The 60,948-nt window shown below is 37.8% G+C and overlaps 2 protein-coding genes across 2 annotated transcripts; one reads left to right on the forward strand and one right to left on the reverse strand.

Moving 5' to 3' along the window:
* Positions 1–14,439: 14,439 nt before the first annotated feature.
* Positions 14,440–31,053, reverse strand: utp6 (UTP6 small subunit processome component). Its single transcript, XM_036571413.1, has 19 exons — positions 30,546–31,053; positions 29,540–29,624; positions 28,707–28,748; positions 28,017–28,109; positions 27,836–27,883; positions 27,541–27,604; positions 26,719–26,837; positions 25,618–25,695; positions 24,873–24,954; positions 24,683–24,764; positions 23,747–23,922; positions 22,564–22,643; positions 20,909–20,986; positions 19,781–19,960; positions 17,609–17,689; positions 17,067–17,176; positions 16,684–16,750; positions 16,491–16,563; positions 14,440–15,428 (listed from the first exon to the last, which is right to left on the reverse strand). Exons 1-19 carry the CDS (start codon positions 30,635–30,637, stop codon positions 15,274–15,276), a joined length of 1,785 nt encoding a protein of 594 aa, XP_036427306.1. The 5' UTR covers positions 30,638–31,053; the 3' UTR covers positions 14,440–15,273.
* Positions 31,054–31,227: 174 nt separating this feature from the next.
* On the forward strand, positions 31,228–60,530 carry suz12b (SUZ12 polycomb repressive complex 2 subunit b). The gene is made up of 16 exons (XM_036571412.1): positions 31,228–31,902; positions 42,115–42,161; positions 42,318–42,382; positions 43,993–44,061; positions 45,705–45,754; positions 45,952–46,037; positions 46,495–46,726; positions 48,626–48,734; positions 49,014–49,119; positions 50,517–50,691; positions 52,149–52,255; positions 52,809–52,952; positions 53,369–53,526; positions 55,803–56,001; positions 56,177–56,256; positions 57,581–60,530. The coding sequence occupies exons 1-16, from the start codon at positions 31,713–31,715 to the stop codon at positions 57,879–57,881; spliced, it is 2,118 nt and encodes a 705-aa protein (XP_036427305.1). The 5' UTR covers positions 31,228–31,712; the 3' UTR covers positions 57,882–60,530.
* Positions 60,531–60,948: the final 418 nt, after the last annotated feature.

Consider the following 60,948-nt stretch of genomic DNA (forward strand, 5'->3'; position numbering starts at 1 on the left):
TATAGCACAGAATCAGATGAGAAAATGTTGAATATATATATATATATATATATATATATATATATATATATATATATTCAAAATATTGTTCAGTTCTGGTTTTACCTATTTTGCAAAGTAAAATATATTAAAATATTTTAGCTGCTATAAATGCTTCTTATTACTGATTATACAACAGTAAATAATAATTATATATAATAAAAAAGCATCTGAAATTAAAGTTATATATATGCCATTCATTCATACCTGTTATGTTTTTATTTGAGGCACAGAACTGTTACATTTTAAAATAGTTTATTTTGGTAATTGTATAAATATCAGGACTTAACGCGCTAGTTAGGTTATATAGAGTTAGTGACAGTATCGGTACTCGATATCGGCTGATACTTAAGTATCAGGTATGGTATCAGACGGGAAAAAGTGGTATCAGTGCATCCCTAATGTTCCCATATCTCCCTATCCTGTGGCACACTCAGCGGGAAGTTTTCTCATGCCCAGACTACCATCAGCATGTCTGAGGAGAAGCTTGGAAGAGCCCGTTTAATCCAGAGTGTGATTAGTGTGAGAAGTTTGTGGAGCTGATTGTTATCTGAAAGCTCTGGAATGGCCTGTTCTGGGTGGAAGCCTTCGTGAGTGACGAGCGAGCGCTGCTGGGCCAAAACAGCGGACAATTCCTCGGAGGGGCGTTTGGCAGGCGCGCGGCCGGGGCGACTGTTTCACATCAAGCAGTCGCACGTATCCCACAATCCCCCACGTCCACAAACCACGCCGTGACTGCGTCTACCGCTGCAGCTCTCACAGCACTCCTACTGCAGCTGCACTCCAAACACTCACTCTGACTACTGAACACAGCAAAACAATAGGTTCTGATCTGAGAGGGAGAGAAAACTTTGTCTTATAATCTGTCAGTAAAACTTTTGGTTGGCGGTAAACCTGAAATTGACACATCTGTAAACTGTTTTTAAAAGTAATCAGATTATTTAACTGATTATTTTAAACTGTTAATGTTTTGTTTAGGGATGCACTGATATGAGAGTTGTGGGCTGATGGTGATATGCATTTTTTTAATGTACATATCTGCCAATACTGATGCCAATATGTAAATATTTATAATATGTATAACCTCAGACGCAATCTACCAGCATTATCATTAACAGAGAAATATTTACAATTATTTCTTTATTATTTATGAGGTTACAAATGCAGCAAAATGAATAAATGCATATGTTTTAGTGCAGTAACTTAGCATCACCTAAAGATTCTGCTTTTCTGGAGTTCAATAAATACATCATCATATATTAGTTTGAAATATTGGTCAAATCTAAAATCTGTCTGATCCCAAGCAAATATCTGCTGATGCCGATTAGATTCCGATATCATTGAGAACAAAATTTTGTTTTACAACTTACAAAAAAAAATTAAAAAGCAATGCTTATTAGACCTCGTACATGTTTGTATATCATTTATGTTGAAATATGTTGAAAATTGACTAGTGATGCATCATTATTGATGTATTCTCATTGTTTATGTACATAAAGTAATAGAATTATACTTTTTATGATTTCTGGTGTTTTTCACACACAAATATTCCTTATGTGGCAAAAGTTTGAAAGTCACGTGATGTTTTATGGATTTTCTGAGTGAAAATAAGTTAATATACATAAATATGATATTTTTCTGCACATTTTAGTGCACAATTTCTATTTATTTGCTCTATATAGTTTAATATAGTTCTATATAATACATTGGAAAAAATAAACAGAAATTGAAAAATGTGCTGTAACTTTTGCACAGATCACATTTATTTTCTTACCCTAATATGTAAATATAAATGGTGTAATTAAACAGTAATTGTGCATCAAAATGTACAGATGTGTGTCTCTGTAGAGGAACTTATATTCACTTAGAAAATTTTTTACAACATGAAATTTGACCAGGTGCACGCAAACTTTTGCATACGACTCTATGTATAGTGGGGATCAAAAGTCTGAGAGCACTCATGAAAATGGCTCTATTTGCATTCTTTTCTAATTTATTACAAAGTTTTTCGTATCAAATGATCTCATCAGCATAACGGTTTGAGCCTAAAGCAGAATCTTTGAAATTATAACCTGAATTTCAGAATTTCAGTATCTAGTATTTGGTGGTGTGTCCAGCTTTTGCTTTAATGACATGCCCTCGAGCCAGACATTATAAGTTTGTGCAAAAGTCTCTGATCAGCACATCAAATCCACCTGAGAGTCGTCTAAACACGAGATTCACTGGAAGAGATAAAACTCAACATAAAACAACATAATCTGGCCTTTTTATCCTAAGGTCTCGACACGGTCACGAACATCTGACCCAGAAACAGCGCAGAGCCGTCAGTGTTTCCTCTACATCTCACTTCTCATAACTTCTCTTTGCTTTCATTTTTCAAAAAATGTAAAACTTTCTATTTCCAGGGACCCTCATACAGGAGCAACTTCCCTCAAACCTCAAACTGCCTAATTAAATCACTCAGTGTAACATTTTCTCTCATTTTTGAGCTTCTAAATTAATGTGACAAACAAATCTACGCTGTGCTATTCTGATCTGAGAGTCAGTGCTGACTGCTTTAAACTACAACTCTACCATTCTATGTTCTAGATAACAGTTCAGAGAACCAGGAAATCACTTCAGTAGTTGAAGTAGGTGAATAGGTGAAGTACAATGAGCATTACTAGGCGTTACTATCATTTCACTGAGGTTATGACTGTTACAAATTAAGAAAGAAACAAAGGAATACAGCTGCATGCAAAAGTTTTGGCACTCCTAGTCAAATGAGTTTTTTTTTCACATAAAAACAGCACATACAAAAGTAAATATAAAATGTGGCCTGTGCAAAAGTTATGGCACATTTTATGTATTGTATTATATATATATATATATATATATATATATATATATATATATGCAGAATGAATCCTCTCTTGCTATTCTCTTAAATTAGAAATTATTAAATATAAACTCAGGGGGTCAAATAGAAAAAGTTCTACAACCTGGGACTCCATGTTATCCTGCTGTGAAAAGCTGCAGTCTCTCGCTTTAGACTGAGCGAGACAAAATATTATCAGTATTTCAGAAGATTGTTAGGAGAAACCATCATGTGACTAATATTATATTGTTACACACTGACTAAACTCTCTATGTGAATGTCCACTGTGCTTCCTTTTCACCTCCTTTTAAATTTTCTTTTGATTATTTTTATCATAATCAATGTATGTTCTGGTGAATATAAAGTTTTGGAAAGAGTTGTTGGTGGGTGAGTGGGTAAATTTGGTTGGGGTACAAAAGGGCAGCAATTTTTGTGCTTACATGTCTGTAAATTACCTGTCCATTTCACCACATCTGTGTATATATATATATCGCTGTTGTCAGAAGACAACCTTGTATCTCCAAAACGGTAACTTTACAGGAGATGGAAAAAAACTACTTTACTTTTAATGTAAGTCAATGGAACCAGATTTTTTCCAAGTCTTTTTGGGTTGTTTCTTTTAGTCCATTCATCATGAAATTTACATACAATGTAAAGGGCAAAAGGTATTTTCAAATTATGTCAAAAACTGAAAAATGACAAAAATGGAGATACGAGGTTTTCTTCCGACAGCAGCGATATATATATACTGTAAAAAATGGCTTGTCAGATAAACTGTTAATACATCATGTGGTAACAAGTAAATTATCTAATTTTATTCAACTTAAATAAATACTTTAAATGAACGAGATTCTTTCAAACATATGTGTGTGTGTGTGTGTGTGTGTGTGTGTGTGTGTGTGTGTGTGTGTGTGTGCGTTTTTGTAAGTAGAAAGACCGAATCCTTTTGCATGCTTGGTTTAAGAGCCTAAGTTTTAAGTACGTATTTGCTGTCAGCTGAATTACACTGCGGTAGAAAAGCTGACTGAAACCACACAATAAGTCTACAGCTATGCTAAAAGTCTTTTTTAAAGATTTTGGTCTTTTATGGCAACTTACAGGGGTCGATAAAGGAAGATTTCAATCTAATATATTATCTATTTATTATGAGTAGACGCACAGAAAAGTCTGCAATGTTAAAATAGTGTCACTTTCTTAAACATTTTTCAGTTTTTTAAAGACTTTTAAGTGATTTTGTTCTCTCTGCCTTAAAGGAAACTTTCATTCCAACATATCTATTTATCACAAAGCAAACCACAAAAAAACTATAAAATCACTGGTTTTAAAAGTGAAGCCTTTTCAGGATGAAGGTCAAAGTCCTAAGAATAAAGCAGAGCCTCACTGACGGAGAGAGAGGTAGAGAAGAGTCACATGGGCCTGAAACTGGGACTTTGTAGGCCAGTTGATGGCAGGGAGGAACTCACCTTGCCCGCAAAGACCCAGCCTCAGACACACACACAGCTTCAGCCTCCAACCCAGGGCACAGAGGAAGTGGATCATCTGCACTTGTTCATCTCATTTCATTTCATTTAACCATTCTTTGTCCAGGAAGAACCTCAGTGAGGTCAGAAATCTCCTTCACAGGAGTGTCCTGGCCAAGCCAGACAGCAGGACACATGACCAGGAGACTCCACGCAGTAGAAATAGCAGCAGACAGGCTTAACAAGACGCAGCAGCGCCGTGGAGGACGAACACTGACCTGCAGCCAGAAGCTGAAGCGGATCCGAGCACTTTTCCGTACCTGGAACCTCGTGGAAGTCCAGAAATGTGGCTGTGGAGTGCGAAGTTGCAGCTGAACTCCATCCATCCCTCCATCCATCTCTCCAACCGTCCATCCAGCCCTTATCTGAATGAAGAAACTGCCTCCACAGGGACCCCCGCTTGCAACATCGCCCCTTTTTGCCCTCCGCCCCCAAAAGAGCAGCAGGACCGGAGCGGACTGTGAGTGTCATCCAGCCGGACGGAGCGACAAGAAGCAAAAAAATCCAGATTCCTCCGCGCTCTGACTGCGCAAAGCCTCTGCGCTCAGAGATCACACACTGCGAACACAGCGCCCCCGCTCGGGCGCCGCTGCGCACAGCAACATGTGGCCGCTGGGACGCGTTGCACTGCAGCGACGCCTGTCGGTGGAACAGCGCAGCTCTCTGTCTCAGTGCTGTGTAGAATAATAAAGAATATTGGGTATTTGTTCTGTCTACACTCTTATAAAAGATGGTCTTCAAAGGGGTTCTTCAAAGGTTCTTTAGTAAAGACAGTGGTCCTATATAGAACCATGAACAGTCAAAGAACCATGCTTAAATAGTTCTTTGGATGGTAAATAGTTCTTAACATTGAAGTTTTGAAAATAGTTCCATACAGCACTAAAAAGGTTCTTCTATTATGACAATGTCAAGTTTGTATCAATGGAACCCTTTTAATGCTATTTTTTGGTTCTTCAAGAGTTCTTTATTAAAGAAAATGGTTCTGTATAGAACCATGAACATTCAAAGAACCCTTTCCATGATTAAAGGGCTCTTTACATGGTGAAATGGTACTTCAGATGGATGGAGAACGTGCTGCAGATGGTTCTATATAGAACTTTTTAAAACAAGGGTTCTGTATAGCACCAAAAGGGTGCTTATATCGTTACTATGTCAGTTTCATCAATAGAAGGATTTTTAGTCCTTAAAGGGTTCTTTGCATGGTGCAATTGTTTTTCAGATTGATGGAGAATGTGCTGTAGATGGTTCTATGTAAAACCTATTTAAAAATGGTTCTATGTAGCACTAAAAAAGGGTTCCTCTATTGATACAAACTTGACACCTTCACAACAGAAGAACAATTTGTGGTGCTACATGGAACTATTTTCAAAAAAGCTCTATATAGAACCATCTTCAGCACATTTTCCATCAATCTGAAGAACCATTTCACCATGCAAAGAACCCTTTAATCATGGAAAGGGTTCTTTGAATGTTCATCGTTCTATATAGAACCATTTTCTTTAATAAACCCTTTTACCAAGCAAAGAACCCTTTCAGCATTCAGATGCTTCTTTGGGTGTTCATGGTTCTATACAGAACCGTTGTCTTTACTAAAAGAACCATCTTTTACAAGACTGTACCTCAAACTTCTATCTTCTACTTTAAATGTAATAAAAACATTTTTCTCTTTTATAAAGGATTTTGAAAAGACTTTCAATAATAATAATAATAAAATAATAATAGTAATACGTACATACATACATACATACATACATACATACATATGTACATAAATACAACTAGATACCAACAAGTGCAGTAAAAGAAGAAACTATGAGTATTCAATTAAAATCATGCAATATTTTACCTTTTAATACGATTTAAGTGAGATTTTCTATCACAATGTGATTCTATTTTAATAAATATGTACGTAAGAGGAAAATCACACTGAAAGTCTATTTCTCTTTTCATTTATCTCATGTTAACATTAGTGTTTTGTACTTTGAGTTCAGTTGTGTGTGAAATGATAATAACTGCATGCATTGTGTAAGCGCAGGCCTGTAAATCTGAACCTCCTCCTCATACGAGTGACCACTCATGTGACATTGGTGATGTGCTCCTCTGGCTGAGAGTAAGTGGATGAGGGCGTGTTGTGTGTGAGGGAGCTGGTGTGTAAATGTAAGCTGGAGTCTCCCTCTGATGGAAGTTCAGTCACAGCCTGGCTGAAGGGTTTGGTTCAGTTAGAGATTCACTCACCTGAGCTGGAAGATCCCGCATCAGCATATACAGTCGTATGCTGATGCGGGTAAGTTTGAACACCCCGGGCCAAATTACATGGTTCGTTGATTTTTTAAAAGTGAAAATAAGTTCACATCCTCGACAGAAAGCATATTTTGATATGACATTTTCTGCAAATTTTAGTCCATAGTTTCTATTTATCTGCTGAGTTTAACACAAAAAGCTTAAAATATAAAATGTGCCATAACTTTTGCACAGGCCACTTTTGATGTTTATATATATATATATATATATATATATATATATATATATATATATATATATATATATATATATCGCTGTTGTCGGTAGAAAAATGACATATGATATTCAGAGATACATAACATGCTTTTTAAATAACGTTTTAAAATAACGTTTTAGTTTTCTGCCTCGAGATGTGATTGTCACACTTTTGAAATATGATGTATTTTGGAAAGTCATTTTATTTACAGGCTTAATATTTCTTTCAATAATTAAAACTGATGTTTTAAAAGAGAAAAAAATAATGTAATATCTTTTTTGGTTCGATCTGTCCTGATTTATCCTCTGTTTGCTGTGTTTATTATTTTCTGCCATGTGACTGTACGGAGACCTGCCCTCAGTGTGACTGCGCATGCGCGCTGAACGTCTCGTCGGCGGAGAGAAGCGGCTGAGATTTTGTTTAACATACGGAGAATCTGTGGAGGCAGAGTTTCATCCTGTACGGCCCGGATAAACCTCCAAAACCTCAGGGGTCCGGATGGTTATCTCCGCAGCAGGGTGCTTGTCTCCTCTGAGGATCCGGTGAGCGCGTTTGCAGCTTTAAAAAGTGGGCCGGTTAGCTTCTTATTGGAATTCTCTGGTCCACCTTAAACGCTGCATCAGCTACAGTCTACGCCTACAGGCGCCAGAGTGGAAGTGCCGCGCCATTTAAGGTGGAACTGGATATTCGAATGAAAAGCTGGCGAATATGAAGCCTAGTAATACAGATATGGAGCCGGACAGATCCATCATTGCCAACAGCATTTAGTCTCTAGCTTTAGCTCTCTGTAGCTGTAAATAGCTGACAGGCATTATTACTAACATTTAACTTACTACTATCAGAATTAAATATCTACTATTAGCCTGAGGCCTAGTGCAGCTACTGGACACCAACACAGTCAGAAGTTTTACATATACATCTTGCACGTGACTATTTCTTTAATATCCACAGTAACTGCAGTGTAAACAGAACGACATCCTGCCTTTTGTGGAAGTTATTAAAGAGACACAATACTAACAGAGCTTTAAAGTCCATCAAAATGGAAGAAGTGGACGTGTGTGGGGGTGTGTATGTATGATGTCATTGGGTCAGGTGGGCAGCTTGACCTCAGCTAAGCTCTGATATAATGGCCAACTATTGTAGCTCATGGGGCCGATTGTTTTCATGTAACTTTTAGATGTTTTAGTCAATATTTCAAGTATTTCAGCAGCAAAAATAACATATAAATAACAGTTATTTTAATTACTTTTTTGTTATCTGCCTTGAGATGTGATTATCACACTGTTAAAATGACTGTTTGTTTTATTTACACATTATAAACTTTTCTCAACCCTTAAAAAGTCCCACAGGATTTCTGATGAAAATGTGATGGTCAGACCTGCAGGAACAGTGTGAAGGATATTTCCTTTGGGATTCCTGAAGAGTATTAATTTCAAATCACATAAGAAAATGACACAGATCAGATTAAAAAGACAGAGTTTTAATGAAGCACTGAGTTACAGAGATTTATTTTTAGATGTTTATTAAAAGTGAGCTCTGAGCTTCACTGTCTAATAAAAGGTGAACGGAGCTCCACAGTTTAGAAGCAGAATAACAGAAAGAGTCTCTCCACATTTTCTGTAATTTTATAAATATCAGCCAGATCACATCAACATCTGTCTGATGCTGATAACTGTTTTTTATGAGCAATTATCTACCAGTCTGTAATATGACCACTTGTTCCACTTTTGTGAAACCTCTCTCTCCTTTTTCTTCCTTTTCCTCAGGGAGGAGTGCGCGTGCAAGGGCTGTGGTCATTCCCCCACCGGTTGGGGTGGCTGCTGCCTGGATGGTGTCCCCCAGTATGAAGGCTCTGGTGGACGCTGTTTGGGCCATATGGAGTATCGTAGTGTACATCTATGACTACATACACACCAGCGCCATGGAGGAGCGCATACACACTCTGGAGAACGTCATCACCGTCCACCAGTGTGTTATCGGCTTGCTGACCGCCGGGCTGGTGGCTCTGTTCACCTACATCCTACTGAGGAAGCACTGACGGACGAGGAGGAGGAGGAAGGTGGCCATTAGACAGGGCGGATATCACCGTTACCTGTTCAGGTGACGTCCAGCTATGTTGAGTTCACATGCTAAAGGGAGTTAAACATATCCGCCCAATCAGCGCATTACAATTAACATTTTTTGCATTGCATAATTAAACCTATAACTCACAGTCCTGAATGTGAACTCTAAAAACATGCAAAATTGAACACCAGAGCGTTGATTTCGAACATGACATTTAAACAGACTACCCAAACGAATGCTAAGCAAAGCTAACTAGCAGCGTAACAGTCCAGATTAGCAATTTGCGAGAGAATTTTCTCTCTATTTTGACTGCATTGAAAAGTCTAGAGCTTTTTGACCAATTTTACAGGTTTTCCATCATTTACCTCCTTTTTTCTCATATGGTTAGGTGTATAAAGCCAGTAAAGCCCTTCTAAAGATGAGCTTGGAGCTTAGAGGCTCTTCTTTGGTTTGGCTCTTTAGGATATAATTCAATGCAGGCTCAAATTTAATCACAATTCATTTACTTTATATGTACATTTAAAAAAAAATCCACTGAACACAACATGACTGAAGGAGCTTTTTACACACTATTGGAACATAGACGATAAAAACAATATAAGATTTTAAATTTTTGGATTTGACATTTTATTTTGACCAAAACAGTGAGAACATTCCAGTGCATTTTGATCTCCACCTTCAGCTCGATTTATTTTTACATGTTCTGACGTACAAGCTGCAGTTTGTTCCTCAGAATATGGATTTTTTAGGATTTTGTAGGTATTATCCCTCAAATACATAGTGGCTGTGGATATTACTTTTCATAGTGTAATCTATAGACAAGGGCAAGACGGGGACCATATGGACAGTGAAGGACATTGCCGAGGGGTTATGTGAGCTGTTGGAGTTTGGATGATGGTTCTGATATTTATTTATAAATCAACTGAAGCCTGAATACAAAGCTAATCTGGATCAGTGAGATCAGCAGGCTGTCCAAGCTTTCATTAACTGACTCTCGTTTTAAAATGTGTTGTAATATTAATGTGTTGTTGGATCATTTCATTAGGCAGCATTAGGAATTAATACAGTATTAAGCCAGATGAGTGCATTATAAAGTGTCCTTAGTCTATTTAGACGTCTAAACACGTTTACTGGATTACTGTATAACGGCATTCTGTAGCGTCTGATTGTGCTTCTCTAACTTATTCTTTTCAACAATCTCTAATGTAATCTTAAAATATTATTTATTAACATTGTTGATAATGTTTCCCCCAGCTTACCTAGCTCATTAGCAATGGACTAAAGTTAAAGGGGAATATTTGTACAGTCTGATGTCACTGACACCGAAGCAGTGGAGTTATTGACTACTGTTATTCGTGCCACTAGGGATGTACCGATATGGGAGTTGTGGGCCGATGTCGATATGCAATATTTTCACATACATATCTGCCCATGCTGATATACGGCTGTTTATAAAGTGTAGAAATTGGGACTGTGTCTACCTGAAGTAGCAATCATGAAGAAATACAACGTTTATTTCAGTAAATGCAGTAAAATGTATAAAAAATGCAGATTATTTTAGTGCATTAACCCAGCCTCACACAAACATTCTGATTTTACAGAGTTCAATGTCATCAATTTTTAGTTTGAAATATTTGTCAAATCTAAACATCTGTCCAATGCTAATATTTTTCTTAAGCAAATATCGGCCAGTACTGATATGTTTCCAGTATCATTGTGCATTCCTTTCTGACACTTATTCCATTAATAGTATATTTTTAATACTGTATAAAGTCTGAGTACACTGAGAAGGACCAAGAAACCATTTTTTTGTTGTAAATTCTGTTATACCAGTGTTATTACCGGGATTTTGCTCAAAGCCAGTGTCAGACAGTGAGTGTGTTTACATGCACTTAATACTCTGATAACTGCAGAAAATCAGATTTTGTCAGTAATCCTATCAATGCATTTATATGCACTTGGGTAATCGGATAATGTGAAACTCCAGGTCTACATGAGTCAGACAGTAATCAGGTTTTTGCTTTGCAACCAGCCAATAAACTCACAGAGGAAGACGTGATGTAAACGTAATGTAAAACTCAAACTTCATGCCGCGGCTTTTTTTTTTTTAAACATCGAGCCACTTTACCTGAAAACGTGAACCTACATCATCTAGAAGGTTTAAAGCCTTCTTTTCGTCTAGCACTTCGTGCTGTGTCTCGTCGCAACACTGCTTGTTTATTTCCGGTACCAAAGTCTGTTTTCGCTCACGCACAGACTTTGAAACTGAAAGAAATCAGAGTAAGAGTTTACATGCACTGAGAAATCTGATTACTGAGCTAAAATCCAGCTCTCTTTATCAGATTTCTTAATCAGATCTAAGAAATCAGAAATCAGAATGCTTTCTGAAATCAGTTTGCTGTTTACATGACCATTTGAATAATCAGATAGTTGCAGAAATCCAGACTGGCAGACTGGACAGGTTCATATTGTTGTAAAGGTCTTGGGGGGGTCTGACTATAAGGGGACCAATAACATTTGGCATAAATGTAGTACTTCTTATACAATACAGAAAAACGGGAGTGAATTCCCTTCTTGTTCTTTGATTTGCAGGCCTTAAACTAGATTGTATGTTTACGTTACACATTCAGGCTGTGTGTGGTTACAGTTTATCCAGAAGAGGAGGAGTCTGATGTTGTGCACGATGGAAAAAGAGGAGCCACCTCCTGTGAGGGCATTCATTTTTGTCAGACAGATCTAATTTTATTCGAGAAAATAACACCCCCCAAAAAGAAAAAGCTGTAATGAAAGGGGACTTCAGCTTCTGTGGTTGACTTCATTGCTGTAATCTGCAGGTTGAAATGTCTATTACTTACACTGGAGGACCTTCTCTTACATTGTTAGTGTTTTTATTTATTATTTTCTTTTAATTATTTATCCAATTGATTTTGTTTCAACATCTGTTTTGCTGTGAATTTAACACTCCTGTTATGTTGACAGTCAAATTGACACATGCATATTTACATTACACACACAATGTCCTCTATAGTCCTACAGTCATACCACACATACAGCATTATGCATCTGTGCTCTCAGAGGCTGAAAAGATGAGCAATATGAGCAGAAAAATGACAGACAGCTCAGGAGGCTCTGGAACACATCCTCGATCAGGATAATAATAATAATAATAATAATAATCTTTATTTATATACCACTTTTCATGCTGGTGGCAGCTCAGGGTGCTTTACAGACAGGAGATAAAGCTTAACAGTAATACAAGAAATTATAAGTATTGATTTAGAATAATATAAGAAAATGACACAGACCAAATTAAAATATAAATACCACAAGATGTAGAGTTTTAATTAAGCGCTCACTTAAAGAGCTGCGTTTTTAGATGTTTATTAAAAGTGAGCTCTGAGCTTGACTGTCTCATAAAAGGTGAACTGAGCTCCACAGTCTAGAAGCAGAATCACTGAAAGAGTCTCTCCTTGTTTTTTTTTTCGTATTTTATGGAAGGTGTTTGCAGAAGGTCAGTATCTGCAGGTCTAAGATCACATGCTGGAACATAAATAGACAGTCACTCTGTGATGTAAGTGGTGCTTTAAGGTCATTTAGAGTCTTTTAGAACTTTAAATCTATCCTGAACGATACAGGTAGCCGGTGCAGTTCTTTTAAAACGGGAGTGATGTGATCTCTCTGTTTTGTTCTTAGGATGCTGATCCATTTTGTACGAGTTATAAAGGATGTCTTGTTTGCTTAGAAGACTTAGGAGTCCAGTAAGAAGATCATTACAGTGATCAACTCTGCTTGTAACAAATTCATGAACAAGTTTCTCTGCGTCACTCCAAGATAGAAAAGGCCGAACTTCAGTGATATTTCTCAAACGATAAAAAGCTACTTTAGTGACTGCATTGCCATGCAGGATAAAAAGAGCTCAGAGTCTAAGATCCCACCCAGGTTTCCTACTGCAGGTTTGGTATATGAAGCTAAAGAACCACGTTTCTTATAAAACAGCTTTCTCGGTCACTTCTGATCAGGATGTCAGATGATGAGGGGATTCTCCCACATCCATCAGCTCCAAGACATTCATATCAAAAAGTGGCATCATAACATGCATCGGGTTAATTTAACTCAGGAACATTACTGCTTCTCCTTACTGTTGAACATAACAGGAGGGTTAATGTAGCAAAGTCTGCAGAAGGCTCCATCCCACTCAGACTCACTGGAAGTCTAGACATTCGCCCTTGCAGACATGAGGGCAAAATGGCAGAATTTGCGAGTCTGCAAGTCTGTAGATTCCGCTTTGGCTCTAGTCTGGTGCTTCTCGTGCTGGGGCTGAATCTCAAATGGCTCCCTGCATAGTGCACTACATAGGAATTTAAATACTGGGTCCTGCACCACACTGGTGAAAAATATGGCTAAGAAACAGCCATCTGGGACTCAGGCACATCCACACTCAATAAATGATGCACTATTTGGCTGTAGAGGCTAGAATTTCTAAACCTTCTTAGCTAGCACCACATTTAGGGAGTATGGAGCCGTTTGGGACTTAGCCTGGGTTTGACGCTAACTTGCTTCTGACGGAAACATAAAGCAGTCTCAGTGTATTCGGGCCTTTAAACGTGTAAAACATTGAGAGAGTGGATAATAATAGGCAGTGCTTTTAGTAAGAATTATAATATCAGTAAAAACAAAAGTGATATCTACCTGAGATACTGAGTGTTTACACGTGCTCAATAATCCGATCATAATCAGATTTCTGCAGTTATCCGATTATTCCAATGGTCATTCAAACAGCACAGATCAGAGTAAGGTCTAGAAATATGATTGCAAAGCTGAAACCAAATACATGCTTAATAAAATGAAGGATTTAAATATTCTTCATCTTCTTGACGATGTATGTTCATATTTTCATGTAAAGTGAATCAATGTTTAAAAAAAAAATGTGGCATGAAGTTTTAGTTTTACATTATGTTTATGTCAAGTAGTATTCTGTGTGTTTATTGACTGGTTGCGAAGCAGAAATCTGATTACTGCCCGACTCATGTAGACCTGGATTCCCATCATCTGATTACTCAAGAGCATGTAAACGGGTTAATCGGATTACTGACAAAATCTGATTTTCTGCAGTTATCAGATTATTAAGTGCATGTAAACACACTCACTGTAAACTGGGCCACATTCATTTTGTCAGGACACTATAAAAGCGTATGAAACTTGTCTCCATTCAAATGATTCATAATTTCATCTCATAACTGAATGTGGCCTTGATGTGAACCACATCGTGCTCTGTGTGACGAATACAGTGTCGGCTATGAAAGCACATGAATGTAACTGTACTGTGTCACTAAATCAAGAACTTACCTCAAATCTTACTAAAGACACTGTTCACTTTTGTTTTGATCAACAACAATGTTTACTGGTGTTGTTCGAGATGCTGAGGGCTAATGCAGAATACAAAACGAATGAGCCCCACCTGATTCTCTTAATAATGAACTCAACAATAAAATGTTTATTTCTGAACTGAAGTGAGTCGGAACATTTTGTGAGAGATGCAACTAAAATTCAAATACAACACTCCCAAACAAAAAAAACTGCAGCCAGAACTCTTCCAAGGGGTTTTTGTGCAGTAAACATAAGCTCAGTCCAGGACACAAAGCTCAGATTTGGGTGATTTTCTATGGAAAATTCTCCATTAAAGGGCCCATATTGTACTTTTTCTTGCATTTTGAAGTTTATTTTGTCATGAAATGATGCAGTTTATGCTTTTAGTACTAAAAACAGCCACAATTTATTTTAAACATGACTGTTTTCTAAACTCTCTTTATAAGGCTGTTTTTATTACTATGCCTTTAAGACTAATTTATGTAAATAAACTCTGTTATGATTGGCTGCCTCACTCAAAAAGCAGCCCAGGTTGAAACACTCCTATGTTATAACCCCTTATAACATAAATGGACCCAAAGAAATTCAACGTGTCAACTGAGGTACATAGAGGGACATATATGTAAACGTGTTGGATTTTGTGACATCACAAAAACAATCCAATTCAGCATGGGCTGTTTTTGCAGTTTAGCTTCCATATATGAAGTGAAGAGTACATTATTGAAACATTAACAATTTTATTTAAAAATAGTTTTCCATGATATGGGCCCTTTAACTGTGTGGCTACTTTGAACACTGGATATAAACACAGAACACAGAGCACATAGAAAACTGTCCCCCAGAGTTTAACGTGGCTTGTGAAGACGCTGAACAGTATTAGAACAGCATGTTCAGGTTGATGCTTGGATGCTAGTTTCTCCAGACTGGCTCTATATGTGTCCTGTCTGCATGAGCGTGTACTGCGTCGTGAAACGCTCCACACTCTCTCCAACCAGGCTCTTCATGGCCCTCCAGTGAAGCTTCCCACAGTTCTCTGGACTTCCGTGCGCGCCCAGCTCCTCTCGGATGTAACCCATCCACAGATCTACAAAATCAATCACTCTGATTACATATTGCATCCCCATGTAAAATACAGTTGTAGGAAATTCCACCAACTTTTCTACTTTTCTAAATAATTAAGTGTTTAAGATGTAATCAAAGTCATTCAGAGTGGTTTGGTGTGAAAAGCTCTGTCCTAGAAAAAATTAGAATTGTTCACAGTGGTGGTGATAGAAACCAGACGTCCACCTCTAAAAGCTCCCTCACAGAAAGTCATTACAAGACATGGCTACACTGTTTTATGACAATTTAGAAAGTTGGGGGTAAAGCATATTTTAAAATCCATTCATGGTGGAGGGATACATGAAGGGCATTGTGAGGCAAAACAGTCCCCCCAAAATGACTGGATTTTAAAATCTCAAAACTCATAAAACAATGTCTCGGTCATCAGGCAGTGTATTCATAACCGTTTCATCTATTGACTTTCTGTGAGGGAGCTTTTAGAGGTGGACGTCTGGTTCCTATCACCACCACTGTAAACAATTCTGACTCGGTTAGTTTCTCTAGAACGGAGCGTTTCACAGCAAACCACTCTGAATGACTCTGTTTACATCTTAACCACTTAATTATGCAGAATTTTTGACAAATCAAACACTATAAAAGCGTATGAAACTTGTCTCCATTCAAATGATTCATAATTTCATCTCATAACTGAATGTGGCCTTGATGTGAACCACATCGTGCTCTGTGTGACGAATACAGTGTCGGCTATGAAAGCACATGAATGTAACTGTACTGTGTCACTAAATCAAGAACTTACCTCAAATCTTACTAAAGACTCTGTTCACTTTTGTTTTGATCAACAACAATGTTTACTGGTGTAAACATTGTTGTTGATCAAAATTATAAGATTATAAGAAGTCCCTTTTAATCACAATGCTTACATGCTAATGAGTTTAGTTTAAAGTGATGGTTCACTCAAAAAAAAAAAGTCAGATATACCCATTTCCTGCCAAAACATGTCTAGAGCTGTACTATTACTTTAATCACAATGATGGAAAGTGCATGTTCGTAGCTCTTCTACTCATTCTGCTTGGTTCAAACTCACCATCGTCAGAGGAGCCAAACTCGCGCAGCGCTCGTTCATAGTAGTCTCTCAGATTACTCATATTTGGCTTCTCCTGAAAGAAGAACAGAGATAATTGTTAGTAAATTTAACTGTGAATATTAATTTTACTGACCAAAGCTATTCAGTTATTATGCAATGCACTGACTGGACATGATACTGTTTTAAAACTTACTTGTTCTTTCTCAATCTGAATCATCTTGGTGAAGAAGGCCTTGGTGAAAGGTCTGTGCTCATGCAGGCTGGAAGAAGAATGTTATAAAAATGTCATAACTGGACTTTTATACACAGTTGTATGCAAAATTGTCAAATTTCATGTGTTGATTTTCTAAGTGTAAATAAGTTGCACATTATTTGCAGGATCTCACTAATGTCACAATCTTCATGTATATAAAATAAAAGGCCTGTAACAATCAAAGTAAATGCTAAAAATGGAGATTGGGAATTGTTTTATAATTAGATCTTGATAATCAGAATTGAATCCTGATATATCTAGAGATTCTCGTCACCAAGGCTGAAGACTGAAGCATGATGGCTGTTTTGTAGTAGCTTGTTTACCTTTTGAATATTTTCCTGGCTTTTTTGTAGCCGCCGCCTTTGTAGGCCCACTCCAGATAGGTCTCCTTCAGTGCTGCTGAAATGTCCGGAACTGGCGATGAAAGCGCTTTCTGGAGCAAAGAGAAGATCATCTTAGCAGAGTCAGAAACCTCATCAACGTGCCATATATATACACTCACTGACCACTTTATTAGAAACATCTACGCTATAGCTTCACTGTGTAGGTTTAGAGTTACAGACTGCAGCCCATCTGCACAGTTTATCAGCCTCCTCTACCTCATTTATCACTGGTCAGTTTCCGACCACAGGACCACTGTTGTCCAGATTTTATTTGGGTGGTGGTCCATTCTCAGTACAGCACTGATTATCATACAGTACAACTATACAGCCTAGAATAAAGAATTCCTAGAAAGAGATGTTGCCGAGTGTTCTTAAACACTGCATCACCTGCAGGGCCGCTGTTCATCTCCACCTAATGCCAGCTGTATCTACAACACTGATCAGCTGTGAAACTAAACACCAAGATTAGCTGCAGCTCTCACCTGAAACAGAGCATCTGTCTCCTCTGGAGTCTGGGACGCCATGCTCCACTCAGCCTGAAGCTGCCACAGAGGCAGACTGTCCTGCAGAAGACACGGAGAGACGTCAACAAAGGCATCATTTAGCTAAACCGGAAAAAAAGGAGCTGCCCAGCCATTCAATTTTTCATTACTTTCACATAACTAACTTAAACAGTATGTTAAAAATTTAAAACGTTTCATTCACTCACCAGACCATACAGTCCACTTATGGAAACTAAGATGCAAAAACAGCCCGTTTTGACTTCATTGTTTTTGTGATGTTATGCAAAGCATCATATTTACATACACTATACATACCATTCTAAATCCATAGGCATTAATATGGGTCCCTATTTGCAGCTATAACAGCTTCCACTCTTCTGGGAAGCTTTCTACAAGATTTTGGAGAGTGTCTGTGGGAATTTGTGCCCATTCATCCAGAAGAGCATTTGTGAGGTCAGACACTGATGTTGGACGAGAAGGCCTGATGTTTGATGGGGTTGAGGTCAGGTCTCTGTGAGGGCCAGTCAAATTCTTTCACACCAAACTCAACCAGCCATGCCTTTATGGACCTTGCTTTGTGCACTAGGGCTCAGTCATGCTGGAACAGAAAAGGTTCTTCCCCAAACTGTTCCCACAAAGTTGGAAGCATACAATTGTCCAAAATGTCTTGTTATGCTGAAGCATTAAGATTTCCCCTTCACTGGAACTAAGGGGTCTAGACCAACCCCTGAAAAACAACCCCATAGCATTATCCCTCCTCCACCAAACTTTACAACTGGCACAATGCAGTCAGACAGGTGATGTTCTCCTGGAATTCAGCAAACCCAGACTTGTCCATCAGACTGTCAGATAGAGAAGCGTGATTCGTCACTCCACAGAATATGTTCCCACTGCTCCAGAGTCCAGTGGCGGCGTGCTTTACACCACTCCATCTGACGCTTGGCATTGTGCTTGTGATATAAGGCTTGAATGCAGCTGCTCGGCCATGGAAATCCATGCAATGAAGCTCCTGGCGCACAGTTTTTGTGCTGATGTTAATGCCAGAGGAGATTTGAACTCTGCAGTTACTGAGTCAGCAGAATGTTGGTTTATTACTATTAAAATGACCCATTCTTTCACAAATGTGTGTAAAGGCAGACTGCACGGCTAGGTGCTTGATTTTATACACCTGTGACAATGAGACTAAATGAAACACGTGAATTCAGTTATTAAGAGGCGTGTCCCAATACTGTTGTCCATATAGTGTATATCTGCCCATTTTATTTTTTCCCCATAAGGTCCACTTTTTTGTGTGTGGCTCCCTTAGACTCAAAGGTGTTTGTTACTGTACATTTGAGACTGATATATGTAAATGAGCTCTCTGATTGGCTGCCCAATAGTGTGCTTCATTCAAAAACCAGCCCAGGCTGAAACACTCCTTATAACTTCAGTGTGAGTTGGCGAGGCTAAACCACTGTGGCCTAAATTTGCAATGTAATGTAAATATGATGGGTTGCATGACATCACAAAATTGGGGCATTCAAAATTAGCTGTTTTTGCAGCATTGATTGTATGTATAGACTGGAGAATAATTTGAAATTTTAATAATGTTAGTACTAAAAACATTACACTCATTTCAAAAATGTGAGACATTCTGTCCATAATATGGGCCCTTTAAATAATGTCAGGTTGAAACGAAAGAATGATGACGATGATTATGAGTGTGGCATTATTATTTTGTTTTTACTACTGAAGCTCTGAGTGGGACCCTAAAGGTTTACATAGATTAAAGAAGAAAATAAAAAAGGAACAGAATAATACTGAAAATAGTGTTGGTAGTGAAGCTGTATACTGATATTTGCTGTTTGTACACAGAGCAAAGATATTTCTGTAGATCAGCTATATCACAAAAGCAATTTTCAGGCTGATGTGAGAGCATAACAGAATAAAAGATAAGTTTCATGACGATATTTGCTGCTTTTCATCCAAATATTGAAACAGTTATAGCTCAGTTAAACCATAGTTTAAATCATAGTCCTGAGGCTGATATGGGACCATGTTGTGTTTTCCAGAGAGGTGATTTAGTTTAGAAGGCTAAATAGGCCAGTCTGCAGTGATGCTGCTGTTTGGAGTGGATGTCCCATTTAAAAGCAGCTGTGCTGTGGCCGTTACCTTGGGATTCACATTCTTTAAAGCTTCCTGGAATAGAAGCCCCGCCTCTGCTCGCTCCAGATGGACCAACGTCTGCAGGCTCAGATTCCACGTCTCCAATGATTGGCTGAAGCGCTTAGTGGCTGCTATGGCGACCTGAGCGGCAGATTCCGTTTCCCCGGACGACAGCAGGACCTGTAGCTGTGAGGAGAGACAGTGGTGGCCTAAATTACTCCACAGCTTCACCATCCACATCACGACAGCATCCACTGTCCTGAGTTTGACTGCTGTGTCTGCTCTACAGCCCTGTTGTTTCTGTAATTTACAGTCCACAGTTATTACTGTCAGACTGCAATTTAAGTGATTATGGACATGATCCATCAGGAGATTTTTGATCCAGTATGAATCTGCAGTGTGTGTAGTTTTTAACAGTCTGACGGTAAGAATTGTGGAGCGATTTTAATCCAGTATGAATCTGCAGTGTGTGGAGTCTTTAAACAGTGTGACAGTAAAAATTGTGGAGCGATTTTAATCCAGTATGAATCTGCAGTGTTTGTAGTTTTTAACAGTCTGACGGTAAGAATTGCGGAGTGATTTTAATCCAGTATGAATCTGCAGTGTGTGGAGTCTTTAAACAGTGTGACAGTAAAAATTGTGGAGCGATTTTAATCCAGTATGAATCTGCAGTGTGTGTAGTTTTTACAGTCTCACAGTAATAATTGTGGAGCGATTTTAATCCAGTATGAATCTGCAGTGTGTGTAGTTTTTACAGTCTGACAGTAATAATTGTGGAGTGATTTTAATCCAGTATGAATCTGCAGTGTGTGTAGTTTTTACAGTCTCACAGTAATAATTGTGGAGTGATTTTAATCCAGTATGAATCTGCAGTGTGTGTAGTTTTACAGTCTGATAGTAATAATTGTGTTAAACAATGTGTCAAATGTCTCAAATGTAGAATTAAGCAAAATGTGTTCCAACACATTAAGCAAAGTCAATATATCAGATAAAGTTAAGTGAGCAATAAGCGCACAGTGACTACCTTCTCCCTGTGGAACTATGTATCTTATTTGATATCACTGAATTGTTGTTAGCCACATCAGCATTTCAGCTGAAGTGCATGTTCAGAGTACAGTAAAAGCGTGGTCTTACCCAGGTTTTGTAGAAAGACTCTTGAAGCAGGGAGGCATCGTGAGCTCTCTGAAAAACTCCAAGCAGCCGCTCTTTTCTCTGGGAAATTCACACATCACCTGACGTTAGACACATATTTTAACACAGTGATGCTGCTGTAATGCTCTGGCTCGCCTTTGTGCATTAGGATCAGGGTTGTTAAGGATTACTTGATGGTTGTTAAACTGTTGTTTAGAATAAAGCCAACTATATAACAAAGGCCCAATCCCATTTCACCCCTTGCCCCTACCACTTAGCCCCTTCGTTTTGAGTGTTCACGTCTAGGGGTAGAGTGTCCCGATTTCTGTTGAGATAGAGGGGTAGGGCGAAGCGTTAGGACTACATGAACCTCCAAAAGGAGGTTTTTCAAAGACACACTCCAAACAGTGTTATGAGAAAAAAAGAAAAACCAGCAAGATGGATGAGCGAGCAACCAAAGAAACCCACAAATGTGAGAATTTTCTCTGTTAAAAAATTATAATACCCATTTAATACCCAAATTATCTTCGTTTAATGTCATTTCAATGTATTATGCTTGTTATGAAGAAAAGGAGCATAAGAAAAACGCTAGTACTATGCTGATGTCTCAGTAGCTAGCTAGCTAAATTTCCCATTCCACCTTAAACACCTCAGGCGTCAGAACTGCTGCACCATTTAAGGTGGAACGGGAAAATTCAAACAAGAAGCAGGAGAATAGCTGACTTCAGCTTCATATCACTGAAGAATTAGGGGTGGATGATAATAAATAATTGTCCCTTTGAATGCATATGAGTCCTTAAATGTAACTAAAGGCCAGCGGTGAGGTTGCTGAACTTATCACTGAAGATGGGCAGGGTCACCTACAGAGCAGCACTAGTAGCCTGTTAATGAAGTACTGTTCTTCTTTATTTGTGGGTTGTCCCGTTTCGTAGGGGAAGATTTCAACCACTACCCCTTGTAACTTAGTTCCAAGGGGCAAGATGACACACAAAAACAAGGGGTAGGGGTAAAAATAAGAAATGGGATTGGGCCCAAATCTCCTTTCAGTCTTTTGTTAGGCTATGGGGCACTATGTAATTGCTGATCAGGTAGAGCAACAAAGCAGTGAGACATGAAGCTGAGAGTGGAATATATTTGAAATATAATTAAAATCATTAATATACCACCTAAGAAAATCAAAACAAACAAACAAAGTTGTGTTGCCCCAGCGATACATAACAGCCACAATCATGGTGGATTTCAGGAGCTCTTTAACTTCTTCCAGCTTGAAGCATGGAAGCTTCAGGGAGAAGAGCAAACAAAGCACAGCTTGCTTCAGTCAGTATCGTAACTCTCTAAAATGACTGCGTTGACCGCGGAGAGCTATAATGAGCAAAACAGGCAAGTGAAATCGTACATCCTGTACACAGAAAGCATGCCAGATGGACCGACGGCTGAAATAAAGTGTGTTTTGTATTTTCCATGCTATACATTTCTTTAACATCTGTGAATGATTAATTGATTAACTGACAGTTTGATTATTGCCAGCAATCAGGGAAATTCAAGCAGGGAATGCTACTGTTTAAAAACATCACTGAGTCTTCTTCAATATGAGATACCAACAGTCCCTTGAGCACAAAGCCATGCTCACAACATTTAGCGGACTAGAGAACACTTACCTTTTCCTTCAGCTCAGTGATGTTAGTTTTCCTCTTAAATCTGTCCAGACAAAATGTCACGTAACACGTCCACACTGGCTCTGAGGAGAAATATTTATCCATTAGAAAAAGTCATGCATTATATTTACATTTTTTATAGTTACAGTGTCTCAACTTTTAAAAATATATATAGTATTGTTACCTGTACTGTTAAACAAAGAGACAGTGACTGTGGTTCATATTTTGTGTGGTTACACGTCTCTTTGCTCTAATACCGGTCACTCTGCAGTGTTCTCTATGCTGAGGCTCTGTTGTTATGGTCCTGTGCTGTGATTATAGCCTCTTTGCAGTAATGACCTCTGCTGTAGTAATAGCTTGTGTGTGCATTAATGTCATCTGTACTGAGTGCTGACTGTCTTTGCTGCAGATAATCTATGTGGTGTAATAGGCTTTACAATAATATTCTATGTAGCACAAGAGGTTCTGTAGTACTAAGTCACTGTGCTGTAAAAGCCTATGTTATAATAGCCTATATAGGAGCCTGTGTCATAATAGTCTGCGTGCTTTAATAGCCTGTGTAATAATAGTTTCCGTGTTGTAACAGCCAGTGTAATAAAACGCTGTGTGCTGTAATAGCCTGTAGCATGTGTAATAGCTTGTGTCATAATAGTCTGTGTGTTTTCATAGCCTGTGTCGTAATAGTATTTGTGCCATAATAGCTTGTGTAATAACAGTCTGTGTGCTGTAATAGACTGTATAATTTCAGTCTGTGTGCTGGGATAGCCTGTAGACTGTATAATAATAGTTTGGGTGCCGTAATAGGCTGTGTAATAATAGTTTGTGTAGGGTAATAGCCAGTGTAATATGCTGTGTGCTGTAATAGCATGTAGCATGTGTAATAATCTGTGTCATTATAGTATTTGTGCTGTAACAGCCTGTGTAATAATGATATTTGTGCTGTAATAGCCTGTATAATAACAGTGTGTGCAATAATAGCCTGTAAAATAATAGTCAGTGTCTGTCATAGCGTGTGTAATAATAGTTTGTGTGCTGTAATAGCCTGTGTAATAATGGGCTGAATGCTGTAATAGCCTGTGCAATAATGGGCTGTGTGCTGTAATAGCCTGTGTAATAATGGGCTATGTGCTGTAATAGCCTGTGTGGTCTAATTGCCTCTGTATAAATACTGTTTATACTCTGGTACCTGTGTTAAGGCTCCTGAGCCCCTCCTCATAAACAGCACAACAGCGCTCCTCTCTGCGGTTGGTGTCAGATGCCCGGCCCTGAGCACTGTGCAGTTCTGGAGCTCCAGCAGCCTCCAGCTCCCTCCGGGCCATGAAGTCCCACGTCACAGAGTCATCTGTGTGCTCTTTCTGCAGACTGGACACAGTAGAAGATGCTTTTTTCCCCCCTTCATTTCATTGACTCACCATCAAAAAATGGTTTATTCCCCTATAGATTATGGGTTCGTTTCCCACAGAGGGATTCAGCCCAGTACTGGATTACAAAGTATTTTAAAATAGAGGTTCTCCATTAAAAGGAAAATGTAGTCCAAAACTAGGCTTAGCCACGTTTACATGCAGCCTAATAATCCATGAATAATCCAACTAATAGCATAATCAGAATAGAATGTGTATAGAATAGAATGTATATAAACATCGGAATAGACTAGTCTGATTGAGGTTATTCAGAATACATTTTCTACCCGACTGATCGAGGTGGGTAAATAATAGCCGTGAAAACGCCTGTATCTGATTACGTTCCCAGTCGGAAAAGTTTAAGAACGCTCTGTGCATGTTCGTTCGCGTTATAGCGAAAGTTTGTAACGTTCAACATGGCGGGAGCAAAAACTGGTCTGCAGAGGAGACAAAGTTTATGCTTTGAGCTTTAAAAGAAGGTGGTGGGACAGACATCCAGCTTATGTGTCTCAGAACATGACGTCTTCCTCTCTGCCTTCATTAATAAGTACTCTGACTGGACTCGTGATGCTCGTTGTGATGGTAACATCTACACTAAGTGGTTCTCTATGCATGCATTTAATTTTGGATCGGATTACTTGTAGTGTGCATGTCAGCTCAGCTTGTATATTCAGTTATTTGACAACTAGGCTGCATCAGTTTGTAGACAGAGGAAGCCTTACTCTTGAAGGATGGTGTCCTGCAGCTCCTTAGTGAAGTCAAAAATGGCAGCTATATTGAGCAATGACAGCATGAACTCCGCCCCTGCAGAAAAGAGAGAAGGATTAGCATTCGGCTGCTAATGCAATTCAACCCTAAAAAAAAAAAGAATTAAGCTATATTAGATTACAGTAGAAACTGATGAATAAATACCTTTGATTTTCTGCTTAGCGTCTTTGTAGACCACCTCAGCCAGCTTACCGCTCAGGATCTCTGGAGAGAACTCATATTCACCCTGATAAAACAGTTTAAAATATTTTATTTGAGAAAATACATTTTGATTAAATAAAAGACATTCTGAGAAAATGTTCTCACCTGATAAAATAGTTTAAAAAACATTAAAACAGTTTGATGCAAAAACAACACCTTTATGAACTTACAATGTCACAAAAATCAACCTATTCACAAATAGATGCCTACCCACCCTACAGCAGTTTAGCCCCATCCACTCACGCTAAAGTTATAAAAAGCGTTTGCAGCCCGGACTACTTTTTAAATGAGGCACGATACAGGACTGCCAATCAGAACAGAGCCCATTTACATATATCAACCTTAAAGGCAGAGTAACAAAAATAGCCTAATACTAAGGGATAAAGAGAGGTTGGAAAATGTTAGTCTAAACAAATTATGATTGCCTTTGATACATTAAACTTCACAAAACCTCTAAGAACAATAAAACAATAAAATACAAGAAGACTGCAGGATATGGTCCCTTTAATAGGTCCAAATATAGTTACTGGATTTAACCTTGTTAAGTGTGCAGTAGACAGTAATAGAAAGCTCACAGCGGCCTGTATGTTAAGAAAACCAAGCCAGTCATGTGACGAGCAGCAGTTTAGATAGACTCAACTGATATGCAACTCATGCTAAGATGAGGAACGAGAAGATAAAAACGTACAATGTCAATTTTGGCCAGTTCCAGTTCCTGCTGCTGTTTCCTCAGTTTTTCAGCATGCATCAGCTCCATCCGGAAATACTAACACAAACAAACAAATTGTGTAAACAATACATGGCAAGCAAATTTGCCCATTCTATTGACCTTCTGGCTGGCTTTACGCTGTGAAAGTTTTGTGCAACCAGTTAAATGTTATTAGTTGCCTGCGAAATAATTCAAACAATTAAAATCAGTCAGATTTGTATGCACCACATTGAATTACTCCACTAATTACAGCCAAAGTAGCTACTGGTATTTTCTCATACACTGTATTGTTCTTACTTTATAAAATCATTAACATATTTGCAACATTTTATGGACTTTGTATACTGTGTAAACTGTTTCAACAGTGACAGCTGTTTTTTTTAGTTTATCAATATCGCATCAAGAAAGAAGAAAATGAATAATCTAGCTATGTAAATCACGATAACAGCAGGCTAAAGAAGCATTAATGCTGGCACAAGCAACTATTGAAACAACTGTTTCGCAGCTGGTTACCGAAATGTTAGCTTAAACTACCAACTTTATTTAAAGTTGATCAGGATATTACCTTTCCAATAAGCCATCTTGTTTTATTTTCTTGGCAACTGATTTGGTGAAACATTCATTTTGATGTGATCACATGATGAGTTATCACCGTTTTGATCGGCCATTTCATGAAACTTGTTTCACAAAGTTGAGACGCTCGCCACTGTTGCGGCTTGTTTTCAAGTGAGTTGTAGGACCCTTTACACTGTGCAATTCAATGTGGTTTCATGTAGGTTCCAAGCAACTAAAATTGGATGAAAGTTTCACAGTGTAAAGCCAGCCTTCTGGTCAGAATCTGATCTTGTGCATTTTTTCTTCCAGGTGTATATATGCATTTTTGATGAAATCTTTTTAAAGGCTTTCTCATTTATCTTTTCCCAATAAAGCATTCTGGGATCTTTACAGAGGCGTGGCATTGTTATTGTTTAGTTAATTCCATTCTCCTTATCTGGCTTGTTTTTAAAACTTGAATTATTCAATTAATGATCACAATAAAAGAAGCAGATTACTCGATTATTAATACAGTAAGACCTCTACCTCTTGGTAGACCTTTTTGTTCTCTGGATGGAAGCGAAGCGCACGCAGGAAGAGATGACGAGCACTCTCCGACGAATCAAGGTCCTCCATCTCACATTTGGCAGCCATGATCCATAAACCTGGTCAGATCATTCTAGCAGTGAATATATGCTTGGATATTGTTTCGGTCATAACAAAACCTCTTACATCTGAAATGATAACTTTGTAGATGAAGGTAAAAAGGGGAATTAAGACACTTAGAAAAAATTAAAGGGGAATTCTACTGATTTTTAAAATATTCTGCATAATGCAAACAGAGTCATTCAGAGTGGTTTGTGTGAAATGCTCTATTCTAGAGAAACAGAGTCAGAATTGTTCACAGTGGTGGTGATAGGAACCAGACGTCCACCTCTAAAAGCTCACAGAGACACTGTTTTAAGTTAGTTTTGAGAAGATTTCACCTATTTTTTGTAACTCAATTCATGGTGGAGGGATACATGCAGGATGCTGTGAGGCCCCAAAGAAACATTATTATTTGAGATTTTCCACTATTTTCCCATCATCAACATTCCATATAAAACTCAGAAGACACGTGTAGGTTCACTGGTGGTTTTGGATAGTAAATAAAATGTCTATATTTGTGTTGCAGTCATGGCGACCCCTGGTTCCCATCACCACCACTGTAAAGACTTCTAAACCATTTCACACCAAACCACTCTGAATCACTCTGTTTTCATCTCAAATTGTGGAATTGTGAAAAAACCCTGGTGTTTTTAAATAATTTTAAAACATGAATAAAGGTTTAGACAGTGATATGATAAGAAACATCAAGTGAAACTTTACTGGGTTTGTCGGGGTGGATGGCGAGCATGGAGGAGAAGACCTTGCTGAGCTGAGCCTTTGTCCCCTAAAACAAGGAGAAAAAAAGAAATGACCATTTCAAAACTGCAAAAAAATGTGAATAATATGCAACTGTCATCTTCTCATATAATTATATATATATATATATATATATATATATATATATATATATATATATGTATATATATATATATATATATATATATAGTTATAGCCCCTTCTTTGCACTGCATTCATAAATTTAAATTGATCAATGGTGAAATGCTGAATTACGTACCCATTTCTTAGAAAAGGCAACGTGGGAGAGCCACAGCTGGACATCCTCCTGAGGAAAGTAAAAAAAATAAATAAAATAAAAATAATAATAATAATAATAATAACAATAATAATAAATTCAACATTCAGAATCATCAAAGAAAGCCAGTTTAACGATGATTATCATCAGAATCCATTCATACCTGCCACTTTGTAGTTGCCCTCCTGAAAACACTCATGACCCTGTTGATGATGGGAAATTCAATATCCTCCTTTTTGAACTGGTAGCCAATTCTCTAAAAACATAAAATAAAGAATCAAGATGGTTCACTGATGCAACGCATAACTTTCTGACAAATAATCTGGCAACACATTTATATTTAAACATATGAGTCCTGTGTAAAAGTCTTAGGCAGGAAAGATATTATTGACACTATTTATTTCAACAATGTGTGTTTTGCCAATAAAAACACTGTAAAACATTAAAATAAATTCTAAATACAGTAAAAAGTAAAGGAGAATGTGTTTCCTTGAAGTTATGAACATGTAGGTTAGAAGAACACAGAGGAACACAGAGCTGGTTCCTGACTTCTTGCTGCACTCCAGCCATTGCATGGGTTTGTTCAATTCAATCACCTGATTTAATTTAATGAAGTACTGATTAGATAAACTAGGTACTGGATGGTAACTGTACATGCTGGTCTTCCTCCAGGACAGCTTTGGTAGTGGTTAAGCTAATTCATAAAGAATGCTTACTGCCTTCATAAATGACAGTACTACCATCCAGCAGCTTGTTTGGAAAATCAATACTTCATTAAGCTACATCAGTATCAGGTGTGCTGCTGATGAAAAGGTAATCCTTCAGGACTGAATTTAAAGTCAAGATTACTCACAGCTCTTCTCTTCTTGATGAGCTCCAGCACATTTATTTCATACTGATGAACAAATGGGCAAAAAAGATGAACTGGTCAGTACAGGACGAGTGAATAAAATCTACAGAATATTAGAGTTGCATGTCTGATCTCCGTAGCTAAGTGCGGTATCTGTTTATTGCTGACCTGGGTACTGAGATTCAATACTGAATTACTATAATAATATATCAGTATCAAAATATTCTGTGTCTTTCATTGCCAAATGTTTAATATCCAAGTAATGAGGAATCAGTATAGAGCTGCGCAATATGACAATATTTATCGTTATTGTGGTTCATTATATCACAATGTCACAATATGCTTTTCTGAGCATATTTTAGATATCATCAGTACTTAAACACTTTCCAACTGCATGTTTGATTAAAAAGTGAGCATTAGTCCTGTTCAATTGGATTTAGTGCAGCACAGTGTGTGAAGTGATGAATGTAAGTAATTGGATTTATAGTTTTTGATGATATTTTACAATGTATGTCTGTTGTAAATAATGCAAGAAAAAATAACATGATGACACATTATGAATCATAAAAAGAACTTCCTGAAGTATCATGATATTACATTTCGCCATATCGCCCAGCTCTAAATGAGTAGTTATTTTAATGGAATATTTCATTTTAAGCAATTTGGAATTTTAGCTATGTCTTTGTATTTGAAGAAGTGTATTATTAGTACTATTCAGTAATCGATACCAATAAGTCAAGGTAAACATGCATATCGGTAAAGAAACACTTTGAATGCCCTAGTGAAATCTCAGTATTTCTAAATGTGAAAGAATACTAGTGCAGAATGAATCTCACCTGAATATATGCAATAAAATCATCTTTGCTCAGCACGCTTCTGTGGAGCTTATATTCCAGAGCTGTGGATCTTTTCAGCATAGATCTGGAATACAAAGAAAAGGTCAGTATAACATCATTAACATTTATTAAAGCCTTAAATTGCATTTTTTTTATTTTGAGCAGGTCAGCACAACTATAGAATACAATAAATAGACATTCAATTATATATATGAAGAACGCTGGAATAGGTTTAAAGAGATTTTCAAAGCAAGTACAAACAAGAGACCATATTTTCCAAAATTTATGCTTTTATCTAAGCATATATGTTGATTTCTTCAAAGAAAGTAGTGTTGATATTAGAGAGAGCCACATGTTCACAAAAGGGACACTGGATCAAAGACATTCAGTGGAAGAAGATCTGGCTAATACCTAACCTATACGTACTTACTAATAAAGTGGCCCAAAAACTTTTACATAAAATCTACCCAGCTAAAAATTACTTTATAAAGTGTAAACATAACATTGACACAGCTTGTTCATTTTGTAGCATCAACTACACTTATTCTGGCATTGTCAATATCTAAAAAAAAAAGTTAACCTCAGTGCTTTTATTGTACATAATATAAATGAAAGGTATTGTTTATTGGAATGAAAGCATGTATTATTTGGTCTTTGGGAAAATCACAAAAGCTAAATGCACACATGTATATATGATAAATCTTATACCTTTAATTTTAAATATTCACAAGGCAAAAGGCCCATTCAGTTGCCCTTGAAAAGGAGATGAAACATTATATTGAATTAATCCAGCCTACTGTTAGAGCATATTTGTACTTTGTACTTCCAATATTTATGTGTTGTTAGTTATGTACATCTCCCTATCAAATTTAAATGTGTACACTGTTACATATACATTTTTATATGCATCTGACGTTGTGTACTATGTTTGCTTTCAATAAAAAAGGTACACTGGCTCTAAAGTAAAAGACTACATTTTCTTGACTGAACTGTTTTAATGACTCACTTGACTTCTTTCTTGGTGAAGAGCCCCACTCTCTCCAGCTGCTCCAGGCCAGGAATCCTGTCCTCTAAACGCTGCTGGACGTAATCAGCCATCTCAAAACCACTTATTCAGACTTATATCGATCCTAAGATGTGCTTAGAGAAAGAAAAATCAACTATGAGAGCTTAAATCTGAATTATTTTCCCCTCTTTACATCCTGCACACGTGTGTAAATGAAGCTAGGGGATTCGCAGGCTGTCCAGTGCCGTCTTACAAAAGAGTCCGTACGGAAACACTCGTCGTGGTAAATATATCCTACTAGCATATCCGCTCGATACTGCTGGGTTATGTTGAACAGACAATTTACAAATCTAGTACGTTATAATAAATGGCACTGTTTGCTGCTTTTTCTTGTTCATTTGTCTTAACTTTGTTCATCCACCAGTTTGAGAGACTTTATTTAACACGAATATCTGTGTAGACGCTTTACTGTGTTCTTTCTTCCCTTTTTTCATCATGTAATGTTTCATGTTTGGCCTATTCGATATCAATATTTCAACAAATGTGACCAAATATTACCGACCAAAACAACTTTTTTTCTTGGCGGCAATTCGAGACTTACGCCAACCTTTATGGCGCGTCAATCAGAAGCCGCCCTACCAATGAGATTATAGAATTTCGTCGCCAGGAGAATCTGATTGGTGGAGACTTTTGAAGTGGGCGGGCGCCAAGAAGCGCCACTGTCCGAGCTCGAAGGGGGTGAAAATCCTCAATATGCGCCGATTTACGTTAGTTTGGAGGATTTTGTTCGCCCAAATAAATGTTTTTGATATGCAAACAACACGTTAATATGACACTACCGCGAAGATATAACGGTTGCTTTATATCATCTGTGGTTTAAGGAGTATTTTGGTGCTATTCGGCATGAATTCGTCGGTTTCGGGCATCGCTAAGCTAACTGGCTAACGGCAGTTTTCTCGATTTAACGGATTTAGATGAAACATTCAGATGAATGGTGTTAATGTTTAATATAATCGTGCTTTACTGGTCCGAGTGACCGGTATCTTTCCTTATCCGATGTCTAGATGATGGTAAAGTCCGCTTTCCACCGTTAGCTGGTTTAGCTGGTTAGTTTTCTCTATATTTTTTTGCCCTTTTGTTCCAGTTTTGTGATTCGTATTGTTTCTGATGGCGCCTCAGAAATACTCCGCTCAGGTTATGAGCGCTGCTTCACACGGCAAAGCCAATGGCTCCATGTACCCTTCATCTACATCTTCGTCTTCATCTTCATCATCATCTTCGGCTGTGAACGCTGTAAAAAAGCCCAAGATGGAGCAGATTCAAGCGGACCATGAGCTATTTCTGCAGGCCTTTGAGAGTAAGAGCACTACAGAACACTTACTAACCTGTTAAAGAACCACAGACTAGAGTAAATCTGGATAAAATATTATACTGACCTGTAAGAATATAAGAGACCGACAGAGTAAATCTAGATAAGATATTACACTTACCTGTAAGAGACGGACAGAGTAAATCTGGATAAAATATCATACTAACCTGTAAGAGACCGACAGAGTAAATCTGGATAAAATATCATACTAACCTGTAAGAGACCGACAGAGTAAATCTAGAAAAAACATCATACTAACCTGTAAGAGACCGACAGAGTAAATCTGGATAAAATATTATACTGACCTGTAAGAATATAAGAGACCGACCTGTAAGAGACCGACAGAGTAAATCTAGATAAGATATTACACTTACCTGTAAGAGACGGACAGAGTAAATCTGGATAAAATATTACACTCACCTGTAAGAGACCGACAGAGTAAATCTGGATAAAATATCATACTAACCTGTAAGAGACCGACAGAGTAAATCTAGAAAAAACATCATACTAACCTGTAAGAGACCGACAGAGTAAATCTGGATAAAATATCATACTAACCTGTAAGAGACCGACAGAGTAAATCTGGATAAAATATCATACTAACCTGTAAGAGACCGACAGAGTAAATCTGGATAAAATATCATACTAACCTGTAAGAGATCGACAGAGTAAATCTAGATAAAATATTACACTCACCTGTAAGAGACCGACAGAGTAAATCTGGATAAAATATCATACTAACCTGTAAGAGACCGACAGAGTAAATCTGGATAAAATATCATACTAACCTGTAAGAGACCGACAGAGTAAATCTGGATAAAATATCATACTAACCTGTAAGAGACCGACAGATTAAATCTGGATAAAATATTACACTCACCTGTAAGAGGCAGACAGAGTAAATCTGGATAAAATATACTAACCTGTAAGAGACTGACAGAGTAAATCTGGATAAAATATCATACTAACCTGTAAGAGACCGACAGAGTAAATCTGGATAAAATATACTAACCTGTAAGAGACTGACAGAGTAAATCTGGATAAAATATACTAACCTGTAAGAGACCGACAGAGTAAATCTGGATAAAATATCATACTAACCTGTAAGAGACCGACAGATTAAATCTGGATAAAATATCATACTAACCTGTAAGAGACCGACAGAGTAAATCTGGATAAAATATCATACTAACCTGTAAGAGACCGACAGATTAAATCTGGATCAAATATCATTCTAACCTGTAAGAGACCGACAGAGTAAATCTGGATCAAATATCATTCTAACCTGTAAGAGACTGACAGAGTAAATCTGAATAAAATATTGCACTCACATGTAAGAGACCGACAGAGTAAATCTGGATGAAATATCATTCTAACCTGTAAGAGACTGACAGAGTAAATCTGAATAAAATATTGCACTCACCTGTAAGAGACCGACAGAGTAAATCTGGATGAAATATCATACTAACCTATAAGAGACTGACAGATTAAATCTGGATAAAATATCATACTAACCTGTAAGAGACCGACAGAGTAAATCTGGATAAAATATCATATTAACCTGTAAGAGACCGACAGAGTAAATCTGGATAAAATATCATACTAACCTGTAAGAGACCGACAGAGTAAATCTGGATAAAATATCATACTAACCTGTAAGAGACCGACAGAGTAAATCTAGATAAAATATTACACTCACCTGTAAGAGACCGACAGAGTAAATCTGGATAAAATATCATACTAACCTGTAAGAGACCGACAGAGTAAATCTGGATAAAATATCATACTAACCTGTAAGAGACCGACAGAGTAAATCTGGATAAAATATCATACTAACCTGTAAGAGATTGACAGAGTAAATCTGGATAAAATATCATGCTAACCTGTAAGAGATCGACAGAGTAAATCTGGATAAAATATCATGCTAACCTGTAAGAGATCGACAGAGTAAATCTGGATAAAATATCATACTAACCTGTAAGAGACCGACAGAGTAAATCTGGATAAAATATCATATTAACCTGTAAGAGACCGACAGAGTAAATCTGGATAAAATATCATACTAACCTGTAAGAGACCGACAGAGTAAATCTGGATAAAATATCATACTAACCTGTAAGAGACCGACAGAGTAAATCTGGATAAAATATCATATTAACCTGTAAGAGACCGACAGAGTAAATCTGGATAAAATATACTAACCTGTAAGAGACTGACAGAGTAAATCTGAATAAAATATTGCACTCACCTGTAAGAGACCGACAGTAAATCTGGATAGAATATCATACTAACCTGTAAGAGACCGACAGATTAAATCTGGATAAAATATCATACTAACCTGTAAGAGACCGACAGAGTAAATCTGAATAAAATATTGCACTCACCTGTAAGAGACAGACAGAGTAAATCTGGATAAAATATCATACTAACCTGTAAGAGACCGACAGTAAATCTAGATAAAATATTACACTCACCTGTAAGAGACCGACAGAGTAAATCTGGATAAAATATACTAACCTGTAAGAGACCGACAGAGTAAATCTGAATAAAATATTGCACTCACCTGTAAGAGACCGACAGAGTAAATCTGGATAAAATATCATACTAACCTGTAAGAGACCGACAGATTAAATCTGGATAAAATATCATACTAACCTGTAAGAGACCGACAGAGTAAATCTGGATAAAATATCATACTAACCTGTAAGAGACCGACAGAGTAAATCTGGATAAAATATCATACTAACCTGTAAGAGATCGACAGAGTAAATCTGGATAAAATATCACACTAACCTGTAAGAGACCGACAGAGTAAATCTGGATAAAATATCATACTAACCTGTAAGAGACCGACAGAGTAAATCTGGATAAAATATCATACTAACCTGTAAGAGACCGACAGAGTAAATCTGGATAAAATATCATACTAACCTGTAAGAGACCGACAGAGTAAATCTGGATAAAATATCACACTAACCTGTAAGAGACCGACAGAGTAAATCTGGATAAAATATCATACTAACCTGTAAGAGATCGACAGAGTAAATCTGGATAAAATATCATACTAACCTGTAAGAATATAAGAGACCGACCTGTAAGAGACCGACAGAGTAAATCTAGATAAGATATTACACTTACCTGTAAGAGACGGACAGAGTAAATCTGGATAAAATATTACACTCACCTGTAAGAGACCGACAGAGTAAATCTGGATAAAATATCATACTAACCTGTAAGAGACCGACAGAGTAAATCTAGAAAAAACATCATACTAACCTGTAAGAGACCGACAGAGTAAATCTGGATAAAATATCATACTAACCTGTAAGAGACCGACAGAGTAAATCTGGATAAAATATCATACTAACCTGTAAGAGACCGACAGAGTAAATCTGGATAAAATATCATACTAACCTGTAAGAGATCGACAGAGTAAATCTAGATAAAATATTACACTCACCTGTAAGAGACCGACAGAGTAAATCTGGATAAAATATCATACTAACCTGTAAGAGACCGACAGAGTAAATCTGAATAAAATATTGCACTCACCTGTAAGAGGCAGACAGAGTAAATCTGGATAAAATATACTAACCTGTAAGAGACTGACAGAGTAAATCTGGATAAAATATCATACTAACCTGTAAGAGACCGACAGAGTAAATCTGGATAAAATATACTAACCTGTAAGAGACTGACAGAGTAAATCTGGATAAAATATCATATTAACCTGTAAGAGACCGACAGAGTAAATCTGGATAAAATATCATACTAACCTGTAAGAGACCGACAGATTAAATCTGGATAAAATATCATACTAACCTGTAAGAGACCGACAGAGTAAATCTGGATAAAATATCATACTAACCTGTAAGAGACCGACAGATTAAATCTGGATCAAATATCATTCTAACCTGTAAGAGACCGACAGAGTAAATCTGGATCAAATATCATTCTAACCTGTAAGAGACTGACAGAGTAAATCTGAATAAAATATTGCACTCACATGTAAGAGACCGACAGAGTAAATCTGGATAAAATATCATTCTAACCTGTAAGAGACCGACAGAGTAAATCTGGATAAAATATCATACTAACCTGTAAGAGACCGACAGAGTAAATCTGGATAAAATATCATATTAACCTGTAAGAGACCGACAGAGTAAATCTGGATAAAATATCATACTAACCTGTAAGAGACCGACAGAGTAAATCTGGATAAAATATCATACTAACCTGTAAGAGACCGACAGAGTAAATCTGGATAAAATATCATACTAACCTGTAAGAGACTGACAGAGTAAATCTGAATAAAATATTGCACTCACCTGTAAGAGACCGACAGAGTAAATCTGGATGAAATATCATACTAACCTATAAGAGACTGACAGATTAAATCTGGATAAAATATCATACTAACCTGTAAGAGACCGACAGAGTAAATCTGGATAAAATATCATACTAACCTGTAAGAGACCGACAGAGTAAATCTGGATAAAATATCATACTAACCTGTAAGAGACTGACAGAGTAAATCTGAATAAAATATTGCACTCACCTGTAAGAGACCGACAGAGTAAATCTGGATGAAATATCATACTAACCTATAAGAGACTGACAGATTAAATCTGGATAAAATATCATACTAACCTGTAAGAGACCGACAGAGTAAATCTGGATAAAATATCATATTAACCTGTAAGAGACCGACAGAGTAAATCTGGATAAAATATCATACTAACCTGTAAGAGACCGACAGAGTAAATCTGGATAAAATATCATACTAACCTGTAAGAGACTGACAGAGTAAATCTGGATAAAATATCATATTAACCTGTAAGAGACCGACAGAGTAAATCTGGATAAAATATCATACTAACCTGTAAGAGACCGACAGAGTAAATCTGGATAAAATATCATACTAACCTGTAAGAGATTGACAGAGTAAATCTGGATAAAATATCATGCTAACCTGTAAGAGATCGACAGAGTAAATCTGGATAAAATATCATGCTAACCTGTAAGAGATCGACAGAGTAAATCTGGATAAAATATCATGCTAACCTGTAAGAGATCGACAGAGTAAATCTGGATAAAATATCATACTAACCTGTAAGAGACCGACAGAGTAAATCTGGATAAAATATCATATTAACCTGTAAGAGACCGACAGAGTAAATCTGGATAAAATATCATACTAACCTGTAAGAGACCGACAGAGTAAATCTGGATAAAATATCATACTAACCTGTAAGAGACCGACAGAGTAAATCTGGATAAAATATCATACTAACCTGTAAGAGACCGACAGAGTAAATCTGGATAAAATATCATATTAACCTGTAAGAGACCGACAGAGTAAATCTGGATAAAATATACTAACCTGTAAGAGACTGACAGAGTAAATCTGAATAAAATATTGCACTCACCTGTAAGAGACCGACAGTAAATCTGGATAGAATATCATACTAACCTGTAAGAGACCGACAGATTAAATCTGGATAAAATATCATACTAACCTGTAAGAGACCGACAGAGTAAATCTGAATAAAATATTGCACTCACCTGTAAGAGACCGACAGAGTAAATCTGGATAAAATATCATACTAACCTGTAAGAGATCGACAGAGTAAATCTGGATAAAATATTACACTCACCTGTAAGAGACCGACAGAGTAAATCTGGATAAAATATCATACTAACCTGTAAGAGACCGACAGAGTAAATCTGGATAAAATATCATGCTAACCTGTAAGAGATCGACAGAGTAAATCTGGATAAAATATCATGCTAACCTGTAAGAGATCGACAGAGTAAATCTGGATAAAATATCATACTAACCTGTAAGAGACCGACAGAGTAAATCTGGATAAAATATCATACTAACCTGTAAGAGACCGACAGAGTAAATCTGGATAAAATATCATATTAACCTGTAAGAGATCGACAGAGTAAATCTGGATAAAATATCATATTAACCTGTAAGAGACCGACAGAGTAAATCTGGATAAAATATACTAACCTGTAAGAGACTGACAGAGTAAATCTGAATAAAATATTGCACTCACCTGTAAGAGACCGACAGTAAATCTGGATAAAATATCATACTAACCTGTAAGAGACCGACAGATTAAATCTGGATAAAATATCATACTAACCTGTAAGAGACCGACAGAGTAAATCTGGATAAAATATCATACTAACCTGTAAGAGACCGACAGAGTAAATCTGAATAAAATATTGCACTCACCTGTAAGAGACCGACAGTAAATCTGGATAAAATATCATACTAACCTGTAAGAGACCGACAGATTAAATCTGGATAAAATATCATACTAACCTGTAAGAGACCGACAGATTAAATCTGGATAAAATATCATACTAACCTGTAAGAGACCGACAGAGTAAATCTGGATAAAATATCATACTAACCTGTAAGAGACCGACAGATTAAATCTGAATAAAATATTGCACTCACCTGTAAGAGACCGACAGAGTAAATCTGGATGAAATATCATACTAACCTGTAAGAGACCGACAGAGTAAATCTGGATAAAATATCATACTAACCTGTAAGAGACCGACAGAGTAAATCTGGATAAAATATCATACTAACCTGTAAGAGACCGACAGAGTAAATCTGGATAAAATATCATACTAACCTGTAAGAGACCGACAGAGTAAATCTGGATAAAATATCATACTAACCTGTAAGAGACCGACAGATTAAATCTGGATAAAATATTACACTCACCTGTAAGAGGCAGACAGAGTAAATCTGGATAAAATATACTAACCTGTAAGAGACTGACAGAGTAAATCTGGATAAAATATCATATTAACCTGTAAGAGACCGACAGAGTAAATCTGGATAAAATATCATACTAACCTGTAAGAGACCGACAGATTAAATCTGGATAAAATATCATACTAACCTGTAAGAGACCGACAGAGTAAATCTGGATAAAATATCATACTAACCTGTAAGAGACCGACAGAGTAAATCTGGATCAAATATCATTCTAACCTGTAAGAGACTGACAGAGTAAATCTGAATAAAATATTGCACTCACCTGTAAGAGACCGACAGAGTAAATCTGGATGAAATATCATACTAACCTATAAGAGACTGACAGATTAAATCTGGATAAAATATCATACTAACCTGTAAGAGACCGACAGAGTAAATCTGGATAAAATATCATATTAACCTGTAAGAGACCGACAGAGTAAATCTGGATGAAATATCATACTAACCTATAAGAGACTGACAGATTAAATCTGGATAAAATATCATACTAACCTGTAAGAGACCGACAGAGTAAATCTGGATAAAATATCATATTAACCTGTAAGAGACCGACAGAGTAAATCTGGATAAAATATCATACTAACCTGTAAGAGACCGACAGAGTAAATCTGGATAAAATATCATACTAACCTGTAAGAGACCGACAGAGTAAATCTGGATAAAATATCATACTAACCTGTAAGAGATCGACAGAGTAAATCTGGATAAAATATTACACTCACCTGCAAGAGACCGACAGAGTAAATCTGGATAAAATATCATACTAACCTGTAAGAGACCGACAGAGTAAATCTAGATAAAATATTACACTCACCTGTAAGAGACCGACAGAGTAAATCTGGATAAAATATCATACTAACCTGTAAGAGACCGACAGAGTAAATCTGGATAAAATATCATACTAACCTGTAAGAGACCGACAGAGTAAATCTGGATAAAATATCATACTAACCTGTAAGAGATTGACAGAGTAAATCTGGATAAAATATCATGCTAACCTGTAAGAGATCGACAGAGTAAATCTGGATAAAATATCATGCTAACCTGTAAGAGATCGACAGAGTAAATCTGGATAAAATATCATACTAACCTGTAAGAGACCGACAGAGTAAATCTGGATAAAATATCATATTAACCTGTAAGAGACCGACAGAGTAAATCTGGATAAAATATCATATTAACCTGTAAGAGACCGACAGAGTAAATCTGGATAAAATATCATACTAACCTGTAAGAGACCGACAGAGTAAATCTGGATAAAATATCATACTAACCTGTAAGAGACCGACAGAGTAAATCTGGATAAAATATCATATTAACCTGTAAGAGACCGACAGAGTAAATCTGGATAAAATATACTAACCTGTAAGAGACTGACAGAGTAAATCTGAATAAAATATTGCACTCACCTGTAAGAGACCGACAGTAAATCTGGATAAAATATCATACTAACCTGTAAGAGACCGACAGAGTAAATCTGGATAAAATATCATACTAACCTGTAAGAGACCGACAGATTAAATCTGGATAAAATATCATACTAACCTGTAAGAGACCGACAGAGTAAATCTGGATAAAATATCATACTAACCTGTAAGAGACCGACAGTAAATCTAGATAAAATATTACACTCACCTGTAAGAGACCGACAGAGTAAATCTGGATAAAATATACTAACCTGTAAGAGACCGACAGAGTAAATCTGAATAAAATATTGCACTCACCTGTAAGAGACCGACAGAGTAAATCTGGATAAATATCATACTAAACTGTAAGAGACCGACAGATTAAATCTGGATAAAATATCATACTAACCTGTAAGAGACCGACAGAGTAAATCTGGATAAAATATCATACTAACCTGTAAGAGACCGACAGAGTAAATCTGGATAAAATATCACACTAACCTGTAAGAGATCGACAGAGTAAATCTGGATAAAATATCACACTAACCTGTAAGAGACCGACAGAGTAAATCTGGATAAAATATCATACTAACCTGTAAGAGACCGACAGAGTAAATCTGGATAAAATATCATACTAACCTGTAAGAGACCGACAGAGTAAATCTGGATAAAATATCATACTAACCTGTAAGAGATCGACAGAGTAAATCTGGATAAAATATCACACTAACCTGTAAGAGACCGACAGAGTAAATCTGGATAAAATATCACACTAACCTGTAAGAGACCGACAGAGTAAATCTGGATAAAATATCATACTAACCTGTAAGAGACTGACAGAGTAAATCTGGATAAAATATCATACTAACCTGTAAGAGACCGACAGAGTAAATCTGGATAAAATATCATACTAACCTGTAAGAGACTGACAGAGTAAATCTGGATAAAATATCATACTAACCTGTAAGAGACCGACAGAGTAAATCTGGATAAAATATTACTCTAACCTGTAAGAGACCGACAGAGTAAATCTGGATAAAATATTATTTTGACCTCTAGTAGATCCATTTTTAGAGTAGCTGCAAGTTTAATAAAGATAACTAATTATGCTCTGTTTGCAAAGAAACATGCAGCTGGTCAGTGTTTTTAATACTGATAATGTCCAAAATATACTCAAGGAAGCATATTGTGATATTTAAGCAATAGAACACGAGAGGGAGTGTGGTATCGTGAAATAACATCACGGCTGTGATTTGGTTGCAGGCATGAGCCGAAAGCGAAACACTCTTTATATAAAGCTGAAACACTCTTTATAACTTTTGTGTAAATGGAGCTTAACTGCTGTAGGCTTAATAAGAGGATATATGTAAAAGTTGCCTTTCATTACATCACAAAAACTTTACATTTTAAAAACAGGCTGTTTTAACAAATTATTTTCCATGTATGGTCTTTGTGGACTGGGGTGTTTTGATGCATTAACAGTGTTTACATACTTAATCAAACAACAAGCAAAGAAAAAGAGGTTTTCCAATATATGTGCCCTTTGAAATAATGTGTAAAAGACCTGAGAGGGTCCCCCTCCCCATCCCCTCATTAGATCTCACACACCTACAGATGGTAAACTCACCGTACCCGTGTGGAATGTAATCAACACTCTGTGTTCAATATGTGTAAAACATCCTTATAGTGTAAAGATTTTTAGCTTTTTTACTTATAATGTTTATATTGTTAATATTGTGAAGGATACAGTTTATATTTTTTATCTTTATTATAATGTATATCATCTGTATGGTAATAAGTAACAAACTGTAACTGTGTTAAGTAATTAACAAGGTTTATACCTTGTTTGTAAATTCTCTTCTTGTTACTTCTTTTCTTGAATGCCTAGCTATCCCCTTGCTGCTGTAGCACTGTGAATTTCCCACGTTGTGGGACTAATAAAGAGTGATCTTATCTTAATTGATGCATTTTTTTTTCCACCAGAGCCTACGCAAATATACAGATTTCTGCGGACAAGGAACCTAATTGCTGTATGTACACCTCAATAAAATTGCAAAAACCTTTTTATAGCATGGTTTGAAACGCTTGATTTACTGAAGTGACACTCTACATTCCTGACATTCCTCTGTGTGAATGTGGTCTCTGACACTGCTCAAAATTAAACTGTTTCTCTTTCTCTCTTGCAGCCGATTCTGCTGCACAGATCTCTGACCTTCATGTCCCACAGAAACTCTCGAACAAATGCCAACAGGTATTTAAATGCTTTAAAATTCAAACTTTATTGCTCCTTTGACAGGGATAAACCTCATATCTCCAAAAAGGTAACTATACCGCCCATGTGTCAAACGCAAGGCCCGCGGGCCAGGTTTGGCTCATAGCATGATCCTGTCTGACCCTCAGAAATATTTTCATTTTCTATTAATAATAGCCCATTTCACAGTGTGCTGCACTATAATCACCAACATGCACTGCAACGTAAAGTCCAACCCCCCTCCACCCAAAAGCAGTCTACAGGAAAGCGTTTACACCTCAATCCTACTACAACAGTCACATCACCAAACACACTAACCTGTGTTTCAGCAGCAGTTCAACCAATATAAAAAAAACACCTGGTTCTCTTAAAGTGAGAAGTGAACAGTCAGCGCTGGGGGTTTCAAGAGGGGTGGGACCTCAAATACCTTTTTTACTTCCGATATCCATCTCATTTGCAGAGATGGTGTGGCTGTAATAAAAGAATACCACATTAAGTATCATTATGAAATAAAAAAACATTTTTTAAAATATGGCCCTTTAAGCGGTTGAGTTTGAGGCCCCTGCTTACAGGACAGTGAGAAAAATTCTTTTAATGGAAGTTAAATATTTTGAAGTAATTTTGCACTGTATATATTGGCCCATTAATCAAGTTTGACACAACATAAAGGGCAACTGGCTTTTTTAAATTATGTCAAAAAATTAAAACAACAAAAGATGAAGAGGTTTTGTCCTGACAGCGACAACATTTTCACTGGGCACTAGCACCATCAAGCTAATTAATTTTGCTGTCAGAATCATAGAAAAATAGTTATGGTACATACATTGTATTTACAATTAACAAGCATGTTTTAATATAAAAAAACAGACAGGTGCTGCTTTGAAAAAGGAAATATTGACTAAAGAGTTTATATTAATAAGAAACAGTGTTCTTTCTTGGTTTTTTTCTCAGCAGTGGTGGCAGGCCAGACACTTACCGCCCTTTTATTTACTGTCCAGCCACTAAAAATCAGGCTCAGGCCATCAGTCTTACCTGTTTCATTCAGTACATTTTCTCGCTGTAAAGTTGTAAACAAACAAGATATACTGTCCTCAACTGTAATTTGCCCTCGTTGGCCAGCTGGCTCACATAATCACATTACAGCGAGCAAGCTGCCAGGTTTGCACAGGATAAAACAGATAAACACCACTGTCTACAAATGTCCACAAAATGTAAAACTGATCTTAACAACATTGTAAAATGAGGTCAACCCAATCTTCTCATAGTGTCCTGAAACTGTCTGCACAGTCCGCTCCACTGACGACCGTTTCATTCGGCACTTTGGCTCTGACTGGTTTGCACAATGTTTGTCCACTTCTCGTAACAAATTAAAAGCCCTTTTCAGAGTTTTCAAATTGCAACTTCATGACATTTCATAAGATTCTGAAGCAAAGGCAGCAATAAAAGTAGCCACTTGGGTCTCAAGCTCTGCATTTTAGTGGCCAAAGTGTGAAATCTAAAATAGTCAGTTACCCCCAGTTGAGACTGTAATTACTATTTTAGTTCAATGCAATACCTATAATTACTGCTTTATAAATGAAAGTTTACCAGTGCATGTTCTTTGTCCTCAGGAAAATGTTTAAAGTGGATGACATGCTTGCCAAAGTGGAGCGAATGAGGGGAGACCAGGAATCTCACAGGTACTGATGATGATAAAGGTGTTAATAAAGTGAATATTCTGATCTAAGACTGCTGTGTTAGTGTTTGTCTGTAGGTCCTTAAAAAGTTACATTTCTGAAATTAAATGACTAAAGAGGTATTACACTGTTTTCACATCTAGTTTGTTTGCTAGAGACTGCACCAGACTTCAGGTTTTGGGACAATGAGTGTGTTTGCATGCACTCAATAATCCGATCATAATCAGATTTCTGCAGTTATCAGATTATTTAAATGACCATGTGAACACCATACTCTGATCTAAAAATCTGATTAAGAAATCTGATAAAGAGAGCTGGATTTTAGCTCAGTGATCAGATTTCTCAGTGCATTACTCTTACTCTGATTTCTCAGTCAGCGCATGCGCGAGAACAGACAGCGGTACCAGAAATAGGCAAGCAGCATTGCTGTGAGACGCAGCAAAACACTTTGGAAGCGGTGCTGAAACCAAACATGAAATGAAGGATTTAAATATTCTTCATCTTCTAGATGATGTATGTTCATATTTTCAGGTAAAATTGCTCGATGATTAAAAAAAATAGTTGCGGGATGAAGTTTTGTATTATGTTTACATCACATCTTCTTCTGTGAGTTTATTGGCCAGTTGCAAAGCAGAAATCTGATTACTGCCTGGCTCATGTAGACCCGGAATTTCCCCATTATCTGATTACTCAAGAGCATGTAAACGTGTTCATCGCATTACTGACAAGATCTTCTGCAAAAAAATTTCTGCAGTTATCAGATTATTAAATGCATGTAAACATGCTCAGTGTATTTTTATGACGTTGGATTTTTCTGTGACATTGATTTTGTTAGTTTGGCATTGCAATGGCATTGATTGGTCAGGGATTTGGCAGTGATGCAGTAGCCCTGTTATTTTGACGTTGGCCTCTGTTTAATGTTATTTTTTTTAAATCTTTTACACTAACTAGTCTGGCAAGGTATAAAATCCATGTCCCTCACATATTGACTGAAAATAAGGTTGCTTAACTCCTTACCAAGCCATTACACCCTTCTATAACATAAGAACAGCTCCATTAGGTTGCACTGAAGTCCATGTAGTTAATGGATAATAATGATCAAGTTTAATTATGTGTCAATTTGAGTTCAGCCAAACCAGTCATCGCTGTCTGGTCCAACACATTAAATATTTTGTTTATATAACAAAATCAAATGCTTTTCTTTTGCTCATCTGCCAAAAACAGGCAGATTGTTCTGGCACTGCTGCACTGATGTGCACTGAGAAAAGGACACAGACACAATGAATAATTTGAATAATATGTGTATTAAAGTAACATTACCTGCTGTCCAGCTAGCATACACAGAGATCTGGGTATGAGTGTTACAATACACTTCAAATACATGGCAAAAAAGTGGCATTAAAAGGTCTTAATAAGTTTAACATTAAATTTGAGGATGCCTGCAGAAATATTACTTTAGTGATATATTACTTTAGTAAAATGGTATATTCCATTTCAAGGCTAATATTGCCCAGCTTGGGGACATTTTAGATACCAAGAATGATACAGAACACACCCAAATGTAGGACTTACACAATTGTCTAGGAATTAAAGCAAAATGTTTTGTTAATTATCTGTTATTCTGTCTTTTTCTGCTCATTATTCAGCTTATCGTCACACCTGCAACTGACCTTTACTGGATTCTTTCATAAGAATGGTAAGTGCACAAAGATCTCAATTATCAAACCCTGTTGTTTCGAATATAAATAACAGGAACCAAGAGAGTAAAAATTAAAGGTCCAACCTTTTGTCTTGTGGACAAATGTATGTATCACTGTGAATGGATGATGCAGTTATTATGTCAAGGATAACATGTTGCATTAATTAAACTTTTTGTCCCCCTCTTTCTCCTAGATAAGCCATGTCAAAACTCAGAAAATGAACAAAACTCAGTTTCTCTTGAGGTGCTACTCGTCAAAGTCTGCCATAAAAAGCGTAAGGTAATTTTCTTTCATACATTGTTCTTCTTTTTTCACATTGAAACATAATTGCCCTTTCCATGCTCAGCTCACAGATGCATGCTTTTGTAGCTTCTTTGGTGAGATTGGACTGGCTTTACAGAACGCTGGTGAAAATCCCATTCGACCTAATGAGAAACTGTTGAACAGACTCAGTTTATATCACAATACCTACAAAATACATAAATTATTCATGTCCCATCACAACAGTGCCCCAGCATCCAGTAACTAAAACTGAGTAGTTTCCCATTAGATAGAGTGGAATTTTTACCAGCGTGCTGTCCAACCTCGCAACAGTAGCTATGAAAGAACACATTTTTTTGGCAGAGCATGGATAGACCAGTTGAATGACTAGGACACTTGATGACCCACTAAATGCTGGACTGAAAACCTGCTCTTTCCAGCACATGTGAACTAGCAACATTTTTTATTTTGATAGGATGTCAGTTGTCCTATAAAGCAAGTGCCTACGGGGAAAAAGCAGGTGCCTTTGAATCCAGATCTCAGCCAAACCAAGCCTGGTGCCTTTCCCTCCCTACTCGTGTCAAGCAGTGAGTTCGAGCCCAGTAACAGCCACATTGTGAAGTCCTACTCACTCCTGTTCCGAGTGTCGCGGCCGGGGAAGAGAGACTCCAATGGCTTCATTAATGGAGAGACTGATGAAAACATAGGTAAGTGTCACAGTTATTTCACCGGCACTGCTGGGAGAAAATGTTGTGGGTGTCTGCTCCTTTAATGGACTTTAATAACAGCTCACAGAGAGAAAAAAACAGCTTTAAACCCGACTAAACTAATGATTTTCTGATGTGCACTTACAGCATTAGTACACAGTTATTTAGCGTTCCCGTGGGTCCTTAAAGTCTTAATACATGCCACACTGGGTCTTTTGTTTTGCAGTAATAATTGTATTATTTTTCTTTTACTTGAGGTCTTAAAAGGATATTTCTTTTAAATATCTTAAAAGGATATTTAAAAGCTTTGAATATGATTGTTAAAGTTGTGTAGCAACCCTGTTATAATGCAGGAAGGACTAGAAGGAAAAATTCTGTGTGTGTTTGTTTATTTATTTATATAAAGTGGGCACTACCTCAGCTCTCAAGTTCCCAAGTAGCTTATTTGATGTTAGCCCATTATACCATTACCGTAGCCTTTTTAAATGTGGCTGTAGCACACCATGTGCTACCTTGGGTGAAGGAAGGATGCTTCAGGCGGGTTTGATGGCAGCAGACGTATCTTTTTGATTTTCATCAAAAAAATCAGTCTACTGCTTCTCGCCTAAACTATGTATTCACAGCAGGAACTTTTCAGTCCTTCTTCTTTTGATAAACAAGCTTTTCAGCCCTGCTGCCTTCCTCTGCCATACCATTGTCTCTCTTTGTCTCCTGCATGTTCTTGTGTCCTGTCTTTGCTTTTTTTTTTTTAAAGGCAACCATGACTATGAAGACACTTATGTCCCATTATGGTGTACACGTTTGGTACCATTCTAATAATTTAATTATTATTATAATTAGACAAAATTCTTTCACTAGCAGGCTGCTGTTCTTGTTGCCACATCAAATGGTTGCTCTCTCTCTCTTGTCCACTGATCGAGGAACAGTCAGCTGAATATCTCATTTAACCCTAATATATCATTCAGCCTTTCCAGCTTTAGCTATGTCGCGTTATGACATAACACAAGAAAATCTTTTTTTATTGTCCTTTTTTCTTTAGAACTGGCTCCACTTCAATCATATGACATCATCACAGTGCAACAGTGGTGACCTACTAGTAAAGGAATTTTATCTATTTGTCATGTTTTTATTAATCATAAACAAAACATTCCTATTTGGGTTATATGTCGTAGTTTAATAGTATTGGACATATACACTGTTTTAAGGTATACAAGTCTTAACAGTCAGGGTTCCCTTTAAAGGTGTATGTACTGTTCATTCCAAATCAGCAGCAGCTGGGGCTTCTTGAGAGCAGCTTACTGTGAAACATAGGGAGAGAGAGAAACACAGAGAGTTGTCGCTTGTCTCCCTGTTGCCTCTGCCCTCACATCCCATGGTAACGTCACTGGGCTTAAATGTAAGGGTGTGGCCACTGGTGAAGCCATCTGACTCAGTCAGCCGCATCACATGAGGCCACCGTCTCATGTGCTCAAAACAAACCGTGGACCAGCTGGGACTGAAGCTTGAACAACTGTAATATTTTCCTGTTTCCAGCAGTGTCTGACGATTGGAGGCGTGACACTGTTACAATTTACAAAAAGATGTTTACTTAATCATCTAAATGGTTTTATTTGAAAATGTGTATATGTACTGTGATATATACCAAAACCAAACCCGTATATGCCAAACCAACTGTGATATAAATTTTTGGCCAAACCTACCACTACTAGTGGCACTACTTTTTGCCTTTTCTACCTTCACAAAATACACATCATGAAGTGAATCATGAAAAAGTCTTGTGTTTGTATTGAAGAGCTTTATGATGTGATAGTTTTGCAGTGTTGCCCACCATTACTCCACCGAGTTCCCAGGGACTGTAGAGTTAAACTGGCTCTACCTTGATGCTCTTTTTCTGAGCAGATGTGAAGGATGAGCCCCCAAGCAGGAAGAAGAGGAGCGCGTCCCATCGTGACGACGGAGACTCTACAGAAACATTTGTCGCACAGATGACCGTCTTTGATAAGAACAGGTAACAGACAAGTACCTCATCGGGTAGAGATAGAAAGAGCCACATCATCTTTAACAGATGGAAAACAAATGTTAAAAACATTTCAAGTGAAGCTTGAATTTTTTTTTCTCAGCTCTTCAGAAATGGTGTTTGATTTGAAAGTCCTGATCCTTTACGTACAACAAAGGATGAACATCTGTGACTCATGTGACTCATTAAATCTGTGTGTGGGAAGTTCTGGTCAGACTGACTAACAGATCTGTACTGCAGTAGGTGAGTTTTTCTGTTTTGTGTTGGTAGGCGGCTGCAGCTGCTGGATGGAGAGTATGAGGTGTCCATGCAGCAGATAGAAGACTGTCCGGTCAGCAAGAAAAGAGCCACATGGGAAACCATTCTGGATGGGAAGGTTCGTTCTGCATTATGGAGTTAAACTGAGGAGCAGATTTCATTCAGATTTGTCCACACTGGATGATTTGTTCTCTTGGAAGATACTTGAATATGAGGTGCAGATCACAGAATGACAGTGTATGGCTGGCTGTAGCTGTTAGAATGTTAAACTCTGAACTTAATATTGAATTGTGAACATTTAAAGTACTCTGACCAAATTAACATGAAATTTCAAATGCATTAATTACTGAACTAATCCTCAATGTTTCTTCTTAGCATTTTGGGCAGTTTTTACTCAGTGTTATGCTCCAACATTTGTGCTCTTTAAATCTGTGCTTTGTTGAAATATTGTTGAAAAATTGCTTCTACATTAAATCACACTGAATTGAAATTAAGCTAGCTTCAATTTAACTCATTTAAAGAAAATATATAACGATTATATATATGTGTAACGACACAAAACCACATTTTAAAAATCCATTCAAAATAGAGGTGGTTACTAGCTCTTTTCTGTAATGGCCCTTTATTATTCTAATTTGATTTTTACTTTTAATAATTCTTCTCCTTTGAAATCTATCGTTTTACTTACGTTTTAATCATGTTTTTAATTTCTATGCTCCTTAACTTTGTTACTTTTCTTTAAATTATAAATTGAGTTATCTTTGTATTTCATCATTTGTAAAGCTCTTTGAATGACCACAGTATATAAAAGGAGCTATATAAACTTCATCCAAATGATTTATTTATGAAAAACATTTTAACCCTTCAAAAACAGAAATTGTCTGTAATATTGTATGAATGTCGTCAAAACTTTTTTCCATTCCACTTCAGTCTGTGGAAATGTTACATTGGAAATGGAGATTTTTTTTTTCCTTAGGAAATGAACACATTTACTCATGAATTTGGTCAAGTACAGGTTTGGTCAAGGACAGAGTTCTGTCATGTGCCTCTTACAACAACACAAACAGCGTGGTGGAGAGTTAGAGCTGGACTGAGGAGGAGACAAGAGTTTTAAAAAGAATGCTGCCACTTTTCAGCTCTTAGAGAGAGAGAGAGAAACCAGAAAAGGCCTTTCTGAGTGGAAAGTGCTGAAACAGCTGAATATGGCATAGAAACGTGATCTCTCTTGTAATGGTTCAGATAAAATACCAATAATTATAATAAGGTAAAGGTATACGAGTTAATTACTAAAAGTTAGTTTGATGGTAAAAAGCTGCTGAACCACAAAAATCTGAATATATATTTTCATTTTATCTTTTGCAATTTGTGCAGAGTCACTTGGACAAGGCAAGCTACTGCTTAATGTAAATTTTGCTTGATCTGACTAAAATACTGAACTGTTCGTGACAATGAATTGTTGACTATGTGTGAGTTTGACTATGTTGGATTAATCCCTGATTGGTCTTTTTTTTGCAGAGACTGCCCCCGTTTGAAACCTTCTCTCAGGGACCCACCTTACAGTTCACACTACGCTGGACAGGTGACCCCAATGACCCCTCTACAGCACCTGTGGCCAAGCCACTATCCACACGCAACTCTGACACCAGCGCCCCAGAGAGTCGCACCCCCACCCTCAGATCCACCCCCGTGGGTAAGGTGCTGCATGCCTGAAGCGCAGTTTCTTAAAGCAGATTTCCTAATACAGAAATGTGAACTTGGTTAGTATTGGAACTAGAGGACCAGTGAGTCAGTGATTTTGTAAACATAATCCTAACTGGGTCCTACCATCTTACATTCTTCACTATCAATACTAATATGTTCACATATATCATATAACCTCCTGGGCGAAAAAAAGGGCCAAACCCGAGCTACACTATATGGAAAAAAGTTTTGGGACTCCTACACATTATACTTACATGAGCTTTTATGACATCCTATTCTAAATCTATAGGCATTAATATGGAGTTGGTCCCCCTTTGCAGCTACTAAATTCTACAAGATTTTGGAGTGTGTGGGAATTTTTTCCTATTCATCCAGAAGAGCATTTGTGAGGTCAGACACCGATGTTGGACGAGAGGGCCTGGCTCGTAATCTCTGTTCTAGTTCATCCCAAAGGTGTTTGATGAGGTTGAGGTGGACCTTGCTTTGTGCAGAGGGGCTCAGTCATGCTGGAACAGAAAAGGGTCTTCCTCAAACTGATCCCACAAAGTTGGAAGCATAGAATTGTCCAAAATGCCTTGGTCTGCTGAAGCATTACAATTTCCCTTCACTGGAATTAAGGGGCCTATAGACCAACCCCTGAAAAACAACCTCATAGCATTATCCCTCCTCCACCAAACTTTACAGTGCAGTCAGGCAGGTAAAGTTCTGGCATTCGCCAAACCCAGACTTGTCCATCAGACTGACAGATAGAGAAGTGTAATTTGTCACTCCGTTTCCACTGCTTCAGAGTCCAGTGGCGGCGTGCTTTACACCACTCCATCCGACACTTGGCATTGTGTTGGTGATGTATGGCTTGCATGCAGCTGAGGAGGTTTGAACTTTGCAGTTATTGAGTCAGCAGAGCGTTGGTGACTTTTATGCTTTATGCTCCTTAGCACTCGGCGAACTGCTCTGTAACTTCACATGGTCTGACACTTCGTGTCTGAGCTGCTGTGGTTCCTAAATGCTTCCACGTTTCAATAATACTACTCACAGTTGATCGTGGAATATCTAGGAGGGAAGAAATTTCTCAAACTGACTTGCAATGGTGGCATCCTGTTACAGGACCACGCTTGAATTCAGTGAGCTCTTTAGAATGACTCCTTTCACAAATATCTGTAAAGGCAGACTGCATGGCTAGGTGCTTGATTTTATACACCTGCGGCAATAAACTAAATTAAACACCTGAATTCAGTGATTAAGAGATGTGTCCCAGTACTTTTGTCCATATAGTGTAGTAGCATTTAAGGCCAGTGATGCGCATCACTGAAAAAAAAAAACCCACACGTTTGTGTTCTTGTATAAAGAATTTTGGTCATATTGCCCATCCCTATTTCAGCTGACACATTGTATAGAGATATGCTAGTCCCTCTAATTCTGTACCTCTGCACTGTTTTTGTGCATCAGCTGTGAAAGACTCAGTGAACACCAGCAGCAGCAGCGGTAGTGGTGTGCAGACCAGGAGAGAACAGTCCGTCTGTGAGCCCAGACAGAAACTACGGATCTTCTACCAGGTGCCCTTTTTAGCCTCGTTCTTATCCTCGAAGGCCTGTAGGACCACATCACTGCAGGGTTTCTGTTATCTTCCTGATCAAACACATCTGATTCTGCCCATTAATAGCTTGAGAACAAGATGAAGAGCCGTTCCAGGTATCAGACAGAAGAGAGATGTGTACTCAATGATGTAAATGAAGTGTTGTGAGTCCCCGGGGAGCACAGCAAAGCTTATTTTAGGAATTTACATTTACATCATTTAGCAGTCAGATCAGTTGTTTTAGATGGTAAAAATGTAAATATATGCAGCACAGGAGACCCCAGAATAGAGACTGTAAATGAGTGTCGGAATTTTAGTAAGAAGCCTATGTATGTATAGGCAGATTAACATCTGAGATTTTATATCAGGCAAATAAACTTGTGGATTAAGCTCTGGCAGTGTTTTAATAAACACTACACACTTGCATTTACATGAAGAGAACATGTACAGAACATGTGAGAAAAACATGGAAAGCAATGTATGTAAAAATGATGCATAAAACATTTGTAGCACTAAACTTTCTCTCCCCATAGTTTCTGTACAACAATAACACACGGCAGCAGACGGAGGCTCGGGATGACCTGCATTGTCCGTGGTGCACGCTGAACTGCCGAAAACTCTACAGCCTCCTCAAACACCTCAAACTCTCCCACAGCCGCTTCATCTTCAACTACGTGGTGAGTCTGGTTCTGCATGTGATTATGATTAATTTATATTTTGTTTTGGTCCCATAACTGGGCTATCCATCAAGTATGATCACAGAAATATATTTGTTTTTACCAGAATATCATTGCTGTCCAAAGAAAAACATGTATCTCCATATTTGTTGAGTTTAATTTTTCTACATCACCAGCTGTCCTTCATGTTGTGTGGATATTTCATGATGAATAGACCAACAGAAATGCTCTAAAATCACTTGGTATAAAATCTCTTTACATTATCTTACGTTGAAAGGTAAGAGTGTTTTTGCCTTCTCCTGTAAAGTTACTATTTTGGAGATACTTGTTTTTCTTTGGACAGCAATGATATACTGTAATTATATATTTCATATATGCTACTGTGCGATGCTAAGATTACCAATTCTGTTCTGCAGCCTCATCCTAAAGGGGCCAGGATAGATGTGTCTATAAACGAGTGCTACGACGGGTCCTATGTGGGAAATCCCCAAGATATCCACAGCCAGCCCGGCTTCGCCTTCAGCCGTAATGGCCCCGTCAAGAGGACAGCTGTCACTCATATCCTGGTCTGCAGGTAGGAGCCAATGAAGGTGGACCATAGAGAAGGTCAGAAATGTAAAACTGAAAACATCAGTACAACAGCTTGAACTATTCATTCAAACCCAACCTTTCACATGTGGTGTTGGTCAGGTTCACACATAATTTCTCAAATATTTGTTAGGCTTGGTTGGCTTCAAAATTCATGTTGGGTCTTGCACAGCCTGATTCTCCCCCATCAGTTTAGCCTACATTTACCTTATGTTGTCATGGTTTTGGCAGCAAAGTCTGTGGTGAGCAAAGAGTGTGAGCAACCTCGCGGCACATATTTTTTCAGAAACCAGCACTTTTGTGAGCAAATAAAAGCATGTAAATCCAATGATTCGTTCACTGCAAAAATGGTATCTTGTCATATGAAATGATCTTAATTCTAGTTGATCTATGTAATATTTCTTATTTTGAAATAGTTGTGCACTTATTACAAGACTATCTAGCTTATTTCTAGACATTTTTCCCTGTGTTAAGTCATTTTATCAAGAAAAATGTATCTCACTATATTGGCAGATAATTTTGATGGTTTAAATTACATTTCTTAAAAACAAATAAAATTGTGTACCAATATAGTGAGATAAATTTACTTAATAAAATTGCTTAAAATACGTGAAAAATGTTTGGAAATAAGTTTATTAATCTTAGAATATGCTTACAACAATCTCAACAGAAGAAATATTAGATTTATTGACTAGATTTAAGATCATTTTACTTGACAAGATACCAGTTTTTGCAGTGTTTTGGGTTGGATTCAGGCAGCGTTTTTGGGTCAGGTTTATGTTTTTTAACATTGTACTGTGGCAGAAAGACTTGAGTAGAAAGTTCTCGAGCTATATTCTGGTTAAGAACGCAATTTTAGGCCAAATTGAAGCTCTGATTAGAATCTGAAACACTAACTTAAACTGACCGTTAACTCTGAGGAGCTGATAATCCAGCGGCCAGAAATAAACACTCCTCTGTGTTGGTCTGGACATCAAAGACATGGAGAGGAGAAGTAGAGTTTTTATGGTATTGCTGTATCAGTGCAGTTGCAGAGAACCTATCCTTGAGTGTAGTTTTGTGTCACTGACTCTTGGTAGAGTCACTGACAGTTGCTAGAAACAAATTCACACCAGAATGACAGCAGTAACATCCAAATGCTGGAACACAGGTTAATTACACAGCATGGGAGAAAATCCACACAAACTCAGCTGTTACACACTGCCACTGACTAGCATTGCTGATTATAGCCTAAACTTCTGAACAGAGGTTTTTCAGAGTCACACTCCAAACGGAGTGTTATGAGAAAAAACGAAAAACCCATAAGATGGCCGCATATGCGAACAAAGAAACCCACAAATGTAAGTATTTTCTCCATTTATAAATTACAGTAACCATTGTATTATCTTAGTTTAATGTCGGCTCAATGTATTATCGTCCTTTTCTTCATAACAAGCATAAAAAAGCACCAGTATGCTGATGTCTCGGTAGCTAGCTTAATTTCCCATTTCACCTTAAATGGTGCAGAAGCTAGCGAATAGCTGACTTCAGCTTCATATCACCAAAGAATAAGGGGTGGGTGATAATAAATAATTGTGGCATCCCCCTCTTTGAAGGCATATTACACATGCCACTGACTAGCTTGGCTGCTTACAGCCTAAACTTCTGATAGGCTGAAACCTATGTGAAGTGTAATGACTAATGCAAAGGGAAATATTAAGAATTCCTCTTGTAAAAAAGAAACGCCCTATCTATGGAAACTTTAATACACTAGCACTAGAATATCTGAGTTCTAAATGTGTGTCCTTTACACTGAAATGTTTTGTGTTGTCTGTGTCAGCACAGTTATATTCTTAGTGTCATAAGAATATTCAAAAACAGGTTTGGAGTTCAGTGTAAAACCAGTTTGTTATTTTAGGAAAGCTGTGTCATACAAATGTGATTAGAGGTGGGCGATATGGCAAACATTTGATATCACGTTACTTTTCCTAATGCGCAATGTATTTTTCTGACATCTGGTAAGTTAGAAAAGACAAAGTAGTGCCACGATTAAAAATACCATTAAGAATCATAAATACAACAGTAACAATATTGTCATTTTTGTATCAAGAGACACCTTTAACATCAACCACTTTATGACCCTGAATTCTGAATCACGTTAACTCCCCAGATTTATTTTGCCATTTAAGGAACCAAAAGTTCTTTTAGTACTTTCAAAACAAATACTACACTGTTTTGATTAAGAGGCAAATTTCTGGTTATTGATGGGACTATGTTTGTCAGGCCCAAGCGCACTAAACCAAGCCTGTCCGAGTTTCTGGAGTCGGAGGACGGGGAGCCGGAGCAGCAGAGGATGTATGTGAGTGGCCACAACCGTCTCTACTTCCACAGCGACAGCTGTATGCCCCTAAGGCCGCAGGAGATGGACGTGGACAGTGAGGACGAGAGAGACCCCGAGTGGCTCAGAGAGAAGACCACCACGGTGAGAACATCGTTCATGTATCAGCCCCAGTGCAACCCTATAGTAAACAGACACATTGGAGCAGTTTTATTGCTAACAGGGCTTAAAAGACTCAGCTCTGAATATTACGGTATTGCAAGCTGTTAAGGTCCTGCATTGCTGTTGTGTATAAAGTAAATTAATTTGTGATCTGCAGCAAATTGAGGAGTTCACCGACGTGAATGAGGGAGAGAAGGAGGTGATGAAGCTGTGGAATCTCCATGTGATGAAACATGGGTATGTGTATTATTTTTACAAACCTACTTTTCAAACTAGTAACCATTTTTAATACCACATACCACACCCATTATCCACAAATATCTGTACATGATTCCATAACAAAACACGACCCAACTTATTTGGATCAGATTTGTCCCTGCAGTTAAACACAATGCTATGTTCACCCATTAGTCCTATCAGTTTTAAATGGTTTATTTCACTCAGCTGCATTTTCAGTTCAGGAATTCTGCTTTGGAGATATTTTGTCACTCTTAGATTTACCACAGTTGGATCCGTCAAAAGCTGAGTAACCAGCCCGGACACTTGTATTGATCGAGTACATTTAGGCCCAGTCCTGTTTCACCCCTCGCCCCTACCACTTAGCCCTACCCTACTGTTTTGCATGTTAACATCTAGGGGTAGGGTGTCCTGATTCTTGTTGAGATAGAGAGGTAGGGCGAAGTGTTAGGGCTACATGGCGCTCCAAACAAAGGTTTTTCAGAGACACAATCCAAAGAGAGTGTTTTGAGAGAAAAAGAAAAGCAAGCGACCAAAGAAACACACAAATGTGAGCATTTTCTCCATTAAAAAATTACAATAACTATTGTATTATCTTAGAATAATGTTGTTTCAATGTATTATGGTGCTTTTCTTCATAACAAACATAAAAAATCGCTAGTAGTATGCTGATGTCTCGGTAGCTAGCTAGCTGCATTTCCCATTCCACTTTAAATAGTCCAGTAGTTCTGACACCTGAGGCACCAGAATGTAACTGCTGCTCCATTTAAGGTTGAACGAGAAAATTCCAACAAGAACTAGAGAATAGCTGACTTCAGCTTCATATCACTGAAGAATTAGGGGTGGGCGATAATAAATAACCCTGCCCCCCTTTGAAGGCATATGATGTCCTAAATGTAACTAAAGACCAGCAGTGAGGTTGCTGAACTTAACCCTCCTCTGCTGTCACTGCAGACTGGCAGGGTCGCTAGCAGCGATAGTAGCCTGTTAATGAAGTAATGTTCTTTTTTATTTGAGGGTCCCATTCCATAGGGAAGATTTCAACCACTACCCCTTGTAACTCAATTCCAAGGGGCAAGATGACACTCGAAAACTAGGGGTAAAAATAAGAAATGGGATTAGGCCCCTCATCAAAAACAATTTCAGAACATCTATCTAGTCGTCTCCTTTTTCACTCCACCCACACTTGACTTGACCTTGACCTGTATGAGAAACTCAAACATTTTCACCTGTTATACCTACGTTTTGCTGGTCACATCTTTTGTACCTGTTGTCTGTTGACCTTGTATCTGACTGTATCACGCTTTTCCCCTCCCTCTCAAAGGTTCATAGCCGATAACCAGATGAACCAGGCCATCATGCTGTTTGTGGAGAACTGCGGGCCACACGTCGCACGCAGGAACCTATGGCGCAACTTCCTGCTGCACCTGGTCAGCATGCACGACTTCAACTTGGTCACCACGGCAACCATCGACCGGGCAATGACGCGTCTGCGGGAGATCCAGGCTGAGCTCCCGGAGGTGGAGGAAGGGCAGGAGGGCGTGGAAGCTGCCTGCAATGGCCATGCCGTCTCCTCAGGGTTCACTCTCCACGGCAAACGCACCAAGAGCGCCGTCTCAGACTGACCGCCTGCCAGACTCAAGAGCTCAAACCATGCACACTCCTGCCAGACTCAAGTGCTCTGGAATCAACTTTGTGGTGCTTCAGGCATTCACCAAACACTGCTGGACTTCTGGAAGTCACGAAAAACTCTGCTGTGCTTCTAGAGTTCATCTAGAGTTCATCTGCTTTGCTTCTAGAGTTCACCAAAACTCGGCTGTGCTTCTAGAGTTCACCAAACTTCTGCTGTGCTTCTAGAGTTCACCAGACTTCTGCTGTGATTCTAGAGTTCACCAAACTTCTGCTGTGCTTCTAGAGTTCACCAAACCTCTCCCAAATGATAGGACAAAACCCCTCTTCTTACCTTTAAACATAACGTCTGTCAGTTTGTTCACTTTGCAACATTTCGTTGGTTTCCCTGTAAAATTAAAACATAAATCAAATATCTTCATTAATTTAGTGAAAAACAAAAGGGTCTAGGGCGGCATGGTGGCGCAGTGGGTTGCGCTGTCACCTCCCAGCAAGAAGGGCCTGGGTCCGGCCAGGTGAGCAGGGTCCCTTCTGTGTGGTGTTTGCATGTTCTCCCTGTGTCTGCTTGGGTTTCCTCCAGGTGTTCCAGTTTCCTCCCACAGTTTAAACACATGCAGTCAGGCCAACTGGATAAGCTATATTGCCCCTAGGTGTGAATGTGTATTTCTGTCTGTCTGCCTATCCTGCGATGGACTGGCGACCTGTCCAGGGTGTATCCTGCCTTCTGCCCAGTGACTGCTGGGATGGGCTTCAGCTCCCCCCGTGACCCAGAAGGATAAGCGGCTTACAAAGTGTGTGTATGTGTGTGTGTGAGAGAGAGAAAAGGGTCTAAGGATTTCAGTACAACATAGATAAATTGAGCGTATACAGTATTGTTAAATTTAAAGAGTGCATGTAAATGTATCTCATGTACTATTTTTCATGGAAACCACTGGCAGTGTGATAAACTCGTATAACACTCGTTTAGTTATTGTAGACTTCACAGAGATTTTTGGTGTTCTAGAATGCACAGAGACCGTTTTTGGTGTTCTAGAATGCGCAGAAACGGTTTAGGTGTTCTACAATGTATAGAAACGCTCATGGTGCTCTAGAATGCACAGAAACTATTTTGTTGTTCTAAGATGCACAGAAATGGCATTGGTGTTCTAGAATGCACAGAGACAGTTTCAGTGTTCTAGAATGCACAGAGACAGCTTTGGTGTTCTAGAACGTAAAGAAATGGCTTTGGTATTCTAGAATGCACAACAACTATTTTGTTGTTCTAAGATGCACAGAAACTGACTTTGTGTTCTAGAATGCACGGAAACTGTCTTGGTGTTCTAGAATACACAAACTATTTTGATGTTCTAAGATGCACAGAAACTGACATGGTGTTCTAGAATGCATGGAATCTGTCTCAGTGTTCCTGAATGTACAGAAACTGTCCTGTTGTTCTAGAATGCATAGAAACTCAGTGTCTCAGTGTTCTAGAAACTTGACTAGAACCGTCTTTACCAGAAGACGGAGGCTAAAAGCTGTAGAGGCAGATCTGAGCTGATTGTAGACGAGTCTTGGTCTGTGAGGGAACAGCTGTCTGGAAAGGCTGCGTTTTGGACTGACACCGGTTTTACGGATTGAAGCAGTTTGGACTGAATCCTGCCTTTTTAAAAAAATTTTTAACACACAACAAGCAGTCGTGAGTTCTCTCCCGTAGACGTCATTCAGCTGAGGGTTCCCTGTTTACTCACAGCAGCCTCTCTACTCTGCCCTCACAATCATGGCTAGGATGCGTTCATCTCTGAGTAGTTTCTTGAGTGCTGTATGTCATTTCGTGAATATCTGTAGAATGGAATACTGTTAGTCTTGATTATTTGTATGCATTTAATCATTTCTTTCACAGTCATTTCTTTCAGTGGTCATTTAGCACTTCTTTCACAAGCTGATGGCTCTAGATGGTGAACAATGGACAGTGATTTTTCATTTGTGCGTCAGACTTTATCAAGCAATGGTCCTCTATGTGTTTTATTGGCCCATAGTTGTTTTTAAATTAGCGATCGATGTGAAATGCAGGTTTTTTTTTCTTTTTTGATAACTGCAGTCGGTCGCCACCAACAACTGACCTGTCGATGCTTCCATGTGGGTTGGTATGACTTTCTTTTTCAGCACCTTTCCTACGTTGTTCTGAGCATTATTAAGTAATCAGCAATATTATACCTGTGTTCATGGAAGGAAAGCTCTTTCTTCAGTCAAGCTTGTGATTTTTTGACCCCCCTATATTGCCTTTATGGGGTAAACTGATCTAAATTGTTTTTGGAACACCATTGGACTGCTTTTGAAAACGAACAAAATGAATGAGTGAATGGATGGATGAACAAAAAGAGGGACCACTGCAAACCCCCTGCAACGGATTTCTTCAGGAAACGACAGAACCCAAATGGTAGAATAGTTTTCTAGATCTGGAAATCTCGTTGAGACTTTGAGCAGTATATAAAAGACTATGGTAAATGTGTCATAGCATATGAAATGCCAAAGTATATGACGAAACTCCCCTCTTTTCATAATACCATGTATATTTCAATTTGTTCACTTTGCAACATTGCATAGGTTCCCCTGTAACATGAAAATATATGACAGATTAAAGTCTTGACTAATTTAGTGAAAAATAATTCTTTGTTTTAAATGAAAAGCGATGCTTTTGATGCAGCATATCAAGTTTTGATTCTTTACATTTTCTTTTTTTTTTTAAATATGATTGGGGGTGTAACAGTTTCAGTAACAGTATTGATAAACTAAGCGTGTATGTAAATGTAAAACTGTGTGACACTCACTCTCGCCTGTACTGTCTTTCATAGAAACTGTCACTGATCAAAACTAGGTACCTGGGGGCAGCCTTTCGGAGTCCAGTGGGCGGGGTTTATGCTATGGACACACCCACACTCAAATGACTCAAATGAGAACTTATTTACCTGAGACAAACTAAACTGTGTAGAACAGAATTAGAATCAAATCTTGACCCTCAGAATCAAAAACTGTATTCACTCAATGTGCCCATTGAGAACCTACACTTAAAAAGAGGGTTCTTAA

The sequence above is a fragment of the Colossoma macropomum genome, unplaced genomic scaffold (assembly GCF_904425465.1).
Source record: "Colossoma macropomum unplaced genomic scaffold, Colossoma_macropomum, whole genome shotgun sequence".
Classification (NCBI taxonomy): Eukaryota; Metazoa; Chordata; class Actinopteri; order Characiformes; family Serrasalmidae; genus Colossoma; species Colossoma macropomum.

Bases quoted from the DNA above. Each gene is read 5' to 3' on its own strand.
- utp6 (XM_036571413.1), bottom strand. From the start codon at position 30,637: ATGGCTGATTACGTCCAGCAGCGTTTAGAGGACAGGATTCCTGGCCTG. The intron at 17,690-19,780 runs GTAACGGCCACA...TGTCTTCTGCAG, and splicing joins TAAAGAATGTGAATCCCAAG to GACAGTCTGCCTCTGTGGCA. The intron at 17,177-17,608 runs GTGAGAGCTGCA...TCTTTGCTCCAG, and splicing joins AGACAGATGCTCTGTTTCAG to AAAGCGCTTTCATCGCCAGT.
- suz12b (XM_036571412.1), top strand. From the start codon at position 31,713: ATGGCGCCTCAGAAATACTCCGCTCAGGTTATGAGCGCTGCTTCACAC. The intron at 42,162-42,317 runs GTATGTACACCT...TCTCTCTTGCAG, and splicing joins GGACAAGGAACCTAATTGCT to CCGATTCTGCTGCACAGATC. The intron at 53,527-55,802 runs GTAGGAGCCAAT...TATGTTTGTCAG, and splicing joins ACTCATATCCTGGTCTGCAG to GCCCAAGCGCACTAAACCAA.